Below are 71,575 nucleotides of genomic sequence, written 5' to 3'. Positions count from 1 at the left end.
GATTAGCTATTCCATGTCCTATTGAGCTGCACATTCTCTAACATGACCTGGGTAACAAAAAATACCCCAGAGGAGAGAGTGGAAGGCTCTGGGATCAAAACAACATTTGAAATCACTGCCATTCATCAAAGTTCCAATATATGCCAGGCACTGTGCAAGGTGCTTTCCATATATCACATGCATTCCTGCAGTCCTGCAAGACGGGGCTTATCAAACTCACTCACTTCAGAAAGAACCTGAGGCTCCTAGGACTTGGTCATTTTCCCAGGATCACATGGCTAGTGAGTGACAGGGCAGAGACTAGAACCCGGGTCTGAATTCATGTAGAGTCTACGCTGTTCCCACCCACTGTGGCCTGTGGCCAACCTTCTGCGTCCTACATCATTCCTGAGGACAGCACGGTGTCTTCCAGGTGACAAAAAGAAGGATGCTGTGGCTAAGGTACTAAAACCTGTTGCTAAGGAAGGAAGGTGACAATGAGAATCAAACAGGTTTTGGGTACTGTCTGTGGGCTTTATTAACCTAGAGTTCTTCTGCCTGAGCCTCAGAGTTCTTTGAGAACTGACTGCCCAGGCACTGGCATTTTTTCCAGACCTAGCACTTTCCCAAATTACAGCAGCCTTTCCCTGATATTCCCCTGTGTACTCTTCTGTCTAACTCTTGAACCTGGCCTGCTAACGAGCTCATCACTGGTCCCCATGGAACAGCTAGGAATCACCTTCTCTCCCCCAACATAGAACCTTACTCTCTGTAGTAATCCTCTGGTCATTAAATGAAGAAAGTGAATCCTCCTTGCTGAGATTACAGAATCGTTTGAAAATTAGATGTCAGCCTGTATTTGAAAGTATCTGTCACACAGGAGATGCTTGAAAAGTTCAGAGAACTCCAAGGCAAACTGACCTCAAAAACTCCTCCCCTGGAGTGCCTGGGTGGCTCAGTTGGTTAAGTGTCTGCCTTTGGCTCAGGTCATGATCCCAGGGTCCTGGGCTCGAGTCCCACATCAGGCTCCCTGCTCAGTGGGGAGCCTGCTTCTCCCTCTGCCGCTGCTCCCCCTGCTTGTGCAATCTCTTTCTCTCTCTCTCACTGACAATTAAATAAATAAAATCTTAAAAAAAAAGAAACTCCTCCCAGCAATAAAGTCAGTCATCATAACAAATTATAATAGTTGCATTTGGTTAAGCCCCTACTGTGTAACAATACATGGGAGAAACTTTAGTGTTCATCCATAGTGCATCTTGCTTTCCTTCCAGGATACAGGGGACATCACCTTGCCAGTCCCCTTTAGTTAGGGAGGGTTGTGTGATGACCCTTTGCCATGGAGATGTGAGCAGAAGCATTGTTTCTCACATCCAGGCATTTGCGAGCCAGTATGTCCGTTCCATGCTGTCTCCCTTGATTCACCAGCAAACACGGTGACCCCGTGTTGAGATAGGGGAGCCACAAGATGAAAGCAACCTGGACCCAGGGTCTAGGAAAAGCAGGGGGCCCCTGCCAAACCGTATCAGAATTTGTGTGCACAAAAATGCACTTCTGTTGTGTTAGCCCTTCAAATGTCAAAGTTTGTTGCATCAGTTAGCAGTTACTTTCATGCAGCCGCTTTTTTTGCTGTTAGGCTTATCTAGAAATTTTACTTAAGAAGGTAGTAGTACACATCTTCCTATTGCAAAAAACTTCTAAAAATACAGATGAGTCATAATATCCCCTTTTCAAAGTTCCTCCACAATTCAGCCTCCTCCTCAGAAGTCATCATGGCTAACAATCTAGTGTGTGTTATTTTTATTTTTTTAATTGAAAACATTTTTTTTCTTTGAGAGAGAGAAAGAGTGTGTGAGTGGAAGGAGGGGCAAAGGGAGAGAGAGAGAGAGAGACACTCTCAAGCAGGCTCCATGCTCAGCACAGAGCCCGACTCGGAGCTCGGTCTCAGGACCCTGAGATCATGACTTGAACCAAAATCAAGAGTCAGACGCTTAACCAGCTGAGCCACCCAGGCGCCCCTAGTGTGTGTTATTCTAAAGGTGACTATGGCTTTTTCATAGATATGCTCTACGAATATATTGTTTTTATTCAACCTAACCCGTAATACTGTGCATATTGATCTGCCACTAGCTTTTGTCACTTAATAAAATGGGTGCAGGATCTTCCCATGACAGCACATATAGATCTACCTCACTTTTGAAACTATTCCCTGGAATGTTAAAGTTTGTATATACCATAATTAATCACATAAAGAGTTTTTTCCGGGTGGAAACAAGTTGTTTTCCCTTTATCGTATGATTAATAAAATGAAAACAACATCTTTGAATATGAATCCTTGGGTAGATATGAATGTTTTCTAGTAAGATATACATACTAACATAGACATTGGGTTAGAGTGGAGAGGGTGTGAATTGTTTAACATTTCATAAATGCGTCTGAAATTTTATTCCACAAGTGCTATACCAGTTTGCATTCTCATAAAAATTGGAAATGATTTAAGATTCTGCAATATCAACAATTTCAACAAGACATTTCCCCCTCTACTTTGACAAAGATAGATTTGGCCAGAATGACCAGCAGCTAGGGGAGGACACCAGCCAGGACACCCTCCGCTAGTGAGGGGCACTGAGAGCATCCTGGGGAAAGTGATGGCCAGAGTCCATGAGAGAAAATGAGTACAAAACCAAGTCCAGAGAGCCCCAGGCAGGGTGGCAGTCAGGGCTCTGAATCTAGAGTTCAGCTTAGGGGGAAAGGGACCAAAAGGAGAGAAGGTGGAGAGGCGGAGGGATTCAGGAGAAAGAACGTGGGTGGGCTGGGGAAGTCTCTGAATCATTATCACCAGCTGGAAGTTGTGGGGTGGTCTGACAGGGCAGGTCTGTTGGATGAATGGATCAGCAGCATGCCAGACACCCCACTACTGTAGAGTCCCCCTACCTCTGTCAGGAAGAGTACACTTGGCTCCCTGCCCCTGAATTCAGGTGAGCGACATCTCTTGACTACTCTAGCGGTCCAGGGTATCCTTGCCAGGGTCCCAGGGCTGGGAGCTGTCATGATGCCTGCTGGAGGCAGGGGGCTTTCCCCCTGGGTGCAGTGGAACCCCACATAGAGGGTGAGGCTATGTGAGTGAGGGGTTGGTGACCGAGGAAGGACAGCTGAGATAGGCCAGGAATACCCAGGAGCAGTGGAAGGGAGCGTGTGGCTAGCTGCTGGGAGGGTGAAATTGGAAGGAGAAAGCCCTGGGGCCAATCACCTCAGACTCTGCAGATAAAGGGCTGGGCATGAACATGCTTGAAAGCTGTCCAAATGGTGTCCACGGCTCAGACTGCCTTCCAGGGCTCCTGAGGTCATGGCATAGCAGGGGCGAGTGTCCTGTCCTGTGGCTATGATGGCTGGCCTGTGTTGCCACCAGTTTGCAGGGTGGGTGGAAAACCTGTGGAGATGGCTTGTTCTTATTCAACTGATGAGAAAGTGTGGGCTCCAGTGCAGGACAAGGAGCATAAATGGGCTGGGGAAATCTCCTGATAGACCATGTTTCCTAGGAAGGAAGCACCATGGACCATCCTGTTGAGAGCATCCCCACCTCCAAGATGGTGTTTGGACCTGGGGAGGAGATGTCCATGGTGGCACCCTCAATAATAGTTTCCCATAGGAATTCTGAAGTTACATGAGCAGTTGGAGAACTGTGGGTTTCATCCATGGAGGTGGAAGGCCCAGGCAGGGGGCAGGCTCCACATTTTGAATCAGGGAATGGCACCCTCCAGCAACTTGATTCATCCAGCAAACATTTATTGAACATATGCTGAGAAAGAATATCAAGTAAACAAAACAAAATAACATGACAAAGCACTTAATTCAGCCTGACTGGGAGGATGGTGAGAGATGTGATGTAAAAGAGTTTTTGGAAGTGAGGAACTTTGAGATAGCAGGTAGAGTCTATGATGACCCTGAATTCTGAGATTTCTCAATTGGCAGAAGCTTTTCCTCTCATCTGAGATTGAGTATCAGGGATGAAGAAGTGGTAGTGAGTTAATGAGCAAAGGTGTGGAGGATGCAGTCAGTGTGAGCCATGTAAGCAGTGAGCTTCTGCCAGCTGTCCAGGTGGGGCTGTCCAGTGGGTAGTAGGAAACATGGGTCTAACAGGAGAGGAGCTTGGGCTGGGCATTTTTAGGTTGCATCCGTAGGGGTAATTTGAGACCTTAGGTTTAGGTTTAAAAAAGTGTTGCATGGATAGTGGCCTACATGCTATAGTAGGCTATCTTCTCTCCAGCAAACACAGTTGGAAACTAAAGGCACATATTAAATTTAGGAAAGACTTTGATGGGAGAAAATATTCAACCAGAAAATCAATTACAGAAAATTTTTATAAAATATATATTCTGTGTATTTGTGGCTCCTATGTATAGTTTTACAATAATGACCTTTCAATTTCACATCTGCTGTGTCAGATCACTTTTAAGGAATTTACTCTTGACAGCCTTTGGCAAAACTGAGCTTACTCTCCGCCTCCCCCAATATCCAGACACTATCTTTTCAAGTCTAGTGTGTGAGTTTTAGGCAGTTGGCAGCTCTTCAGTAACAAAAGTTGCTCATAATAAACAGATAAGGGGCCTGGAAGCACCCTTCAACTCAGGTATCTAGAGGCTGGGATTCCATGGTGTGTCATTTATCTAGTGGACAGTGGTCATCAAAATTTTAGGTGTAGGACCTCTTATTTCCTTCCACAGAAGAATCCCTTTCACAGAAATCCACTCATGAACATGAGCAAGGTAGAGCACTCTTGTTGAACGGTTAAAGTGAGGACAATAATCCTAAAGTCCTTCCTAAGCCCTCAAAGAAGTGGACCCTGCCACCCAGACACAGAATGCTGGGGTCCTCCTGCTCACAGATGGGAAAGCTGTGTGCTAGAAGACCCTTCTTCAGACATGGACTCCCTCATGCTCCTGCACAGACACCTATCTGTGTGGACTCCAATGCGCCCAATGCACTGACGGTACTTTTGCTCTCTGGGTTTCCAGCGCTGCCAACAGCAAATGGTGCCCTAACCTCTATGCTCTCAGCATAACTTATCATCCCATTTATTTTCCAAACTCCTCATTGGCCACTGCCCCCCTACTCCCACTCCAATCCAGACACACATTGGCACACATTATCTTTCTACCCACTTGACTATTCTCTATTCTCAGCACGGAATTAGCTGCCCTCCCTCTAACTCACCAAACCTTCTTTCCAAACCTGCCTTAAATTCTCATTTGAAAAGAGGCCCTTACTAGTGCTTTACCTAGTAGCTCTCCACTCCAAGAAACACAGTGGGCCTTCTTTACCTTCTTGTCCATGCTTCCTTCTTTTAAACATATCCTCAGATCACATTCAAGCACCCTCAACAAGAGTATGGAACTTGGCTCATTTTATTTACACCTATTGCTTCTGCTTCCCCAGAACACTGCAAAGATGTTTTGTTTATTTCTGTCATTTACTCAGAGAGGAGTGTTGAGTCTCCAAATGTAATTGTTGATGTGACTATTTCTTCTTTCAGCTCAATCAGATTCTGTTTCTTATATTTTGAAGCTCTGCTTTTAGGTGTACACCCTTAAGATTGTTGTATTTTCTTGGTGAATTGACTCTTTTATCATTATGTGATGTTCCTTTTTATCCATGGTAAATTTCCTTCTTATAAAGTCAACTTTTTCTGGTATTAATATAGTCACTCTAGTTTTCTATTTTTCTTATTTTTTTTAATTTTCAAACAGTAAAATTATTTTTTCTTTTGATATATGGCTAAAAATGATATATGGATTCATGTACCCACAACCAAGATACAAAACTGTTTCATCACGCTCCCCCCCCAAAAAAACCTCTCATATGCTATTCATTTATGGTCATACTTTCCCCGGATACCTAACCTTGACAACCACTCATGTGTTTTCTATCACTGTAGTCTTGTCTTTTTCAAAAATGCTATAGAAATAGAAGAACAGAGCATGTAATTTATTGAGACTGGTTTCTTTCACTCAGGAAATTTGCATTTGAGGCTCATCCAAGTTGTATGTATCAATAATTTATTACTTTTCTGTTGCTGAGTAGTAACCCATTGTACAGGTATACCACAGTTTGTTTATTCATTCATCCATAGAAGGACATTTGGGTAAAAACAAACAGACTTTGGCAAATATGAATAGCTGCTATAAACATTCACAGGTATGTTTTTGTGTGAACATAGGTTTTTATTTCTTCCAGGAGTGGTATTGCTGAGTCATATAGTGTCTATATGTTTAGAAGAAATGACCAAATCATTTTCCACAAAGGCTGTACCATTTTACATTCTGACCAGTAATATATGAGAATTCAAGTTGCTCTTCATCGTTGTTAACATTTAGTCATGTCAGTAATTTTTAAAATTTCAGTCACTCTCAAATGTGTGTTGTGTTACCTCATCTTAATTTTAATTTGCATTTCTCTTCATTGATGTAGAACAATTTCCATGCGCATATTTGTCATCCATATGCCCACTTTGGTGATGTGTCTATCAAGATCATTTACCCATTTTTAAAAGCCGAGATGTCCATTGACAAATGAATAAAGAAGATGTGGTATATAAATATACAATGGAATATTACTCAGTCATCAGAAAGGATGAATACCTACCATTTACATCAGTGTGGATGGAACTGGAGGGTATTATGCTAAGTGAAATAAGTCAATCAGAGAAAGATAATTATAAGATGGTTTCACTCATATGTGGAATATAAGAAATAGTGCAGAGGATCATAGGGGAAGGGAGGGAAAAACAGAATGGAAAGAAATCAGAGAGAGAGACAAACCATGAGAGACTCTTAACTATAGGAAACAAACTAAGGGTTGCTGGAGGGGAGGTGGGGGGGGATGGGGTAATTGGGTGATGGGCATTAAGGAGAGCACATGACGTGATGAGCACTGGGTGTTATATGCAACTGATGAATTATTGAACTCTACATCTGAAACTAATGATGTACTGTATGTTGGTTAATTGAATTTTTTTAAAAAGACAATTCAAAAGCCATGAAAAAAAATAAAAATGGGTCATTTGTTTGCTAATTTTTGAGTTTTGAAAAACTTTTATGTATTCTGGATACAAGTCTTTTGTTGGATATATGATTTGCAAATACTTTCTAACAGTCTGTAGCTTGACTTTTTATTCTGTTTTTCTCAGAGCAAAAGTTTTTTAATTTTGAGGAAGTCTAACTCCAGGTCATGAGATTTTCTCCTATGTTTTCTTTAAAAATTTTATAGTTTTCACTTAACATTTAGATCGATGATACATTTTAACTTGATTTTGTACTATAAAGTGTGAGGTTTAAGTAGAGGTTCTTTTTGTTTCTTTTTGTTGTTTCTTTTTTTAAAAATATGGGTGTCTAATTGTTCTATTACCATTTATTGAAAAGACCAACATTTCTCAATTGAATTGTCTTACTCCTTCATAAAAAACTCTACGGGTCCTCTTTGTGTGGGTCTATTTCTGGACTCTAATCAGTTCTACTGATCTATGTGTATATCCTTTAGCTAATACCATACCATCTTGATTATTATAGCTTTATCTTAAGATCAAGTAGTGTGATTCTTCTGACTTTATTCTACTTTTTCATAGTTGTTTTAGCTATTCTAGTTCCTTTGCCTTTCCATAAACTTGTTGAATCAGCTAGTTTATATCCAAAAACATCCTGCTGGAATTTTGGTTGGATTGTTTTGAATGTATAGATCAATTTAGTGAGAATTGACATCTTCACTATGTTGAGTCTACCAGTCCATGAACACAGTATATCTCTGTACTTACTATTTAAGTCTTGATTTCTTTTATCAGCATTTTGTGTTTTCAGCGTATAGATCCTGTGCGTATCTTATTAGATTTATACCTGAGTATTGCATTTTTGGAGCTATTGAAAGTAAGTTTTTAATTTTGGGTTTCCAATTTTTTTATTTTAGTTTTATGTAAATACAATTAATTTTTGTGTATTATCTTGTATCCTGCAACCTTGCTGAACTTATAGTTTCCTTGTGATATTCCCTAAGTGCCTCCCAGGCTATCTGATATGAAAAGGTCCACTGAGTGCCAATTCAGCAAATGAGCTCCATGCCTTTCTAAGCTGTCTAGAGGTTCTCACTACTCACTACTAGCAGTTCTTCCAGGTGCCACAATGCCAAGTGCCTCACCCTCTGAAAAGACCATGGACTGGGACGTCTGGGTGGCTCAGTTGGTTAAGCATCTGCCTTTGGCTTAGGTCATGATTCCAGGATCCTGGTATGAGTCCCACATCGGACTCCCTGCTCCACGGGGATCCTGCTTCTCCCTCTGCCTGCTGCTCCGCCTGCTTGTGTGCTCACTCTCGCTCTCTCTCTCAAATAAATAAATAAATAAATAAATAATTTAAAAGACCATGGACTGGCCAGACAGAGACCTGCTCACTCAGCCTAAGCCCTTTGACCCCAGGAGGTGGAGGTCAGAGTCACGATACATTGTTTGCACCAGAGAGGTGACTTAGTGCAGCTGTGTCCAGTACCCACTGTGTGCTAAACTCTGGTGCCCAAGAAGGCTGCTAGAAGTTGGGGGGAGGCAGAGTTAGGCCTGCCCTTTGACTACGGCAAAGTCCTGGGGTATTCCATTCCTACCCATTCTGGACCCACTGCAGCCACAGCCTCCACTTTAGTCAGCTTCCAGGCAAAATAGTGGGAAGAGAAAAGTGGTAAAAGAAAAGAGGAAGGAAGAGTAGATCTGATCTCTAGGCTGCAGAAATAGACCAACCATACAGAAACATTAGGGAAGGAAATGAAAAGCAATCCCTTTGTATGTAAGAGGGGAGCTGATAGTCTCTGCTGTGATTGTATTTCAAATACAGAAAACTGATTTAATAACGTTCTGAAGGTGCTGCAAAGGTGAAAGTAAGGATCCCTGAAAATCAGAGAGACAGCAGGAAAGCCAGAACTGGACAGTTAGCCCAGACCTGGTTCTCTAAAAAAAAACACACGCCCCCAAGTTGGGGAAAACATTACTGTTGGGGCAGTATCATCCTGCAGGGCACTCACTTGCCTAAGGCCCCATTTGCCTTCGTAGGACTATCTGCAATGCAGCAAGACTTCAGGCATTAATGGATGAGTTTCTCCACACCCCCTACCCACATCATGTGCCCCTGAAGGTTTCTTCTCTCCCTTCGTCCAACAGCTAGACATGAGTCACCCTCTAAATAATCAGAAACAAAGACTGCAAATACAAGATAGACTATTAAGGAGAAAAAAAATAGCGGTCTTTGATCCAAGCACCAGACAGAATGATTTAAATGCACACTTCCCACTTTGAATGTAAAGACACTCAACTCTGAAGAGAGGAGGAAATAAGATTAAGAAACCAAGACACTCAGTTAGAAGGTGCAGAGCCTCAGACCTGTGTGGAATAGTAATTGCCTAACCCTCTCCTACTCCCATTCTTGCCTGACTTTCCCCTATCTCCTGCCAAGTCTGCAATCCTCACTGCCTATGATGCTTGTAAAGCAAACCCCAGAGGATGAACTTGAGACTTTGAGGAATGATGAGGATTAAAGGGAGAGTCAGGCCTTGATTACAGTAGACTATAAAGAACCGGTTGAAATCACTCCCTGAGAAAAACCTTGTTTTTTTAAACAGGAAGGAAGGGGGGGGGGGAGGAAAGAAGAAAGGGAAATAAGGAGGAAGGAGAAAAGGGAGGAAAGAAGGGAGGGAAGGAAAAGAAATTACTTATAAATTCAAGAAGCAAATAATTGACAGGGCTTATTGGGGGGGGGTTGTTGGTGGGCAAAAAGAAGGGGAAGCAGAAGAAAGTAAGAAGGTTAATGAAAAACCATCCAGTGACAGAAGCCTTGGACAAGGGGTTAGGAAATTCACTTTCTAGTCACTGCTCTACCACTGACTTAATAAGTTACAAGTGCAATCCCTTCTCTGGGTCTCAGTCTCTTCACCTTTGCACTGGGGGTATATGGAGACTTAGTGCTGCCACCAAGGTTCCTGCATGCTTTGCTGTCATGGGAGAAAGGTAGACCTGCTAACATAGAATTAGGCTATCAGTGGGGATATATAACATTTACTCAAATTAGTAATGGATTCAGTAAATACAAATGTCAGCTGTTTATGAGAGGTTTCTAATACTCCCAACCATCCACTACTTTACATAAATCTCATCATATTGCTCATATTATGCTGCAACTTGCCCTTTTAAAAAACAGCTTTATTGAGATACAATTCACATACCATAAAATTCATGCATTTAAAGTGTACAATTCAGTGGTTTTTAGTACATTTACAGTTATGCAGCCATCACCACAGTCAACTTTAGAACATTCCCATCAATCCAATAAGAAACCCTGTATCCATTAGTATTCACTCTCCATTTCCTCCCAATCCCATCCCCCAGCCATAGATACTTACCTAGTCTACTTTCTGTTTCTACAAGTTTGCCTATTACAGACCTTCCAGATAAATGGAATATACAATATGTGGCCTTTCATGTCTGTCTTCTTTCACTTAGCATGTTTTCAAGAGCTTCATCCATGTTATAGCCTGTATCATTACTTTATTTTGTATGGTCAAGTAATATTCCATTGTATGGATATGCCACACATAGTGTTTACCTATTCATCCATTGATGAGCATTTAGGTTGTTTCCAACTTCTGGGTATTGTAAGTAATGCTACTGGAAGTATGCACATTCAACTTTTTGTGTGAACATATATTTTCATTTCCCTTGATTATATACCCAGGGGTAGAATTGTTGGGTCAAACAATGAATGACTCAGTGTTTACCTTTTTGAACAACTGCCAAACCGTTTTCCACAGTGGATGCACCCTTACACATTCCCATCAGCAGGGCATGAGTGTCCCAATTTCTCCACACCCTTGCCAACAATTGTTATTACCTGCCTTTTAGATTCTACCTATCCTAATGGGTGTGAAGTGGTATCTAACTGTAGTTTTGATTTGCATTTTACTAATAATCAACAATCTTGAGCTTCTTTTCATGTAGTTATTGGTCATTCATACATATTCTTTGGAGAAATATCTATTTAAATATTTTGTCCATGTTTTATATTGCGATGTTTGTCCTTTTATTTTTGAGTTGTAAGAATTCTTTTTTTTAATATTTTTCATTTTTTGTTTTGTTTATTTATTTGAGAGAGAGAACGAGCATGAGAGGGGGAGGGACAGAGGGAAAGGGAGAAACAGGCTCTCCACTGAGTGGGGAGCCCAATGTGGGGCTCGATCCCAGGACCCTGGGATCATGACCTGAGCCGAAGGCAGACACTTAACAGACTGAGCCACCCAGGCGCCCCAAATTCTTTATATACTCTGGGTACCAGTGCCTTATAAAATATAGAATTTAAAAATATAATTTTTCAGGATACAGTTTTTTCCTCTACCCATTGCCAAGGCAATAACAGGTAAATTTCCTTACCATCCTATCTATCTGGCAGGCTTATTACTGTTTATCATTTTACTGATAGTTTAGTGAGTTCTTAAGCAGGGGACTTTCTTTTTTTTTTTTTTACTTTTTTTTTTTTTTTAAGCAGGGGACTTTCTATTAAGCCTCCTATTAATCTCGCATTAGACTTCCTACTTTGAGCAGGCTCTAGACTTTATCTTCAATCCTATGTACTTTCCATCCAATGTACTTCCATCAAAATGGAAGCTCCAGGCTTCCAAGATTTTCCAGAAATCCCAGGGATGAAAGCTGACTTTGAAACTCTCTCACTTCCCAGGATTCCCACTACAATTTCATTTATGGCTTCTGTCAATTCCATACTTGAATGCCAAAAAGTGATGCATTAAGAAGCTTTGATTTGCTGGGGCACCTGGGTGGCTCAGTTGGTTAAGCGTCTGACTCTTGATTTTGGCTCAGGTCATGATCTCAGGGTCCTGGGATCAAGCCCCGCATTGGGCTCCATGCTCAGCAGGGAGTCTGCTTGAGAATTATTTCTCTCATTCTCCCTCTGCCCCTTCCACCCCTCTTTCCCCCCAAAATAAATAATTCTTTTTTCTTTTATTTTTTACTTATAAAATATTATCCTTTATCTATTTATTTTTATTTTTTTAATTATGTTATGTTAGTCACCATACTGTACATCTGTTTTTGATGTAGTGTTCCATGATTCATTGTTTGTGTATAACACCCAGTGCTCTATGCAATACGTGCCCCCCTTAATACCCATCACCAGGCTAACCCATCCCCCCACCTCCCCTTCCCTCAAAAGAAGCTTTGATTTACTTACTTGACACTTTAGTTATTTTCATGACGAAGGTATTCAGAATATTAAGAAAATGTATGTTGTAAAAAAATTGAAGTCTGCATTCACTTTTTAATTTTTTTTATTTTGAGGTAATTATAGATTGAAGGAAGCTGCAAAGATAGTACAGAGAGGTCCTGTGTACCCTTTACCCAGTTTCACCCAGGGGTTACTATAGCACCATATCAAAGCTAAGAATCTGACACCGATACAATGTATTAGTATAGTTCTATCAATATAGCACAACTATAGATTTGTGCATCCACCACCACAATCATGATACAGAATTATTCCATCATTACAAAGACTTCCCTTGTGCTACCTCAATCTCTCCATAATCATACTCATCCCTCTCCCCTCACAATTCCTAGCCCCTGAAAACCAACTGTCTGTTCTCCATTTCTATAGCTTTATTATTTCAAGAAAGTTTATCATGGAATTATACAGTATGAGACCTTTGGAGATTGGATGTTTTCATTATGAATAATACCCTTTAGGTCATACAAATTGTTGCATATATCAAGAATTTGCTCATTTTTATTGCTGAATAGTAGTCCATGATATGTAAGAAGCACAGTCTCTTTAACCATTTCTTTAGTAAAGGACATTTTGGTTGTTTGCAATTTTTTTACTATTACAAATAAAAGTACAGTGATATTCCTGTTTACTTTCAATTTACTTATATCATTATATTTGCAATGAGTTCCTTATACATACCATATAGTTGGGTCATTTTTTAAATCTACTCTTTCACTATTTGTCATTTAATTGATGTATTTAGACCATTTGGTCTAATGTAATTATGGAAATGTTAGGGCTTAAGTCTGACATTTATTTTTTTAAATAGAATTTGTTTTTCAGAGCAGTTTTAAATTCACAGCAAAACTGAGAGGAAGGTACAGAGATTTCCCATATACTTCCTGCCCTGACACATGGATAGTCTTCTGCTTTACCAATGTCCCCTACCAGAGTGGTACATTTGTTACAATTGATTGACCTACATTGACACATCATTATCACCCAAAATCCATAACTTACATTACAGTTGACTCTTGGTGTTGTACATTCTATGGGTTTGGACAAATGTATAATCACATGTATCCACCATTATAATATCATGCAGAGTAGTTTCACTGCCCTAAAAACATTCTGTGCTCTGCTTATTCATGCTTTCTTTCCACTAACCCCTGGCAACAACTGACCCTTTTATGGTCTCCATAGTTTTACCTTTTCCAGAACATCATATAATTAGAATCATACACTATGTAGCCTTTTCATATTGACTTCTTTCACTTAGCGATATGCATTGAAGTTCTTTTCATGGCTCAATAGCTTATTTATTTTCAGTGTTAAATTTTGGTGTACCATTGTCTGGATGTACCCAAGTTTGTTTATCCATTCACCTACTGAAGTACACCTTGGTTGCTTCCAAGTTTTGGCAATTATTAATAAAGCTCCTATAAACATTCATGTGCAGGTATTTGTATGGACATGTTTTCAACTCCTTTGGGTAAATGCCAAAGAGTGCAAATGCTGTATTGTATGGTTAAGAGCATAGTTTTGTAAGAGACCTCTAACTGCATTCCAAAGCGGATCTACTATCTTGCATTCCCACTAAGAATGAATGCGAGTTCCTGTTGCTTCACATTCTCAACAGCACTTGGTGTTGTCAGTGTTTTTGATTTTGACTATTCTAATAGGTGTGCAGTAGTATCTATAAAAACTATAAAATACTCATGAAAGAACTTGAGGAAGACACAAAGAAATGGAAAAACATTCCTTGCTCATGGATTGGAAGAACAAATGCTGTGAAGATGTCAATGCTACCTAGAGCAATCTACACATTCAATGCAATCCCCATCAAAATACCATCCACTTCTTTCAAAGAAATGGAACAAATAATCCTAAAATTTGTATGGAACCAGAAAAGACCCCGAATAGACAGAGGAATGTAGAAAAAGAAAAGCAAAGCTGGCGGCATCACAATTCCGGACTTCAAGCTCTATTACAAAGCTGTCATCATCAAGACAGTATGGTACTGGCACAAAAACAGACACATCGATCAATGGAACAGAATAGAGAGCCCAGAAATGGACCCTCAACTCTAAGGGTCAACTCATCTTCGACAAAACAGAAAAGAATGTCCAATGGAAAAAAGACAGTCTCTTCAACAAATGGTGTTGGGAAAATTGGACAGCCACATGCAGAAGAATGAAACTGGACCATTTCCTTACACCACACACAAAAATAGACTCAAAATGGATGAAAGACCTCAATGTGAGACAGGAGTCCATCAAAATCCTAGAGGAGAACACAGGCAGCAATCTCTTCGACCTCAGCCGCAGCAACTTCTTCCTAGAAACATCACCAAAGGTGAAGGCAAAAATGAACTACTGGGACTTCATCAAGATAAAAAGCTTTTGCACAGGAAAGGAAACAGTCAACAAAACCAAAAGACAACCGACAGAATGGGAGAAGATATTTGCAAATGACATATCAGATAAAGGGCTAGTATCCAAAATCTATAGAGAACTTATCAAACTCAACACCCAAAGAACAAAGAATCCAATCAAGAAATGGGCAGAAGACATGAACAGACATTTCTGCAAAGAAGACATCCAAATGGCCAACAGACACATGAAAAAGTGTTCAACATCACTCAGCATCAGGGAAATCCAAATCAAAACCTCAATGAGATATCACCTCACACCAGTCAGAATGGCTAAAATTAACAAGTCAGGAAACAACAGATGTTGGCAAGGATGTGGAGAAAGGGGAACCCTCCTACCCTGTTGGTGGGAATGCAAGTTGGTGCAGCCACTCTGGAAAACCGTATGGAGGTTCCTCAGAAAGTTGAAAATAGAGCTACCCTGCGACCCAGCAATTGCACTACTGGGTATTTACCGCAAAGATACAAATATAGTGATCCAAAGGGATACGTGCACCCCGGTATTTATAGCAGCAATGTCCACAATAGCCAAACTATGGAAAGAGCCAGGATGTCCATCAACAGATGAATGGATAAAGAAGAGGTGGTATATATATACAATGGAATATTATGCAGCCATCAAAAAAAATGAAATCTTGCCATTTGCAATGACATGGATGGAACTAGAGGGTATTATGCTGAATGAAATAAGTCAATCAGAGAAAGACATGTATCATATGATCTCACTGATATGAGGAATTCTTAATCTCAGGAAACAAACTGAGGGTTGCTGGAGTGGTGGGGAGTAGGAGGGATGTGGTGGCTGAGAGATAGACATTGGGGAGGGTATGTGCTATGGTGAGTGCTGTGAATTGTGTAAGACTGATGAATCACTGACCTGTACCTCTGAAACAAAGAATACATTATACGTTATAAAAAAAAAAAAAGACAGTAGGAAGGGAAAAATGAAGGGGGGTAAATCGGAGGGGGAGACAAACCATGAGAGACTATGGACTCTGAGAAACAAACTGAGGGTTCTAGAGGGGAGGGGGTGGGGGAATGGGTTAGCCTGGTGATGAGTATTAAGGAGGGCACGTATTGAATGAAGCACTGGGTGTTATAGGTAAACAATGAATCATGGAATACTACATCAAAGACTAATGATGTAATGTATGGTGATTAACATAACATAATAAAATAAAATTTAAAAAAAGTAAGTTGGGATGTATTTGCTCATCTTCAATTTCCTGGGAAAGTTTGTGTGGAATTACATTATTCTTTCCTTAAAAATTTGGTAGGATTCACCTGTGAGGCCATCTAACCCTAAAGCTTTATTGGTGGGGAGATTTTAACCAGTAATTCAATTTCTTTAATAAGTACAGGACTGTTCATATTATTTACTACCTTCTTCGTAGTTTGTCTTATAAGAAATTTGCCCATTTCTTGTAAGTTGCTGAATTTATTGACATAAGCTTGTTCATAATATTCTTTTTAATAGCTATAGGGTCTGTGATTACATTACTTATCTCATTGCTGATATTGATAATGTGTGTCTTCTCTCATTTTGTTCTAAGAGTTTTGGTTAGAAGTTTATTGATCTTTTTAAAGACCCAGTTTTTAGTGTCATTGCTTTTTTCTACTGTTTTTTTTTTCTGTTTTCCAGTTTACATTGGTTTTAATTTGCTTTTTTTTTTTCTCATTTCATAAAGTAGAATCTTAGATGTTTTATTTCAGTTATGCAAGATAAATAAATTCTGGAGATATAATGTACAGCAATGTGACTATATCATTAACAATATTGTATTGTATACTTGGAATTTGCTAAAAGGGTACATTTAAATGTTCTTACCACAGGAAACAAAATGGTAATTATGTGAGGCAAAGGATATATTAATTAGCTTGATGAATATTTTATAATGTGTATGTGTCTCAAACCATCAAATTATGCACCCTAAATAGATGGAGGATTTAATGTAACCAAAGGTTATGTAGTCTCCCCAGGAGAAAACTATATCCAACGACTCGTCAGTGCAGATATATAAAGAAGGCTTTTTTGCCAGCTCCAGGGTTCCTCAAGGGATTGGATAGTTTGTATTGTGACTGAGTCACAACTCAACTCTCCCTCTGCTACTTCTCCCTCCCTACTTTCTTTACTCCTTCCCAGGTGTATTAACTCCCTCCCTGAATGTATTTCCAATAATCTTCCTGCATACAAATCTATTGAGACTCCTACCAAACAGGCAGTTTTTAAATGGTTATACACACACCAAGCTATGTTCCAGAAATTCTATTTCTGGATATTTTCTCCAAAATAACTGAGGCCATATGTCTAAAGAAGTATGTGAGTAAGAATATTTAGAAATGTTCATAACAGAGTCATAACAGCACTAAATGGGAACAATCCAAATGTCTTTTAGCAGGTAAATAGTTAAACAAATTTTGATATATCCTTACAATGGAATTTAGCAATAAAAATGAATATAGTACTGATACATGCAACACAATGAGTGAGTCTTAAAAACATTACATTGAAGGACAGGATTCTGACACAGGAGTACATACTATATGATTCCAATTATATAAAGTTTGAGAACATGCAAAACTAAAAATAGTGATGGAAATCAGAATAGCAGTTGCCTTGGATGAGGGAAAATTGAATGGGAAATGGAATGGAGGGAATTTCTGAGGTCATGGAAAAGTTCTATGTCTTAATTTTGGTGGTGGACACATGAGCATATGCACTTGTCAAAACTCATATAACTGTGAACTTAACATATGCAAGTTATTTTTGAAATTAGAAGTGAATAAAATGTTTAAAATTCAGTTGAAATTAAACAATATTGTTTATAAATGTATTGGAAGTTGGTAAAACTGAAAGAAAAAAAGAAATGATTATCATAACCCCGTCTTTAGTGTGGAGGCAGTTGGTTATGATTCACATTGTGGGGGGACTTCTGCATTGCTGGTGATATTCTATATCTAGACTTGTATGGTGATTATATGGGTATTAGCTTCATAATCACTACCAAACTGTATGTATATGCAGTTTTCTGTATGTATATTTCACATTTATTTTATATATATATACATGTATGTATGTATATATATTTGAGAGAGAGAGAGAGAGCGGGGGTGGGGAGGGGCAGAGGAAGAGAGAGAATCCTAAGCAGGCTCCACGCCCAGTGCACAGTAGAGCCCAACACGGGGCTCGATCTCACAACCCTGAGATCATGACCTGAGCAGAAATCAAGAGTCAGACACTCAACCAACTGAGCCACCCAGGCGCCCCACTTATAGAAATATATTTAAAACAAATATATTTGACAAAGGAATGATATTCAGAATATACAAGGAATTCCTACAAACTAACAAGCAAAAAACAATGCACTATAAAAAGGGCAAAATAAATAAGTTTCACAGAAAAAGAAGCACAAATGATCCATATACATTTTCAAACAGCCTTAATTAGATGTAGTTCACATGTCATATAATCATCCATTTAACTGTGCAATTCAATGTTTTTAGTCATGTATTTATTTACCTGTTAGTTATCCATCACTCCTCTGCCTGTGTGTGTATGTCTCTCTCTCTGTGTACCTCTATGTCTCTCATGCACACACAAACACACACACACACACAGAAACACACCCCAGAATGTAAGATCCTTGAGGACAGGGATTTTGTCTTATTTACTTGCTGGTCCTAATATCCAGAATGGTGCCTCAAAAGAGTAAGTCCTCAATAAATATTTGTTCATTGACTGGGGTGAGGGTATTGGAGGTAGAGAGAAGTGAATTGATTTGAGGAAGTTCTAAGACCTAGAAATAGACAGGGTGTGGAGACTGAAGAGAGGGATGTGTCATGGATGAAGTCTCAGATTTCTGATTTGGGCCATTCGGTGGTTGGTGATGTCAATAACAGAGATACAGAACATTGGAGGCAAAGCAGAATTGGAAGCTACAAATGACTGGAGAAAAATGGCATGTTGTAGTGGAAAGAGCATGGAGGTAAAAGGCTGCAAAACTGGGTTAAAGCCCTGAATTTCTGGTATGATTCTAGTCAGGCCACTGCCCATTTCTGGGGCTAATTTTTTTTTTTTTTGTGAGGTGATGGACGTGGGTTATACATAACATATAATTTTTGGTAAATATTTCAAGACATACAGAATCTGACCACAGAGATATGTTACATTGAGTCCATGCCCTTAACTGGCCTCTAACAGGTAATATAAACTTGTCCGTAACATCAAAGCTTCACCCAGGGATCTCTGGAATTTCCAGACTGTGGTAGCACAGGAGCTCCCAAGCAAGTCCCTCACCTATGCTTAGCCTGGAACACAAAGTATGTTCTTCCTTTACCATATCTGCCACCACTGTGCACTTCCAAGTCCAGGGAAGACAGGCGGGGGCAGCTTTTCACTCCTGCCACCACCTGAAGTTCCTCACACAGCAGTGATGATAGGTTCGCCAAAGGTGTTTGTATATTTATAAATTTATATTGATATAAATTACAGTTATAATATATTATAAATTATATTTATAAGCTTACACACCTCATTCTTATTATAAATTATATAAAATATATTTGTATATAATTTATTCTCTCTATATAAAACAATAGGGACAGTGAAGATGATAATGATGATGATTAAGAAAATGCTAAATTTGAGAATAGAAACAAGGAAAAATAACTGGACAATAATAACATATAAGATGCAAAAGGGCAGCAAAAATTAAAATGTTCTAAGATCATTGTGCAGTTTGAGAGGACTGTAGATACAGTGGTTAATTTTAGACCCATTTAGTCAATTGTGCATATAGAATACTCAAAGGTATTCTAAATAGAATATATAACTTCCAAACCAGTAAAAGAGAAAAGACTTCAATCTAAAAACAAAACAAAACAAAACAAAACTTGATTAATGTATTGCATGGCAGGGAAAGAGAAGAAAGAAGCATAAAACAGAAAGCACAAAATAAGATAGTAGAAATAAGCCCAACTATAACAATAATTACAATAAATGGAAACAGAAGGAAAGCAGGAAGCAGTGGTTTCTCCCTGGGCAAAGCCTATGCCACCCCAGCCCAAGGTCAAGATCCCTGGACACAGCGGCATGCTCTGCAGTTATCTGTGATAAAAAGGCCAGGCTATGGGTCTGATCTCTGAAGCTGCCTCAAATCCTACCCACACTCCTGCCGGTAACAAGAGGTAGGAGAACATCCCTCCACCCAGCTCCTGTCTCAGCCTGCTGGCCCCCATGATCTCCTAGGGTCCTGCCACCTGGCCAAGCCTACCAGTAAGAAGGTTTGTAGATTGGGTCATATGGGCCTGTTGGTAGAGTTCACGGCCACCAGAGCTTCTGGTGGAATTGAGAAGGCAGAAGGGACACAGGTTTGGCCCTGGACTTTCTCTTTTCTTTGAAACCTGGATCCTTCCTGGTTTTGTTGTTGTTGTTGTTGTTCTTTATTTTCTGTTTCCCTTAACACAGTACATGTAACATAGTAGATGTCCAATACATTTAACTGAATAAATGAATGAATGTAACTTCAGTCTCTACTTTCTCTGTGTTGCTAAATACAGTGGCTAGTTTGCAGTCTTTTCCTCATTGGATAACTCTGCAGAATGTGACAATGTTGATGGTTGGAAATCAAAATCACCAAATTTGGCAGATTGTGTCCATAGAATGCACAATTTGCCTCATGATTTGAGGCTGCAGTGCTGGAAGTAGGAAGCAGGGTTTCTGGCAGTGGAGCCTGGGAAGATACATGACACAAAAGTCCTAGAAAGAGGGAGCTTTTACCTGAGAGTGAAGCCAGTTTAGCAGAGAGAAGTACTGCCCCTGCCACTTCCTCCTGCAGTCTAGCCAAGGAGGGAATCCCAAAGAGAAACAATCTGAGGGTTCTAGAGGGGAGGGGGTGGGGGGATGGGTTAGCCTGGTGATGGGTATTAAGGAGGACACGTTCTGCATGGAGCACTGGGTGTTATACGCAAACAATGAATCGTGGAACACATCAAAAACTAATGATGTATTGTATGGTGATTAACATAACATAATAAAATAAAATATAAAAAAAGAATTCTTTAAAAATAAATAAGTAAATAAATTGGACTCCTCTAAGGACCTCATGTAAGTGGAATCATAGAGTATTTGTCTTCCTATGACTGATTTATTTCACTTATCATAATGTCCTCATGTTGTAGCATGTGTCAGAATTCCCTTCTTTTTTGAGACTGAATAATATTCCATTGTATATGTATATATCACGTTTTGTTTATCCATTCATCCATCAATGGACATTTGGTTTGTTCTCACCTCTTGGCTATTGTGAATAGTGCTAAGAATACGGGTGGGCAAATATCTCTTCAAGACCCTACTTTCAAATCTTTGGGGTATATAATTGACGTGTAATGGCTGGATCAATATGATAGTTCTCCACATTATCACCAACACTTGTTATTTTCTGTTTATTTTTTTATAGAAGCCATCCTAATGGGTGTGAGGTCGTATTCATTGTGGTTTTGACTTGCATTTCCCTAATCATTAGTCATTCGGAGCACTTTTTCATGTTTATTGGCCATTTCTATATCTGCCTTGGAGAAAAGTCTATTCAAGTCCTTTGCCCATTTTTTAACCAGGTTGTTTGTTTTGTTGTTGTTTGGTTGTAAAAGTTCTTTATATATTCTGAATATTAACCCCTAATCAGATATATGATTTGCAAATATGTTCTCTCCCATTCAATGAGTTGTCTTTTCACTCTGTTGGTTGTGTCCTTTGATGCACAGAAGTTTTTAATCTTGATGTGGTCCAACTTATCTACTTGTCCTTTTGTTGCCTGTGCTTTTGGTACAATATCATGAAGTTTCTCCCCTATGTTTTCTTCAAAAGCTTTTATGCTTTAAGCATATATGTTTAGGTCTTTGATCCATTTTGAGTTAATTTTTGTATATGGTGTAAGATGAAGGTCCAATTTCATTCTTTTGCATATAGATACCCACTTGTTACAAGACCACTTTTTGAAATTCCTCAGTTCTTAAAGAAAGAAGCGACAAGGAATAGGCTGACTGAACAAGGCCCCTCCTCTTGATGAGGTACTAACTTGCTCAAGGAACCTGGGCAATTTATTCAGCTCCTGTTCTTTCATCATTCATTCACTCATTCATTCATTTATTTCCCATTCATTCATAGAGTGTGCAGTGTCCAAACACAGAGCCCACAACCTACATAGAACTTAGAAGGAGGAAGAATGTTCTTTATTTTTACTAACTTCTCACTGAAATTTAGCATTATGGATAATGAATGCAGGCAACCAACCACAGGAAAATTAGCAGTACCTCTGACTTTGTCACCCAGAGAAATCCCTGATATTTTCATATCATGTTACTGTGGCAGCAGGTCTCTTCAAATATCCTTTACACTTGTCATTACTTTCAAATTACAGTAATTATTAGACCTGCCATTCAATCTTATTATTTAATGCATCAGTGAAGATGCATATATATTTTATAATATCATGACTGTGATTTAAAAGGTGTTTTAATAACTGTATTTCAATAAAATTGCTTTACTTTGTAATCCTACCTATTTTGTTTCCTGCATTCAAAAACATTCTGAGAAAAGCCCCACAGATTTCCCCAGGTGAGCAAGGAGGTTAGGAAACCCTGCCCTATGTTGGCCACTGGGGACACAGCAGCCCATGACACAGCCTTGGAAAGATCTCAGATGCTGGGATTAGGAGGGCACACAAATGTGTAGATACAACATAGTATGGTGATTTCTGTGCCAGGGGCACTAGGCATTGTGGAAGCTCAGCAGACAGCACAACTCTACACAAAAGTTGACCAGCCATTTCTCAGAGGTCTATTTGTATTAGGAGAGACCATCCACTTGTCAGCCTTGAGGAGGTCCTGCCCTTTGTGACCTGTTCACCTCCTTTTGTGCAGATAATGAAATTCAGAGGACCCAGCCCTGCCTCTCTTGGCAGCAGAACATTAGCTTCCCTTCCCCCTCTTCTGCTGACACCAGATATATTCAGCTGTGGAAGCAGAGATGCTCACTGCGCTCTTGGTAGCTATGGAAATCCCAGGGTTTCCCTAGCAACAGCTCTGGTTCGGCCTTGTTGCTAGGGAACGCTGGGATTTCCTAGGCTGCCCCATAAGCAAGACTTCTCTAGACCGAGGGCAGAAGTGTGAGAACTGTGGATCTGAATCCTAAGGAATGGATGGTCTCCCTTGATTCTAATCATTTTAGGTCATCCTGGCCCATTGCCAAGTGAAAGGGGGATGCACACTGGGTGAGAGGTCTTAAGAGGGGGATAAGGAGAGAGTGCTGTGCAGTAAGCAAACTAATTAGAAAAGTCCAATTGAGCCCAACAGATGTCAGGAAGTGGAAGACGCTGGGCTTTGGGAAGATTTTCGGTCTTCAAGTCCAGCACTTGGCTGTTTGTAAAGTGCTTTCCCTAGGATTATCATGAAGCACACACCTGTCTGGTTTCAAGAGAAAGCCCAAGGTTAGAACCAACACCAGCCTCCCTCATGGGTGTGTAACCTAGGCAATCCCACAGAGCCCCATGCTTAGAAGGGCTCTGAATGGTTGATATAATGCTCTGTTGTCACCTTGAAATTCAACTGTTGAACAAGAAATCCTGGATTTTTATTTTGTACTGGGCTCCGCAAATTATGTAGCCAGTCATAATTATAACCCTCGTTTTATAAAGGAGAAAACTGACCGATAGGGAGCAGGTATAATGAGCCCAAGTTCAGGTGTCAGAAAGCACACCTTTCAGACACTAGCAGCTGGTGGGACTTAACCCAAAAAGGCCTTCAGTGTGGCCTGAGATCTACTTGGCAGGAAGATAGGAATGGCCAGAGTCATGGTCCCCTCAGTTGTTCTGGGGGTTGAACAGAGAACTGGAGAAAACAAAGCTTTGGGGAGTTCCAGTCTAGTAAAGGAGACTGCCAGCATTAAAGAGATACAACTGGAATAAGGGTTGAGGTGGTGGCAAGTCTGTGGGAGGGGATGGCAGTACCGGTTCTGCTCGTGTCTTAGAAAGCCCTGAAGAGTAGATCTGCTTCCTATTGCCCTGGATTCTTTAGAGAGTGGACTTGTCCCATCTCTTTGTCCCCAAGGCACTAATTCTATGGCAACAGGAAAATCCCCATGCAAAATTATACACATATTTAGTGAGCACTTCCTGCATACCAGACTCTGGGATGATATCTGTTCACAGATGAATTGTATCCCCCCCAAATTTATGTTGAAGTCTCAACAACGTTACCTCAGAATGTGACTATATTTAGATACAGGGTCTTTAAAGGGGTAATTAAAATTAAATGAGGTCCTATGGGTGGGCCCTAATCAAATCTGATTCGTGTCCTTATAAGAAGAGATTAAGACACAAATACATACAGAAAGAAGAGTATGTGACGCCACAGAGAGAAGAGGATCATCTACAAACCAAGGAGAAAGTCCTCAGAAGCAACCAACTCTGCTGACACTTGGATCTCAGATTTACAGCCTCCAAAACTGGGAGACAATATGTTTCTGTGTTTAAGCACCCAGTCTGTGGTACTTGGTTATGACAGCCCAAGCAGACTAATACAATATCCTTCAGTGCTTCCAGTCCTGTGAGGTAAGGACTATGACTATCTTACAGAGAAGAGACCCAAAACTTGGAGGTTAGTATCTTGTTCAGGGTTTCACAAGCTACCAGGTATCCATGCCAGGACTCCAATTTAGCTTCATCTTCCCCCAAACCTGTGTTTACAGCTCAGCCAGACTGGATGAACTGCATCCCAGCTCACCCAATTCTGAACATCTGGAGCATTTCAGGGCATGTCTGTCCCTCTGCTGTCTTGTGGGCTCAGGGACTTCTGGCACAATTCTCCTGCCCTGGTGCCTGTGACCATTATATTTCTGCCTAGGGTTTCAATGTCTCAAAGCTTCTTGGTGGTTGGCACCCATGTCCCAAGCTGAGATGATCACCCTGGTTGGTTTCTTTCACAGAAAGACTCTGAAGCCATATTGACATTGGTCCTGAAGACCAAACAAAAGAGTGGATATGCAAGACCTTTGATAGGTGTCACGAAGCAAAGTCCCTAAGCCCTTCAGCACTAGGGGAACTCCTTTCTTTAGTGTTAAAGTGGCTGCACCAGGAAATCCCATATTCTGCTGCCTTCATGTGGGGAGCAATTAAGCTCTGTCTTTGACTTTCTCCTTTCATGCCCAAGGCAGCCAAGTATCTCTCTAAGCAAAGAAGTATCTACTCAGAGAAAACTGTGTCACTCCCCTGGAAAGGAAAAGCAACTGCAGGTCGTTAAGGAAATTTTTCTTCTTTTTTCTTTTTAAAAAAATTTTCTAGGGGTACCTGGGTGGCTCAGTCGGTTAAGCATCTGCCTTTGGCTCAGGTCATGATCCCGGGGTCCTGGGATTGAGTCCCCCAGCACATCAGGCTCCTTGCTCAGCAGGGAGCCTGCTTCTCCCTCTGCCTCTGCCTGCTACTCCCTCTGCTTGTGCTCATGCGTGCTCTCTCTCTTTCTCTCTCTGTCAAATAAATAAATAAAATATTTAAAAATTTTTTCTAGGTTAACAGTGTTTTATCAAGGTATAATTTATACCCAGTAAACCGCACAGATCATAAGTGTAAAGCTTGATGAGAAATTTGACAAGGGTACACTCCCATGTAAGCATCACCAAGGTCAAATGGTAGTTGTGATTTTAAATAGAAATCCCTACCTCTCTGCTACAATGTCTCCCCATACATAGTATGCCAGCTCTGACCATGCTAGGTATTGGGCCCGAAGGATGCAGAGTTGAAGCACAAGGCCAGTGGAGTGGGTGATCTTGCTAATCTAGCAGGACCAGAGCTATGACAGAGAGGACAGGGGCTGGGGGAGCACTGAGGGGAGTACAGATCCAGCCCGGGCCAGTCATGAAAAATTCCCCTAAAGCATGTGACAGGTAAGCTGGATCTTGTAGGCTAAGAGTGAGTCTGCTGTGGGGAGAGGAGAAATAAGAGGACATTGTAGACAGAAGGATGTGTGACGTCTTAGCAGTTTAGGAGAAAGAGTTCAGAGTAAATGGGATGGCTTATAGGGTGCCACGGGAATCAAGAACAAGATATGATTATAGAGAAATGAAAATGAGCTTCTTGTCTGACTTAGAAGCTGTTCCTGAGGCCAGAACAGTCAGTGCCTGTCTAACGTTCATGTCAGGTTTTATTGCTTGTGGTCAAAGGCTGTTGCACAATACACGGGGCAAAGAGCAGGGATTGCGTGATTCTCTTAGCAACATCCAGAATAAATCTGAGTCTCTGCCTGAGATGTGACATTGCAGAGCAAGTTACATAAGTGGAATTATCTAATGGTTCACAGCATAAATTGATGAAGTCATCTCAAGTCAGCAGTCAGTATTAAAGAGATGCTCAGTTATAAAACCTAAATGCATGCTTCACGTCATTGTCCCAACATGTCATTTTCTTCCTCTTTACACTTGTTTTATTTTGTCACCAGAATGTATCTTTTCAAGCTGCCTTAAGTCCTTTCTTGAAAAAATTGAAGTATACACATCAGAGATAGTCTGTCATTTCACGCCTTTCCTGACATAAATCAAAACACCATATACACTGAAGTCTGATTTGAGACCATTTCTTCTGTTCCAATAGTCACATATTTGTTCCTTTCCCTATACCACACTGGCTTTATTTGCTGGGGTGCCTTCCCTTTAAACATTCAAACATTCTCAAGTCTCTCCCACTAAAAAACAAAACAAAGCAAAACAATTCTTCTGCATGACCACTAGCTACTACCCTTCTCTTCTTACCCTTTTATAGTAGTCTACTTTCTCACCCACATTCCACTCCTAAGCCACCACAGTCTGATTTCCGCAGACATTTCTCTTTCTAAGATCTGTCTCTTCACACACTTTCCCCTCGCTTAGTGACATTCTTGCAGTCACTTTCCTTATTTTCAGTCTTTTTGCTTTGCCTCCCTTCCTCTTCCCATTTCTTAAACACTGAAGCTCCTGAGACTCTGGTCCTGGACAACTTTTCCTTAGCATGTATATATACAGTTACCCCAGGAGTGCTCTCCACATCTATATTATTTATGACATAAGTGATGCTACATTTTCATCAAACACCATTTCCTTTTCCTCCTTTACTTGGAGCTAGACCACATTTCCCAGAATCTCTTGTGTTCAGTGTAGTCATGTGACTGAGTTCTGACCAATGGGTATAGGAAAAAGAGATATATGACATTTGCAGGTCTGGCCACTCAACCCTCACACATGGTCCTCCAAGATCTCTGTCTTCAGTCCTCTGTCAGCCAGGTGCAAAGAAGCCAGTGGTAGTCTTGGAGTGCTTAGGGCCTGTGGAGCTTCTAGACAGAAGGAAACTGGGTGCCCAAGGGTCCGTGTGGAGTAGAGCCCAACCCCCACTCCAACCCACCCCCACTGATTTTGAACTCCAACATAAGTGAAAAATAATCCTTTTTTGAGTCAGCTCACTGAGATACAGAGATTGTTTGATACAGCAGTTAGCATTCCCCAACTAAGATACTATTTCTATGCTAATGACAACCAAGCATGTGAATTCCAGGCTTGTACTTCTCATCGTGCATCACATAATTGCCCATGGTGCCCAAAATGATAGGATAGAAATTGTTTTTTAAAGTAAATTATTAGCAAGTCACAGAAGTTCATTCATTTATTCAACGCATATTTATTGAGTGTCTATGGTGCACCAAACACTGTGCTAGGCTCTAAGGTTGCAATGATGAGCAAAGATAAATCCAGTCCTCACTCTCATGGAGTTCAGCGTTAAGTGGATGACAGTGAATTCTCACATATCTTTATTATATTCCAACTGTCAGAAACTTCCTCAGCACTTGCTGCTTCACCCAAATACGTCATCCATAAAACTGAGGCCACCCCTCTGCAGTCCCTAGAAGCCACTCTTTTCTCCTTTGTGAAAGGGTGCAACTGGATCTAAATGGTGCAACTCCCCTTTCTTTTAAGAATTGTTCAGGTTTTATAAGAGACTCTTAACTCTAGGAAACAAACTGAGGGTTGAGGGAGGGGTAGTGGGTGAGAGGGGATGGATAATTGGGTGACGGGCATTAAGGAGGGTACGTGATGGAATGAGCACTGGGTGTTGTATGCAACTGATGAATCACTGAACTCTACCTCTGAAACTAATAATACAGTATGTGTTAATTAATTGAAATAAGATAAAATAGGGGCACCTGGGTGGCTCCGTTGGTTAAGTGTCTGCCTTCGGCTCAGGTCATGATCTCAGGGTCCTGGGATCGAGCCCCACATCAGGCTTTCTGCTCGGCAGAAAGCCTGCTTCTCCCTCTCCCACTCCCCCTGCCTGTGCTCCCTCTCTCGCTGTGTCTCTCTCTGTCAAATAAATAAATAAAATCTCTTTAAAATTAAATTAAATTAAAGGTTTTTTAAAAGAAAAAGAATTGTTCAGGTTTTAATTGTGGTTAAAATATGCATAACATAATACTTATTATTTAACCATTCATAAGAGTACAACTCAGTGATATTAAATATATTCACACTGTTGTATAGCCATTACCACTATCTATACTTAAATTTTTCATCATCCTCAGCAAAACTCTGTACTCTAAATAACAGCTCCTCTTTCCTTCCTCCAACCCCTGGTAATCTCTATTTTCTGTCTCTGTAAAATTGCTTATTCTAAGTATATCATATAAATGGAACTATATAATATTTGTCCTTCTGTGTCTGGGCTTTTTCACTAAGTATAATGTTTCCAGGATCCACCCATGCTATAGCATATATAAAAAATTTTTTAAAGATTTTATTTATTTATTTGAGAGAGAGTGAGAGCAAGAGAGATCACAGATGGAGAGGAAGAGGGAGAAGCAGACTCACCGCTGAGCAGAGAGCCTGATATGGGGCTGGATCCCAGGACCCTGAGATTATGACCTGAGCTGAAGGCAGACGCTTAACCAACTGAGCCACCCAGGAGCCCCAGCACATATAAAAATTTAATTCTTCTTTATAACTAAATACTATTCCATTGTGTATATATACCACGTTGTGTTTATCAATTCATCTGTGTATGGACACTTGACCTTTTGACCACTATGAATAATGTTATTATGAACATGGGTGTGCAAATATCTTTTCAAGCCCCTACTTACAATTCTTTTGGTAATATATCTAAGAGTGAAATTGTTGGGTCATATGATAGTCCAATGTTTAACCTGAGAAACCACCAAACTGTTTCCCAAAGTGGCTGCACCATGTTACATTCCCACCAGCAATGTGTCAGGGTTCCCATGTCTCTACATCCTCACCAACACTTGTTATTTTCTGGCTTTTTTTTTTTAGTATGACCACCCTAATATGTGTGAAGTGTTATTTAATAACATCTTAAAAATATAAGTCATACATCAATACAATCTTGAAGAAATTCATACTCAGAACAGAATAAAAGGAAGAAATCCACTTCACTCTAGCCCCCTCCAAGCACCTTCCTCTCTCCAGAGAAAACCACTATTAAAAGTTTGGTGTGCCTCCTTCCAGACCTTGTTTTCTGCATTTATATTCTTACATAGGTATGAATGTAAGACTATATATAATGTATACACATAAACTATGTCAGTAATGTCAGTTTCCATCCTTCTTCCCACTCATTCCATTGTTCTTTCTGTTAGAGAAGTTCTACCTGTGAAATCTTGCCTTATAGCTTATCCGACTGATTATAATATGGTCTTTGATTTCCAGCAGAACTTTGGTGTCTATTTCATGCAGAATGCATTTCAGACCTGTTCTGGGGATGACCTTTTCCTATCACATATACCAACAGCTCTTTATGCTCCTTTCTCTCTCTGAAGTTACCTTCTTTTGTCGGGAGGGGAAAAAAAGAATTAGAAAGATTTTCTCCCCTTTGAAGAGAACAATTGTCTAAGAGTTCCAAATGGGAAACAGGCAATGTTTGATAGGAGATTGCCCTCTGCTGGCTGTATTATTTGGGGTTCTCCAGAGAAACAGAACCAATAGATTATACGTATACATATAATTATATTATATCTATCTATCCAGAGACAGAGAGAGACAGAGGTGGATGGATGGATGGATTATAAGGAATTGGCTCACACAATTATAGAGATCTGCAGGGTAAATCATCAAGTTGGAGGCCCAAGAAAGCCAATGGTGTAAGTCTCAGTCTGAGTGTGAAGGTCTAAGAACCAGCAGAACCAATGGTGCAGTTCCAGTCTGAAGGCTGGAGCAAAGAAGGGCTGATGTTTCAGTTTGAGTTAGAAGGCAGGAAAAAGCCAATGTTCCAGTTCAAAGGAGGAATTCTTTCTCTGATACTGGGGGAAGGGTCAACCTTTTTGTTAAATGCATACCTTCTACTGATTGGATGAGGCCCACCCACATTAGGAAGAGCAATCTACTTTCCTCACTCTATAGATTTAAATGTTACTCTCATCCAAAACACCATCAGAGAAATGCCTAAAATAATGTTTGACACCGTGTCACCCAGTCAAGTTGATACATAATCATTGCACTGGTCATGTGAATCACTTTGGGGGCCTAAACCCATAGCAGGAAGCTGTGGTGCATTTAAGTAATTATCCTGATGCGTGTTGTAGACAATCAAGTCTAAGTGAGAAATTTAGAAATCATGTAAGCCAAACCAGAGAGAAAGAGAATAGGATAAACCAACCAGTTTCCACTTAAAAGTATTTGAACTCATTGAAATAAGAAGCAAATTGTCTTACTTAGAGAGAAGAGTGCTAGAATAGAAAGAACATGAGCTTTAGAGTCAGAAACTCTGTGCTTGAGTCTTGGCTTTCATGCTTAACCTTCCTGAGCCTCAGTTGCTTTATATGCAAAATAGGGTAATAATTATCCATGCCCAACACTCATAATGCAAGGATCAAGTCCTTTCTAAACCACAAAGAGTTTGGGAAACCCTAGGTCTGGGAGTTAATAAGCCACTGTCCCTAGAATGATCTGTTAAACCTGACCAGCAAGAGATAACTGGCTGTGGGGCAAGAAAATAACCAGAACTTGGGAGAAAATAATCATGACATTTTGAGCACCTGGGAAAAAGGCAGGAAGTAAAATAGCACAGAGCATAATTTGTGATCCCACTGCCAGAGACTCTAGAAGGGAATGTGGCTGCTGAAAGATGGGGATTCTAAAAAGGAGAAATTTGCCTCTATCGCTTCACATTTCAGAGTTGTCCCAGAAATTTCTCAATCTCAACTAATCCAAATTAAAAAAAAAATTCTGTCATGGAACACGTGGGTGGCTCAGTCAGTTAAGCGTCTGCCTTTGGCTCGGGTCATGATCCCAGGGTACTGGGATTGAGTCCCGCATTGGGCTCCTTGCTCAGCAGGGAGCCTGCTTCTCCCTCTGCCTGTCACTCCCCCTGCTTGTGCTCTCTCTCTCTCTCTCTCTCTCTCTGACAAATAAATAAGATCTTTACAAAAATTCTACGTCAGCCATGTAGCTATGCAGGGAGCCCTCTAAATGAGCTAATACTGTGAAAAGATATATACTCCCCATCACCCACACAACATAATCCTTACTTTTGGAGTTTACAAGTCCTTAACTTAACCAACCCCTGCCTCCTTCTGCAACTTGCCATTTTGCACTTTGCTTACTTCGCTGCAGCGGCATGAGCCTCCTCATTGTTCCTCACTCACACTAAGCTCGCTGCTGCCTCAGGGACTTTGCACTTTGTATTTTCTCTGCCTGGTACTCTTTCTCCAGATCCCCACATGGCCCCAGATCTTTGCTAGAACATCATCTCCACAGAGAGATCTTCCCTCACCACCCTGTCTAAAATAGCACCCCCTCAATCATTCACTAGAGTATAAATCCCATGAAGCTAGGAACTGCGTATTTCTTTCACTTCAGGGCCTGGGGTCAAGGCCTGGGTGCTTGTTAAGTATTGGTTGAATGAATAAATAAATAAATAAATGTAAAAGTTAGAAGGAGAGAACACATCTAATAATGCATTTTTTAAAAAAAGCAATGATGTGGATTGCAAAGAAAAATCTCAGGGAGGCTAAAGCTGAAAATGGATTGAAGCTTTCAAAAACTGCCGAAGACAGATAAGTAAAAAGCCTTTTAGTCAGTGCAAGGAAGAAAAAGAGCAACTTTCTGAAAGAAAATAAATCCTCTTTTGTTGGCATATTCCTGCAAGAGGATTGATTTTCAAGCTCAAAAAGACTGGAGGGAAGAGAGGCGAGATGGCAGGAAATCCAGGCGAGTGGTGAGGTTGTTGGATCCCAGGGACTCCAAGGAGTGAATAGTTGCCAGGAAGTCTAGACAGGGGCAGACACAGCATTGTAGAGATCCCAGGTCCCATGATGGCGAGGAAGGAAGGACATTACACCCATCCAAATGTGGGTTGTGGTAGTAGCTTCAGAAATGAAAAAGGAAGGGGTGGATCAGAGTGACTACGGTAGGGTAATCTTGGTGACATTACTAGATGTTCAGGGCAAAGAGGAGAAAAGAAAAGAAAATTACAAGCCTCTAAATGGTAGCAATCAGAAAGCAAAAGGAGAAAGGCAGTGGTTACCGGGAGGCTTAGAAGAGAAGACGGGGGGGTCAGCAGGGAAAAGCTAGAGAAGACAAGTTCTCGTGGTGATGGAGCCTCTGTGAGAGTTTTAGCGGCCCCTGGTGGACATTTGCGTCACTAAATGTGTCCACTATGTCACAGCATGGCCCACTAGAATAGCGTTAACTGCTTCACAGCTGTGATCAATACAAACTGACTCCTTTTGCTACAGCTGAAGATGTGCAATGCTCCAGGGACCTCTAGAATATAGGGTGTTGAGCTGAGCAGGTCTTGAGACATGGAGTGGAGGAGGGAGCCACTTGCTACACGACAATTACCACAATGGCCATGGAGGGCTCAAAAAAAAAAGGTAGTACCTGGACTGTGCAGGAACTTGGATTCATGAGGGAGCAAGCAGTTCTAGTCAAAGGGACATTTCAGTGTGTAGTGAGATGACTGTGGAGATGTGCCTGAGTTGTAATTGTTGGTAAAATGCTGCTTTGAGTGTATTACTCCCTTTGAGCGTGCTGCCAAAACTCTCAGTATTTGAAAGTGTGACAAAAACAAGCACTTAAAATCTGATAGAAGGGGCACCTGAGTGGCTCAGTGGGTTAAGCATCTGCCTTTGGCTCAGGTCATGATCCCAGGGTTCTGGGATCGAGCCCCGCATCAAGTCCTGAGTGGGGGCTCCTTTCTCAGTGGGAAGCCTGCTTCTCCCTCTGCCTGCTACTCCCCCTGCTTGTGCGCTCTCTTGCGCTCTCTCTCTCTGACAAATAAATAAAATCTTAAAAAATAAAATAAAATCTGATAGAAGGTGAACAGAACCCAAGAGGCACCCCAAGGCAGTCAATATACATTTCTGCCCTTTAATGCCCTATCAACATCCTAGGTCCAGCATCAATTCCATGTCTGAAAGAGAGGGATTGAGCTACCTCCTTTCTTTAAACAACTTGCTGAGATAGATTTTACTTATATCAAGGCTAAGTATGGCTATTGATTAAAGCAGCTCTTCCCAGCAGTTGGAACACTTTGGAGCAAAGAAAAGACTATTCCACTGCAGAGTTCTTTCAAGGAAGTTCACTATATCCCTGAGTTACTAAGGAGGCCCACAAGGCCCAACAGGAACCGACTTCTCCTTTTCCATCCTTCCCCTAAAGCCCCCATTCTCATCATCTCCCTGGATCTCTCTGCTGCATCCTCATAGGAAGTGACCACAGCTCCCTCTCCATCCCCACCCTTCCACCCCCTACACCTCTCTGTCCCAGCTCCATATGAAGGCACTTCTGCTTCCTCTTTATCCACTTCCCTGCCACCTCCCTATGACTCTCTCTGGTCCATGGCACATCAGCCAACTTCAGCTGCCTCTCCTTCCCAATATCCAGCTCAACATGGAATGCTGTCTCTTGCTCTCCATCCTACCACACCCCTACACTTCTCTACTCCACCCGCATATGAAATTACCTCTGCTCTTCATTCCCCTCAACTCCACATGAAGGAATCTCTTCCTCCCTTCCCCCCCAATCTCATGAACCAATCTCTGTGCTCTCTATGTCAAATCCCACCCCACTCCCCTACAGCTCCCTGGCCCAGCCCCAGGTGAACCCACTTCAGCTCCCCCCACCTCCCCATCACCCCATCACCCCCCTCCAAGCACCTACAGCGCTGGGCCATCTATATAGAAACTAACCCCTGCTCCCTTTCTCTCCCCTTTCTCTCTCCCCCCACCTAATCACTCTTTCCTGCCCTAGTGGACTGGCCTTGGGCCCTCTACTTCCCAACCCCTTCTCACTCTCCAGGATCTTTCTAATTCTTCCCCAGTTGAACTGACCTCTCCTACCTCCCTCACTCCATCCTACCCTACTCTCCATACATCTCTCTAGTAGACTCCTGTTCCCTCTTTCTCCCTTCCCCTCGTCCTCCATTCCCCTCCAGCTCTATAGATCCTCCCCATGAACTGAGTCGGCAGAGTAGTCTGTCTCTCCCTCCGTATCCACCCTCCACCCTCCACATCTTACCTAATTACTCCTACATTTCCCTGGTCTGGCCTCACAGAAACTTCTTCTACTTCTCTGTCCCCACGCCCTGCCATCTCCCTTACACCACTTGGTCCAACCCCACCTAAGCTGACTCTGTCCCCTCCCTCCACATTACCCTCCACCCGCTCTACAACTCTCTACATCATCTGCACCTGCATTGACCTCTCCTACCATTTCTTCCCCATCCCCTCCATTCCCTTCAACTATCTGGTCCAGCCCTTCATAAACTGACCCCAGCCCTCTCTCCATCCACATTCCCCCACCTCTTGCAGCTCCCTTTTCTACCTCCCCATGAAGCAGTCCCAGCTGCTTCGCTGTCCCCATATTCTTGCCCCCCATATGACTCTCTTCCAGTCCCACACCCACTGATCTGTGCTGCTCCCCCTGTCCCCATCCCTTCCACTGAGCAATGGCAAACCTATTTTAAAATGGCTGGCAGGCACCAGTATGAGTACGTTATGCTTGTTTTTATCCTTAACGATAACATGTTACTTATCACTCTCCCTTCCCCCAATATTCCTGACTCTATTTCATTTATAAGAACATTAAGAAGGAGGAGATAAGAATGTTTCCAGGGTGACGGTTAACAGTAAAATAGGAAGTAGGGCCCAGGCTTCTCATTCCTTTCCAATATTGTATGTCTTTTATCAGATCATATGCCTCTTATTAGAAAACAGCAGCATGACAAAGGTCAAACCCTCCCGGTAAATGCTATCAACTCAGCTTTGGGGGACAGTAAACATAAAAACTTCACAGACCCACATCTAACAACAAAGCTATGTGACAATCACACCAAGGAAATGAGATTGAGAACAAACACTTCTGAAATGCCTTCTTGGCCCTTTGTGTGACTCTGCCTTGGGTCCTCAGTGACTCTGACTTAAGCACAACTCTTATCCCCACTATGCAGACAAGGAAACCAAGGCACTTGGAGAAGGAACTTGTCCCCAATTACCCAGCCAGAAAGTGGTGGAGCCCATGAGAGAACCCAGGTCTGAGGCTACTCTGCGCTCTCCCCACCACACTCCAGTGTTTCTCAGGGAATGATCCCTCTGCAGGAGGCTTGTCTGCAGGGTTCCCAAGTCCTTCAGGATGCCAGTGTCCAGGGATGAGGCCCAGGGTCATGCCTCTTTACCTGCTTCCCATGTAGGGGTACCACTTGAAATACAGGAAATCCAAGTAAAGGTAAATTTCAGATCAACAATGGATAAATAACAAAAAGTCCAAATGGGATATATTTATACTAAAAAAAATTGTCATTCCCTTAGGTGTTTTCTTTGCTATCTAAATCAGGTAACCCTATCCTGGGATTAGGATGCCCCCAGAAGTTTGAAATCTATTCTCTCCATCTCCAGGTTTTCCATTTCCCCTTGGCCCTTCTTGTTCCCCACCCTCAGCCTGGGGCAGAGACTTTATCTGCCAGGGCTTCTCTTATAGGTCATCCTATGTAGGGCTAAGAGGGGGCTGGACAAGGTCACTCAGCCCAATCTAACACTGAGTTCTGAGACAGTGACCAGAGGTTGGTTAAATTCAACCTACTGTCATAGTAACTTGCCTGCCCCCAATTTGTCCAAGCACAAATTACCAATAGGACTCTCAGCCTTACACTTTGCCCAAACTATTTTTAAGGCAGCATTTAGGTGTAGGTGAAATGGAGATTCTGCTAGTTTTAACCCTGACAGATTCCCAAGGCAAGAAACAATTCAAGTCAATAGTAAAGGATGATTTCATTTTCTGTCCATGGGCTGGGAAGGAGTTGGGGATCTACCAGGCTGCCTTCAACACGTGGTTTAGAAGATGAACTCATAGTCAAGGCCAAAGAACTCATCCCTAGAGAACAAAAGCTTAAAATAAGAAAGGCTTTATTTTTAAGACAAAACAAATAGCACAAACACACATCCAAATGCACGTGAGTAAATTCACTGGGTTTTATAAAAGAGAAAGCGGCACTCAGGTGTCAGTTATAACTAGAAACATCAAGGAGATGCCCCCTGCTTCTGGTGGCTTGGATACAACATGTGCTTGTCTAAGAAGTCGTTCTGGGTGGCATCAGTGTGGAAATGCATGACAAGAGTGAGGTGATACAAGGCAGAAATGCAGGTGGGTGAAAGCTTTAAGACCCTTTTCACCACCGTAATGTGCTTTTGTTTTGCTCTGGGGAATTGAAGCAATCAGCAGGTCACCTTAAAGAGAACTTAAATGTCAAAGAACACTTTCAAATACCTAAAAGAGATTCAAGATTGTTACTAAAGTTATACAGGTAGGTCAGTAGGAGAAAATAGTTTATGTTCTCAAAACCCAGGTTTCACACAATATGAAAAGAAGAGACTGATTTTAGTAAAGGCTGGTCTTTTTCATGATGCGCAGGAACTCTTGCTCATTGACTTCTCCATCTCCATCTCGATCAGCCTCATCGATCATTTCCTGCAGGATAATGAAGGCTCAGCTTAGATTAATTCATAAATAAAACTAAAATATAACTGAGCAATAGGTCTTTATAATGTTGCATGAATAGACAGTTGTGGTCCACCCAATGCAAATATACGCTTTTTATAACAGCTTGGTTCCCAAAAAATTATTTAAAAATCAAGCAATACTTTGTCACACATATCATCTAGAAGGGAACTTGAAGATCATCCTGTCCAGGGGAATTCCTAAAACCTAAAATAGTAAGTAAAATTGTACATGTGTGCATTTTTCTGGGAGCAGGGCACATAGATTTGTCACGCTATCAAAGGAGAAATTAAGTGGTCAACAGAGGGACAAGAGAACACTACTTTTCCTTCAGTGGGGCTCACATCAGAGAAAATGAAACTCCGAGAAGTCACACAGGGGCTCCAAGCAGGAATTGAGCTCCAGTCTGATGCCTTACAAACCTGTAGCTCCTCATCAGTGAGGTTCTCACCCAACTCCTTGGCCACACGCTTTAGATTTTTGAATGATATCTTCCCAGTTTCATCATCATCGAAGAGCTTGAAAGCTTTCAGAATTTCTTCTTTGGTATCTTTCTCAGACTTAACAAGTAAAACAGAAAACACAGGAGCAATTACTTGTGCAGCAACCCCACTAGCACCTAACCCCTTTACATGGTCTTGATGATGGCCTTCATGACATAAGTCCTAGCTCACAGGAGATCAAACATCACCCAGGGTAGAAGAGGACAAACTCAGTGACATTATTATAAACACAGCGGCTAAAAGGGAAATATAAAACATTCTTTCTGTACAAACCAAAGAGAAATAGGAGTAGAAGGTACAGTTAAAGCTAGGGGAAATATACTGCTTAAGCTGGTGGAAGAGGGATCTTCTTGGCGGGGGTAGGGAGATGCAGGGAGGACAGAGAGGGCTATTTAACTTGTTATGGGATCATGGAGAGTTATTGGGATCCCAAGTACTATAAAAGAGGAAGAAAGGAAAATCCCCAAGAACTCAAACTCCAGAAGTTCCTGAAAGGTAGCTAAAGATAGAGAGAATCCCTCTAATAAGAGCAATTTGGGAACCAACCCTCAATGTGGGACGGCTTTACTAGGTAGTTACAGAACATTTAGCTTCCTGATCTCTTAAATTAGTAGACACACACAAAAAATAGGTATGATTAGATGTTTTCAAAGCAACAGAATTATCAGAGTAGGAACAGACCCGTGACCTGAGACATACATGGAGTTACTTTTCCACAGGCCAGTCGAGCATAGCTGAGCCACACAAAAGAGGAGCCAGAAAGCCAATGAAAGAGCAATGGCCCAAGGGGAACATAAACATACATCCTAGGTGGGAAGGCATGCAGAGGAGTGAGGTGGATTGTTCGGGTGACAGAGTCTTTCTTGGCCCTCTGGATCCTGTAAAATGGTGACACCTGTGGGACCAGACAATGGGTGACTTCAACCTTGAAAGTGCTGAAAGGCCAAATTCGGTGCAATGAAAAACACAGCTGTTGAAGTAACCTGCCCTCAGGCTAAAGCCGCCCAGAACAAGAAATGAGAGAGAAAAGAATTTTGACCTTTAAAGTATAGGCATTTCGTCTTGTCAGTCAGTGCAATATTGCTGGTGTTTACAGGTTTTACTGCTTGTGGCTATCACAGTGACGTATCAGTTGGAGAAAAATAATCACAAGAGTGACAGCAGTCGTACTTTCATGAGTTTACAGAGGGGAAACGGACTTTTCCTGTGATTCTGTGGCCTTGGAGAAAGCCAAGTAGAACCTAAGCATCCTAATTGTCAGTCATAAATACCATCCTTTTTCAGCTGAACCCTCCAGTTTGTATTAACTTTTCTTCAGTGAAGACATTTTTATATCTAGATTCAAATTTCTTCACTATTATGCGTGGAAAATATGCTGGTTATCCTAGCTAACTTACCATTTTCTGAGTCATCACAGTCAAAAAGTCACTAAAGTTCATTTTTCCTGTCCCTTCCTTATCGATTTCACTTATCATTTTCTTGATCTCTTCTTTCTTGGGTTCAAAGCCCAGTGCCCTCATTGCCACCTACAATGAAAACAGGATTATCTCAATATGCACATCTAAACCTAGCAGGAGCAAAAATGACAGCACTGAGAGCATTAAGCCAGCATCTGACACAATCACGTTAAAATGACTAGGAAACACTATAACATTATGCAGATTGATATCTGTGCTCAATTTTATTTTATAACAGTTGAGGTAAATAAAGACAGGAAAACAGAGCATACTACAAACTCTGCTGTTACTTTTTGCAAGGAGAAGAGGGCCAAAGGGGTAGAGCAGTAACAGGGAAAGAAGACAAAGAAGTAGAGGAAAGGCAAAACAGCACAGTGGGAATGTAAAGGGCTTACCTTAAGTTCCTTAACATCTATGGTCCCAGTTCCATCAGCATCAAAGAGATCAAAAGCTTCCCGGATTTCCTGTTTCTGCTCTTCAGTAAGCTCTGGCTTAGGACTCATCCTTTTTCGCTGGGCAGATGATGCCATGCTTGCCTTCTTAAAGTTAGAGGCCTTTAGATATTTTACAAACACAGAAGCACAATATTATGTAATACAATCCATATTTTACATAAAATAGTTACAAAGTATTTTAAAAATATTTACACCAAGCAATTCCAAAGCTTTGCTTAACAGGAAAGAATATGCTTTACTGGAAAGAACAATGAATCTTTTCCATGCACCTCTATCCCTCCCTCTTCTTTCCTATTGTTTCTAGAAGCAAGGAGACCCCTTGTTCCTTTGGGCATCTCTTATTGAAAATCATCCCCAAAGAGATCTAGCCAAGGAGCTGACTGTGGATAACTGTACAGATAATCAGCTGTCCTTGAATTTGGGGATCCTAAGTCTAGAAATGTCCTTACAACACCTGCTCGCAGTAGTCCGCTTCCCTCTATGTACTCCGACTTTGTGATTACTTCTACATTTGGCTAAATATTACTACGTAGCTAAGGTGTATGTTCTGCCAATACCGAATAATAAAACTCAATCCACTCGACACCTCTGTGCCTCCGTCAAGAAGCTCAAAACGTCTCCCGAATGTCCCTGTACTTATTTAGAATGCACGTTAACAAACATAATAAACCTCCCCCCCCCTCCCCGTTTCTGTGGGTAAACTTTGGTAGCGCAAGGCGGCCAGGGTCTGAAGGGTCAGGGCATGCAGGTAACCCGAGTTTTCTCCGACCAAGGGCGGTCACCGAGGGCGCTGGCAGGGGAAGGCCAGGGGAGCCCGAGGGATGGGGTGGGGGGCGCAGACTGGATGACGGGGAGACAGCGGAGAATCACAGGCCCAGCTGGGCGGCCGGCATCTCTACCCTACCCTTCCGGGAAAGAGCTCAGAGGAAGTAGGGTCACTCCAAAGCCGAGAACGGAGCAGGAGAGCTGGCAGGGCCAGATGAGGCCTGGAAAGAGCTTGGCCTCTGGGCGCGGGGCACCAAAGGGCCGCCCCCACTCACCATTGCCGATGGACCCCGCTGCCCGTTGTTACGGCAACCGACGTACCTACTGACTCGGCGCCGTTCCCACCGCCCCGCGCGCGCGGCGCCGCTCCCCATTGGCGGCCCGCTTGCCGCCGCTGCTCCCCATTGGCGTAGGGCTGTGGTGGGTGGGGCTAACCGGACAAAAGCCAGGCCCAGGGCTTGGGGGCTGTGCGCTCACAGCCGAGACCTGGCTTCATTGGGCAGAATCATGTTATGAGCGCCGATTGGCTGAGCTGGCGCCGAGCTGAGCCAATCCTCTTGGCGGAGGCGTCTCGGCAGATCCTCTGCTCATGCGGACGGGGAGAAAAGGGTGGCTCCCGGGGCCGTAGGTCTTTGGGTGCAAGCTGAAGGCGCGCTGAGGCTGACCAGGGGATCACCTACGGACGGGTGAGGATCACGACCTCGCCCTTGGAGGCTGCGTTCTATCGGCTGCTGGGCGGGAGGGTAGGGGGCTGGGTGGGGCCTTCGGTAGGGGCCTTTCTGAATTAGGGCCAGAGGGGCCAGAGAAGACCGTGACCTTTCGTGTCAGAGCGGAGACTGTACTCAAGGGGCGACTGAGACCCAGAGAAGGGAACGGGAATGTCACAGAGGTTTGGACGACTGGTACTTAGAAACCGAATCCAGCTGAGGCTCTTCCTTTGAGGGTGTCCATTCTAGAGCACCGCCCTCTCCCCCGAACAGATTTTAAGAGAGGATCTCTTCTCTTCTGGCTAAAAGCAGCCCAGGAAGGTGAGGTGGAGGCTTGGGAACGGACTTCGAAGGGAGTGAAAGAGATAATGAGCGAGCATGAGGGAGAGAGAGGTCATTAAAATATACTCTTTTTGACACCCAAACACTCAGGCCGAGATACTGTCGTGAGCAAAGTCACACAAGAGTTTTGGGAGTGTGAGGGGTGCTTGGAGACTGTTTTTTTTCTTTTTTTCTTTTTTAAAAATTTATTTGTTTTTTTTTTTCCATCATGATAAGTGCAGTCTTTACTCCCCATCACCTATGTAACTCATCCCCTCGCCTACTTCCCCTCTGGTGACCATCAGTGTGTTCTCTATAGTTAAGAGTCTGTTTCTTGGTATGCCTCTCTTTTTAACACCCTCCCATGCTCATTTATTTTGTTTCTTAAATCCCACATATGAGTGAAATCATATGGTATTTGTGTTTCTCTCATTTATTTTGCTTTGCAAAATATTCTCTGGCTCCATCCATGTCATTGCAAATGGCAAGATTTAATTCTTTTTGGTGGTTGAGTAATATTCCATTGTGTATATACCACACCTTTTTTGTCCATTCATCTGTCGATGGACACTTGGACCGTTTCAGTATCTTGGCTGTTGTAAATAATGCTGCTATAAACATCAGTGTGCATGGATCCCTTTGAATTTTTATTTTTGTTCTTTGGGTAAATACCCAGTAGTGCAATTATTGAATCATAAGATAGTTCTATTTTTAATTTTTTGAGGAACCTCCATACCGTTTTCCAGAGTGCCTGCACCAGTTTGCATTCCTACCAATAGTGCAAGAGGGTTCCTTTTTCTTTCTTTCTGCGGCTGAGGTCCAAGAGGTTGCTGCCTGTGTTCTCCTTTAGGATTTTAATGGACTCCTGTCTCACATTTAGCTCTTTCATCAATTTGAGTCTATTTTTGTGTGTGGTGTAAGGAAATGGTCCAGTTTCATTCTTCTGCATGTGGCTGTCCAATTTTCCCAACACCATTTGTTGAAGAGACTGTCTTTTTCCCATTGGATATCCTTTCCTGCTTTGTCGGAGATTAATTGACCACATAGTTGTGGGTTTATTTCTGGGTTTTCTCTTCTGTTTTATGGATCTATGTGGTTTGTTTTAATGCCAGTACCATACTGTTTTAATTATTACCACTTTGTAATATAACTTGAAATCTGGGATTATGATACCTCCAGTTTTGTTTGGTTTTTTTCAAGATTGCTTTGGCTATTTGAGGTCTTTCATGGTTCCGTACAAATTTTAGAATTGTTTGTTCTACTTCTGTGAAAAATGCTGTTGGTACTTTGATAGGGATGGCATTAAATGTGTAGATTGCTTTTGGGTAGTATGGACATTTTAACAATATTTGTTCTTCCCACCCATCAGAATGGAATGTCTTTCCATTCTTTGCATCATCTTGGATTTCTTTCCTCACTTTTTATAGTTCTCAGAGTACAGGTCTTTCACCTTTTTGGTTAAGTGTATTCCTAGATATTTTGTTGTTTTGGTGCAATTGTAAATGGGAGTGTTTTATTAATTTCACTTTCTGCTGCTTCATTATTGGTGTATAAGACTGCAAGAGATTTCTATACATTGATATTATATCCTGCAACTTCACTGAATTCATTTATCAGTTCTCATAGTTTTTCGGTGGACTCTTTAGGGTTTTCTATTTATAGTATCATGTCAAATGCAAATAACACGAGTTTCACTTCTTCCTTCCAGTTTGGATGCCTTTTATTTCTTTATGTTGTCTGATTGCTGTGGCTAGGGCTTACAGGAGTATGTTTGAATAAAGTGGTGAGAGTGGACATCCTTGTCGTCTTCTTCTTGACCTTAGGAGAAAAGCTTCAGTTTTTCCCCATTGAGTATGATGTTAGCTGTGGGTTTTCCATGTAAGGCCCTTATTATATTGAGGCATGTTTCCTCTAGACCTACTTTGTTGAGAGTTTTTATCATGAATGGGGGTTGTACTTTGTCAAATGCTTTTTCTGCATCTATTGAAATAATCATATGGCTTTTATCCTTTCTTTTATTCATGTGATATATCATGTTGATTGATTTGCAAATATGGAACCACCCTTGCATCCCAGGAATAAATCCTACTTGATAGTGGTGTATGATTTTTTTTTAATGTATTGTTCAATTAGGTTTGCTAAGGTTTTGTGTAGGATTTTTTGCATCTATATTCGTGAGAGATATTGGTCTGTGGTTCTCTTTTTCTGTGGTGTCTTTATCTGGTTTTGGGATCAGGGTGACACTGACCTCATAGAATGAATTTGGGAGTATTCCTTGCTCTTGTATTTTTTGGAATAACTTGAGAAGAATAGGTAGAATTTACCTGTGGAGCTGTCTCGTCCCGGACTTCTGCTTGTTCGGAGTTTTTTGATTGCTGATTCAATTTCGTTGCTGGTAATTGGTCTGTTCCAATTTTCTAATTCTTCCTGTTTAGTTTTGGTAGGTTATATGTTTCTAGGAATTTACCCATTTCTTCTGAGTTGTTCAATTTTTTGGCATATATTTTTTCATAATCTTCTGTTACGATTGTTTGTATTTCTCTGGTGTTGGTTGTTATTTCTCCTCTTTCATTAGTTATTTTGCTTATTTGGGTCCTCTCTTTTTTTAACGAGTCTTGCCAAAAGTTTATCGATTTTGTTGATCTTTTCAAAGAACCAGCTCCTGGTTTCATGCATGCTTGGAGAATTACAAGGGGGGGTGTGCAAAGGTATGGGCTAAAGCACTGGAACTAGAGATCCAGGATCTGCCCTCTGCAACTAGCCCAGTGTAAAAGGGTTCTCGGCCCTTACCTGCTTCCCCTCTGGGCACTGGGGCAGTATTTAGGGAGGCAGGGGACAGAGCATAAGTTTCTCAGGCTGAGAAAGGCATGAAATATATTAACATCCATTAAGTGAAAGTGTTTGCTGACCTTTTGCCCTTTTCTCGTGTGACTGTTCAGTAAAGTCCAGACTCAACCTGGCATCTGAGCCTCCTGCCCAGTTTTGCCTCTGCTAGTCCTTATACATCATGTCTCTCCACACCCTATTTCCCAGCCAGCGTGCAGGGTGGCAGCCCGGCAGAGTAGGAAGAACAACCTCGCCTGCCTTGGCTGCGTAACATCTGCCTGACTTGTGGCAAGTCAGTTGACCTCTCTGAGCCTGGGTTTCTCCTTTGTTGAACGGGACCTAACTGAGCGCTTTGGGGATCTTCATGGTATAATATATTTAGATGTAAAAGGACTTGACATTTAGCATCTTTTCAGGCAGTATTATTTCTTTTCTTCGATTTGCTCTTTCCCCTCCCCAGCATGCCCAAAGCCTTAGACTTGGGTAAAATCCCTTCTCCACACTGCAGCCAGAGTGTTGCTTCCAATCTTAACACTCACCCTGCTTACAACTTCCTGGGGCTCCCCCATCTCCTCTTAGTATAACCCCTTAACCTGGCACGCAGCCCCTTCCTATTCTCAACTTTGCTCCTAGTCTTGCTTCACACTCGCTGCGACACAACTTGTCACAGTTGCCAGAACATGCTGGCTTTGTGTCATCACCTTGTCCTTCCCATCGCTGGCCATGGAATGTCTTTCAGGACACCCAACCCCCGTGCTAGACTCACTCCTCTGTGGCCTTGAGAACTTGGCTCAGGGATCACCTCGGGCCAGCCTCCCTGCTCCGGGTTTACCTTCCTCAGAGCCCAGAAGCACTTCCACAGTTCCCTGCTACGTCTGTCTCCCATACTACATGGTGGGCTCCCTGGAGGCTGGTGCTGTGTCCTGTGCAGGTTCTGCTTGGCAGTGGCCAGCATTCGGTGAGTGAGCCGATACCCGGGTGCTCTTTTACAAGTTGCAGGTCCCCTTTACCCTTGGGACTTGTTTGAGGAACTCACCAAGAAGAGGGAAGATACTGCAGGTGGAGGGAACAACATAAGCTAAAACTTGCAGGCATGCTGATGGTTTTCTCAGGGGCCACAACAAAATCAAAGCCAGGACCTTTCTGTGTCCTAGAGATAGACAAGCAGAGAGACGAATGAGTGACAGAAACAAGATACCTTAGATCTATGAAAGGACAAGATTGAGCTGATTGAATCCTTTAGAGAAGTGCATTTTGCCTTGATTCCTGTTTGCAGTTTTCTTGTGCACACAGGCATTGTCTGTCCACAGACTAGAGTGATGAACTTGGATGGAGCCAGAGAATATTAGTTTCTAGCACTGACTCCATGGAAGACAGCAGGCAGGGCCCCGACCACCCCCACACACCCTAACACACCCCTCTGAATTGCTCTGCATTTCATCTTTACAAAGAAGCCAATCTCCCATGTTTTCAAAGGAGAAAACACTTGTCTTTCTGTCTGGTTTGAAGTGGACAGACTGTCCTTTCCTTTTGCCTCCAGGACTTAGTTGTTGGGGACTTGCCCCAGCAGGAAGGAGGAGATTGGGCTCACTTGGTCTCTTCCTAGGTGTTGTTGTTGTTGTTGTTGTTGTTGTTGTTGTTTTAGTTTAAGGCTTTGTCCCAGTGTGTATGGAGGGCATACATACTGGTTTTTAATGGATTCAAAGACATAATTTTGTGAAGGAGAAAGACATGAGGCTTCTGATATGTGAACCTTAACAACCCCAGCCCCATGAGTGTTGCTCTTTGGGGTCTTATTTTTCCCATTCAGAGCTATTCTGAGCCCATTTTCAAGAGGATAGTGGGTGGCAACGGTCATCACCATCCATCTCCAGAACTTTTCATCTTGTAGAACTGAAACTATAGCTACCAAATACTCACTCCCCAATTCCCCCCTCCTCCCAGCCCCTGGCACCTACCATTCTACTTTCTATGTGTATGAATTTGACTACTATAATTACCTCATATAAGTAGAATCATATAGCATGTGTCCTTTGTGACTGGCTGATTTCATTTAGCATACTGTCTTCAAGGTTCATCCATGTCATAGCATGTCAGAATTTCCTGCCTTTTTTTTCATTTTTATTTTGCTGTGGTAAGAGCGCTGCCCGTGAGATCTACCCTCTTAGCAAACGTTTAAGTGTACAATACATTATTGTTGACTATAGGTACAGTGTTGTGTAGGGGATCTCTAGAGCTTGCTCATCTTGCTAAACTAAAACTTCATGCCCATGGATGAGTAACTCCCCACTGCCCCCCTTCCCCAACCCTTGGCAACCACCGTTCTCCTCTTTGAATCTTTGAATTTGACCATTTTAGGTACCTCATATAAGTAGAATATGCAGTATTTGTCTTTCTGTGCCTGGCTTATTTCACTTAGCATAATGTCTTCAAAGTTCATCCATGTTGTTGCATATAATAGAATTTCCTTCCTTTTTAAGGCTGAATAATATTGCATTGTATGGTTAGACTACATTTCCTTTATCCATTCATCTGTCAATGAGTATTTAGGTTGTTTCCATCTTGGCCGTTGTGAATAGTACTATAATGAGCATCGGAGAGCTAATATTTATCTCTTCGAGATCCTGGTTTCAATTCTTTTGGATATATACCCAGGAGTAGGATTGCTGTATTATATGGTAGTTCTATTTTTAATTTTTTGAGGATCTTTTATACCATTTTCCATAGGAGCTGTACCATTTTGCATTCCATCTAACGGTGTGCAAGGCTTCCAATTTCTCCACATCCTCACCCACACTTATCTTCTGGCTTTTTGATAACAGCCATCCTGACAGGAGTGAAGTGCTATCTCATTGTGGTTTTGATTTGCATTTCCCTAATGATTAGTGACATTGAGCATTTTTTCATGTGCCTGTTGGCCATTTGTATGTCTTCTTTGGAGAAATGTCTATTCAAGTCCTTAGCCCATTATTTAAAAACCCTTATTAGATACATGGTTTGCAAATGTTTTCTCCCATTCCATAGTTGCCAGAATTTCCTTCCTTTTTAAGGCAGAATAATACTGCATTTTGTTTATCTATTCATCCATTGATGGACACTTGGGTTACTTCTACCTTTTGGCTATTGTGAATAGTGGTGCCAGTGAACAGGGGTGTACAAATATCTGTTCAAATTCCTGCTTTCAGTTTTTTGGGCTATATACTCAGACATGGAATTCCTTGATCCTATGGTGATTCTATGTTTCATTTTTTGAGGAACTACATGCTGTCTCTCACAGTCCAGCAGCAGTGCCCAAGACTTCCAGTTTCTCCACAGCTTCGTCAACACTTGTCATTTTCTGTTTTCTGGATTCTTTTTCGATAATAGCCATCCTAATGGGTATGAGGTGGTATCTCATTGTGGTCTCGATTTGCATTTCCCTAATCATTAGTGGTATAGAGCATCTTTTCATCTGCTCATTGGCCATCCGTAAAGTGTATCTTTTTTGAAGAAGTGTCTATTCAATCAGAGCTATTCTTGGTGTTCATTTTAATCTGAGTGTATATCATATGGGGAATTTAGGTTGGGGAGGGTTACCAGTGGAATCTGACTCACTTCCTGAGCTAGTCTTGGGTACCCTAGTCCCTAGAGACAACTAAAGTATCACCAACATTCTGAACTGGCTCATAGTATTTACAGACTTTAAAATAATTTGTATATAATTTGAGACAAAGTAGATTTGATTTTGTTTTTGTTTCTACAGGAAGCTGGTTTGCGGAGGATTGAGTGAGCGCTGTTTGAACGGTATGGATCATGGCAGCAAAATGGGTTTCTTCTTTCACCTCCCAGATCTTCCGCTAGAGATCAAGTGGGGAACAGGCTTAAAGGCTTCTTGCTTTTCTAATAGTACAGGGGGCTTTGGAATTGGCAGCTGTGCTATTTGGCTTTCAGAACTGCAAAGAATACTTGTTTTGATTCCCTATGGCTGCTATAACAACCAACCACAAACTTGGCTTAAAACAGCAGAAATTTCTTCTCTCCCGGTTCTGGAGGCCGGACGTCTGAAATGAAGGTGTCTGTAGAGCCATGCGCCCTCCGAAGGCACTAAGGGAGGAAACTTCCTTGCCTCTTCCAGCTTCTGATGGCTCCAGGTGTTCATTGGCTCATGGCCACATCACTCCAAATACCATCTGCCCTCTCAAGTATCTGGGAAATAGAGTAAGAAGCCAGCAGTGGGTATTTGTGAGTGTAGCCCTCAGTGAAGCTCCTGCATTTTAGATGGGGGTCTGTGTGGTAGAGAGCAGAAGGTGGTCTGCATGGGCTGGTACGAAGTGGGCACTCACATATCCGCTGGACTCATGAGTACCAGGCCCTGCACTTCACGCCAGAATACAGTGGTGAGCAAGACAGACAGAATTCTGGGAGCTGTTTGCTCGGCCTTGGTGCAAGTACCCCAAAGTGCCCAAATCCTCGTTCCCCATCTGATACACATTGAACCGAATGAATTAAAGCTCACCAGTCACATCTGTTTAGAGTGAACAGGTGACAGAGCCCCTTACGAATATAAAGAGGATTATGAGATAGAGGGAGGGATGGGATAGGCATAGAAGTACAGATCACCTTTGCTTATTCATAATACGCATCTGAAAAGGTCATAAGTGAAGTTTTGAAATACATTTTCCTGATAACTTCCATTATGATTTCAGAGATATGTTACCCTAAAATGTCCCCCATGGGACATAGAGGTTCGTAATATCAGTTACAAGGCCATTTCATCCACCCACAGAATAATTCCCTACAAGGAGTCACCTGTTCACTCTAAACAGATGTGACTGGTGTCTGTGTGTGTGTGTGTGTATGCGCACGCGCATAAGTAGCGGCGTGCAATTGGTCTTTGCGTGGCAGCCATCTTCTCACCAATGAGTGTTCTCTGAATCTAGCTTTTTGCAAGCAGTTAGACTGTTTTCCTTGTCACAGATGTCACCGTCTCCAGATGTTAGGAGATGCCTGACTTAAGTACATTGACCACTAGGAAGAAAACAGATATAAGACCAAATACATCTAACCCAAAACTGAACGCTGCTTTTTGTTTGCAAGTCAGTATTATGGGTGAATGAAGAGAGGAGCATATCCTAAGAGCTGTCACAAAAGCTTCTCTTATAAACTACTCTTCTGTTTGGCGTTGTCTCCCAGTTGTGTAGTGCTCAGTCCCCACCATACTGGGACCATTTCCCGAGGGCTTCTGATGGCCCCAGACACTGAGTTCTTCTGCATATAGTTAGGGTGGCTTTAATTGCAACAAGAAGAAGAGCTCTGTCTCCTATTACACTCTTTGCTGCCAGCAGCCCCTGCCCTAGCGTCATGGAGACGAGCACTTAGTCCATTTAAGGGAAACTCAGCTGCAGCAAAGAGACAGGACTTGAGCATATTTACCTAGTTTGTAGTAGGGCTGGCACCAGAACCCGGGACTCCCGAGGTCTGTGCAATGATCAACACAGAGAAACAGGACAATTGGAGCATGTGAGCGCCATGGAAAAAGCTACAGTGCCACAGATGGTCCTTTTGTTGTAAATGGACAATGAGGTCATTTAACTCGCTTTCCACTCTGCCTCTAATCCAAGTGTATGGTGAGTTAATGGGCCCAGTTATACCCTTGTGTCAGAGAGAAGCCTGTCACAGGGGTGTTCAGCAGAGGGCTTTATTTAACAGCTACAGCTATAGTTCAGCTCTTTGTGAAAACTCGACGGGAATGGCATCCACACAAAAACACGAACACCTAAAAGATGTTTCAGTTTATGTAACATAAATGTCGTTCTCTAAATATGTCTTTATGAAGAGAAAACTTCATCACAAGCATAACCGTATTTGAAGCTGAAATGGAACAAGCATTTGATGAGCCAGTGAGAGATCAGGTCACACGGACACATTTGACAGAAGACATTCCAAATGTAAGTACTGACACAAAAAAAGGTTAACCAAAACCAGATAAGGGGAAAGTCAAGCACACATACACCAGCAAACCATTGATACTAGCTGTGGGTCAAAAATTGTATTCAGTACATTTATTAAATCAATCAAAGTTGACTTTTTATATAAGATACATATATTTATTTAAGGTATCAGTTACTTCTTGCTGTGTAACAATGTCAGAACATAGTGGTTTAAAACAACATCCATTTCTTTGCTCATGATTCTGTGATTCAGGCTCTGCCCGGCTTGGGGGTCCTTGACTGATCTCGTCTGGCCTCACCTGCAGTCATGGGGATCCCCTGAGGTGTTTGTTCTACACAGCCTCACTCACATGCGGTAACTGCTGGCTATCAGCCCGGTGCCTTGGTTTGCCTTCATGTGGCCTCCAGCAGGCTAGACTAGGCTTGGCAGAAGGCTTCCCCAGTAATCATAATGGCAATAGCAAGGACTCCTAAGATCTAGTGTTGCAAGTATCAGAAAGGACTCTAAGGAATTGTCAGGCTCCCTGGAGGTTGTTTGTGTAGATCTGCAGATGTTGGGTTTGATTCTTTGATTCACTTTTAATGAATGCTAACACTTCAGAAATGAAATCACACCAAGGTAAAATGTGTTTATATCAAATGTTAATAAATGATAGATGCCCAGAAGATTCCCTGGACCACCAGATCCTCCTGGTTTTCGTGTGTAGCTCAGAATAAAGCCTCTAATGTGCCTCTGTAGTTGAAGGTTAATGTGAGAGTCTAGTTGCCAAAAAAATGTACATTTCAATGGTTGTATCAGTGGTGTTCTCATGGGTTGACTTTATAAGAAGTATAAGTTATACATTTAAACTACTGAAATAAAAAGAACACTTTCATCTTACTTTATAATATGTTCTGTGTAAGAGTTCTCTGAAAAGAGGCCCACTGCTAGAGACAAAGGAAAACAGAACAGGTTAAAAGACACCCAGGGCCCTAGACTATTCTCTTAGCTCAAGATCATAGTGCAATTGAAATCATTTGGATGGCTTTCTTTTCTATTCTTAAAACTCTCTCCAAGATGTTGATTTTGTAACTCCCCCCGGTAACCCATTCTTGAATCTCACTACCTGTTTTCAATTTGGAGTTTTATTCTTACTTGTTAGTACATATTCCTTCTTGTCCGCTGTGCCCACTTCCTCTGCATCATCTTTCATGGCCATAAAAAGCAAGTAGTTATTTCACATGATCTCTAACCATGTAGTATTATAGGTGTGATTAAAGTCATTGTCCCATCACATACCTGACTTCTCTGGGGTAAATGCCAGTTCTCATAAATCTCTGAGGGGTAGCCATTGGCTCGCTTGTTCCAAGCAATATTGGTGCCGCATTTCAATATAACAAAAAGATCCACACCACTCTGTCAAAGGGAAGAATTAAGGATTGCCCCCATTTCGGGCGCCTGGGTGGCTCAGTCGGTTAAGCGTCCAACTCTTGATTTCAGCTCAGGTCATGATCTCAGGGTCCTGGGATCGAGCCCTGAGTCGGGCTCTGCTCTCAGTGGGGAGTCTGCTTGGGGATTCTCTCTCCCTCTGTCCCCCCCATTTGCACGCACGCGCTCTCTCCCTCTCTCTCAAATAAATAAATAAATAAATCTTTTTTTAAAAAGGATTGCTCACATTTAAAATCATGAAATGAAATTACACTGGACATAACAGAAAGGTTATTTGATTTAAAAAAAAAATTAGACTATCAAACTTTGAAACAACTGTAACTAGAGATGCCAGATAATATAACCAAGAGAATCTGAAACCCTTTGGGATACCATCAGAACATGTCTAGTCTGAACCTCTTTGGATTCAGGCAAACTTTTAGCAACCAATGAAAAATCAGTTTGGGGAGCAGGGAGGCTTGGAGTTATTCTAAAAAACTGCATTTTCCTGTACAGCTGACTTGAGGAAAGGAGAAGGGCTAGCCCAAATGAGGATCAAATGGAATTTGCGTAATTTAATTTGCCTGTGTCCTGGGCATGTCTTAGAAGTTTCAGTGAAAGTGCAAATTGTTTAGCATGGTATGATTACACGTATATGAGAGTAATCAAAACAAAACCTAGACAGAAATGGATTGAAGAGATCATTTGGTTGGGGTGGGTGGCGTGGAATGGCGAGGCTGATTATGTCAGTAGATTATGCACATGCCTGAACAAATGCCAGAGCTCCAGAGCCATCTCCAGGTGGCCCAGCAGACTCCAGTAAAAATGCCAGTCTAGACGGGACACCAGGTTGAAGGGGTGAATCTGTAGAAGGGGCCTGGGAACCTGTGGAGTCTCCTGCATATCTCAATTGTATAGGTATTTAAGGATTAAATAGGGGGGTTAGTTGTTTGTTTTCGAATCAGGAGCAGAATTTCTTTAACATCTTTAGTTTCCATACTCCCAACTTCGATTGACTGTACATGAGCTTAGGGAGAATGGGGGTTTGTCATCTTCAGGAAGCCCAGATACGGTTTTAGAAAGACCCCAGGGGGGAGGGATATCACAGGCCCTCCTTTGGAGACACTCGGAGCCAGCTTAATCAGGATGCAACAGACACAGTTTTGCATTGCCTCCCCGGTATCAGAATATTGAAGTGCCCGCATCTGGTGCTCTGTCTTTCCATTACCCCCAGTTACCAGAATTGGAATTTAGCCAAGAAAGTGCGCATGTTGTAAAAGCTGAAATGTAAACACCGTGGCTCTTCCCTGATACCTCAACTTGCTCAGAGCTCAGAGAAGGAAAAGCAAAGCCCTAGGCCTGGCTGATTAGCAGTTTACTGATCCTCCCTGCAACCCCTCAGGAGATCCCATCAGACAGCAGCAGTCTTGGATACACTAAGGCAGGAAGGGGGTAGGTGACAAGCCTAAAGTCACAGAGCCCAGCCCTGTAATGGTTGGGGAGGAAAAGGAGCTGACTTTCTCCTGCGAGTATAGAGACTTTGCTTTCTTCTCTCTGATAGTTTAAGTGGACATTGTCCATTCAGTGGGTGGCATGTTGTGTTGTGTTTTGTTTTGTTTCTGTTTGTTTTGCCTTAGAAGTGCCAAGGGATCAGTTATTAGAAGCAAGAAGGTATCACTTTGGGGTTTTTTGTATTGTTCAGTTTTGATCATTGGTATAAGATCATCCAATCCAGCCAAAATCTATCTCAGACTCATTTGCTGTCTCTCTTTCCTCCTTAACTGATCCAGGAGACAAGGGTGCCACTGGCTCATGAACATGTGAGTCCAGGCTCTTTATAGCTTCCAGTTCTCACGTCCCACCTACCACCCTTTTTTTCTTCAGGCCAATAAGTGCACAGTGATCGGAGGTTCTGGATTCCTGGGACAGCACATGGTGGAGCAGTTGCTGGCAAGAGGCTACACTGTCAATGTATTTGATATGCGGCAAGGGTTTGACAATCCCCAGGTGCAGTTCTTTCTGGGAGACCTCTGCAGCCAACAGGTAACGGACCACCCAGCCTTGCCAGTTTTCCACAGGCCCCCCAAAAGGAAACTACCAGGCTTCCCCCACTCAGAGGTCAACCATATTGTTTCAAAAAAAAATGTTTTTGAAAAATTTTAAAGTTACAGGAAAGAACTTAACCCACATTTGGTCAGTACAACTCCACTCTGCCATGGTAGTGTGAAAGCAGCCGTGGTCCACACGTAAATGAATGGGTGTGGCCGTGTGCCAATAAAACTTTATTTACAAACAAAGTTGTCCACGGGCTACAGTGTGCCTCTTACTGTTCCAGAGTAGTCAGTTGACCTTGGAATGACATGGGTCAGGGGCATGGACCCCCCATACAGCTGAAAATCTGTGTACAACTTTTGACTCCCCAAAAAGTCCCCAATAGCCTCCTGTTGACCAGAAACCTTACTGATAACATAAACAGTCAATTAACACACGTTTTGTATGTTGTATGTATTATATGCTATATTCTTACAATAAAGTAAACTACAGAAAAGAAAATATTATTAAGAAAACCATAAGGAATGGAATTTAAACAAAAACTTGAAAAAGAAAACCGTAAGGAAGAGAAAATACATTCATGGTACTGTACTGTATTTATGTAAAAACCACATATAAGTGGACCCGTGCAGTTTAAACCCATGTTGCTCAAGGGTCACCTGTATACCTAAAAGTGCAATTGCTGGGTTTCAGGGGTTTTTTTCCTTGAGATATGCTTCACATTCTGTAAATTTAACATTTTTAAAATATATATACAATTCAGTGGTTGTTAGTATATTCACAAAGTTGTGTGACCATCACCTCTGTCTCATTCCAGAACATTTTTGTCATCCCAGAAGAAAACCCTAGGCCCATTAGCAGTTGTTCCCCTTTTCCTCTACTACCCTCCCAGCCATTGGCAACCACTCATCTCCTGTCTCTCTGGATGTGCCTATCTAAGTGGAATCATGCTGTGACTGGCTTCTTTCACTGAGCTGACGTCATGTTTGCAAGCTTTACCTGTGTCATAAGGGTATTAACATTTTGAATTTTATTAGATGTTGCCAGATTGCTCAACAAAGCTGCTCTGTCAGTTTTCCAATCACACCGACGGCGTGGTTAGGATCGCTGCTGTTGTATGTCTTTGTTAGACTTTTTGGTATCGCCATTCGGAAGGTTGTGGAATGGTACCTTGGTGAGGCTTACAGTCATGTGCCCTCCGTCTTCAGGATGCCAGGCTCTGTGCTCTCTGTTGATCCTCTGTGAAGTTGCCGGGTGGTGACCTTTGTCCATTGTGTTTGGCTTACCTTGGTTTTCTTATGGCTCTGTGATTCCTTTCTGTCTGGAATGCTGTGTCACAGATAGCTTCCCTCAGCCCGTCAGTGGGTTCTTATTCTCAGCTTTGGCATCATTTGCTATAGTTTTGTTCCTTTGAATTTTAAGGACACGGCTTCCCACACTGCCCACGCAGGCTGTTTTCTCTCCCACACTGCCCACGCCTCTGAGCCTGGAGATGGGGTAGAAGTCTTCCTTGTTCGTCATTGCCACTTCCTCCCTGCCCGAAGATCCCTCTGGCTGTGCAGGTGATGCTGGCGGACTGTGTATACCCCAGTGCCCTTCCTTGTGACAGTCCTCCACAGGCACCTGCTCCCTTTCCTACCTTTCCCAGGTGGCTCCATCTCATTTCTTAGTGATTTTAGTTCCTGGCCGAGGTCAGCCTTGTCATAATTGCTGATGAGTTCAGTATTCACACACATGACCCTGCCAATACCCTGGCCTCACCTCTCCTTGGCCTCCTCTCGTTCACTCCTCTTGGCCTCCAGGCCTCATGTCACCGGGAAATGTGTCCTCTCCGCGATCTCACTTGCAGGCCCTCCACTCTGAGCGCCACCTCCTATCTTTCTAGTTCGGGCCCACTAATACCTGCACTGTACCAATTCTGAAACCACACCCAGACATCTGGCTCTTTGCCACGGCCCCTCACCCCGTTTGTGTCCTCACTGCCTTTGAGTCCATGACTGACTTGCTCTCTTGCATAACACTTATCCCCCTTGCCTCTTTCTTCTTGTCTCTATCAGTCCAGGTTCTCCAGAGAAACAACCAGTAGGCTGTGTGTGTATGTAGACGGAGAGGAAGAGGGAAAGAGAGAGGGGGATAGAAAGAGATTTAATGAAAGAAACTGGCTCGTGTGAGTGTGGGGCTGGCAAGACTGAAGTTTGCAGGGCAGACCAGCAGGCTGGAGACTCAGGCAAGAGGTGATGCTGCAGTCCTAAGGCAGAATTTCTTCTTACAGAAACCTCATGGTTTCCTCTTAAGGCCTTTTGAGTGATTAGATGAAGCCCACCCAGAGTACGGAGGATAATCTCCTGTCCTTAAAGTCAACTGATTACAGATGCTAACCACAGCTATAAGATACCTTTACAGCAGTACCTAAACCAGTGTTTGATGGAATAATGGGACTGGAGCCTCACCAAGGGACACATAAACTTCTGCATCAGGTTGCACTTCCTAGGTATAACCCCAGCCCTGTTTAAATCTGATTCTTCCTCTTCCCTGGGAGCCTCTGGGCAGCTGAACGGGGCTGGAGAACAAAATACAATGTTTTTGCCTCTTTCTTCATGGCCACGGCCTTCAAGCCGGGCCCGTGCTATCTCCTGGCACCGTATCCTCAGACCTGCCTGAGACCACACCTGCGTTCTGCACGTGCCTCATCCGTGCAAATGCTCCAGGTGCCACCTGGAACCCCCCTCTTCCCACTCAGTGCTTCCAGTAGGGATTCTGGCCTTTTTCTCCTGCATCAGCCATGGATCCTCCTCTACCCGGTCATAGCCAACAGCACACAGACATGTTGCAGGATCACCCATCTTAAGAAAGCAAAATGCCCTGATGGGAGAGGTCCCACTTCTCTGCTGTCACAGGAGAGCTCAAAGAGCCATTGGCTCTTGCCGCCTCTGATTGCTTCATTCCGTTGTCTCTTACAAGCACTCCAGCTAGGTTGTCACCAACAGCCCCTGTCACAACCACCAGGGACCTGGAGGCGACCAGATCCAGTGGCCAAGCCTAGGACACCCCACTTGCCCATTTCTCCTCCTGCCATTCTGTCTCCTTATCTCTATAATTTCTAAATGTGGCAGGCTCCAGAGCTTATCGCTTGGATCTCTTTTCTTCTCTGAGCACACTCAATGTCCAATCAAATCCCCCCCTTCCCCTGGCTCACAGACGAAATACAGTCTAGGGGCTGACAAGCTCCCAGCTCGAGATCTCCAGCCTGTAGTTCTGCTAGACTCATATCTGTCCAGCTGCCTGCTGGACATCTCTGTTTGGGTACATAATAGACATTTTGGACTTGCCATATTCAAAATTCAGCTCCTAAAAAAAAAAAAAAAATTCAGCTCCTAGTTCCCTGCTGCAAGTCCCCTCCCCCACTACAGCAAACCTACTAAAGTCCTGTCCGTCTCAATAAATGGCCCACTCTGTCCTTCCAATTGCTTTGGCCAAAAACATTAGATTCACCCTTGATTCTTTCTCTTGTACCCTCCATCCCATTCATCAGCAGATTTTGTTGACTGCACTCTCAGAATAGATTCCCAATCCAGCAACTTCTCACTCCTTCATTTGTTACTGTGCTGGTCCAAGCCACCACCCTATTAATGCATGAATCAAATCATGATACCCCTCTGTTCAGAAGCCTCCAGTGGTCCAGTTCTGTTTAGAGCAAACATATAGGCCCTTATCATCACTTTGAGGCCCTGCATGACCTGCCCTCACTACCTCTCTGGCTTCACCCTCTTCTGTACTCCCTCATTGCACTGCTCCAGGCACGCTGGCCTCTTTACTACTCCTCAAACTCACCGACTGAGTTTCTGCCTCAGGACCTTTGTACTCACTGCTCTTTCTGCCGGGAATGCTCTTTGTGAACCACAGAGCTTGCTCCCTAAATTTATTTAAGTCTCTGACCAACTTACGCTAAGCAACAAGCCTCCGGATCTCCTTTATTCTACCTTAGGTTTCTGTATAACACTTGGTACTGACTGATGTACTCTGTATCTACTGGTTTCTCTGCCCACCACCCCCATAGAAGGTAAGCTCCATGAAGGCAGGGATATTGTCTCTTTTGATCACTGTTGTGTCCCCTCAAAGGAGATGAGGCTCCTTAGCAAACTTCAGCTTCTCTCCAAACTGCTCCCCCAGCTCTCTATTAACTCCCATGATATTGTTGCTAGTATTTATTTACAGATTTTTTTATTTTTTAAGATTTTATTTATTTATTTATTTGAGAGCAAGCAAGCGAGAGAAAACACGAGCTGGGTGAGCGGGGAGGGAGAAGCAGACTCCCCTCTGAGCAGGGAGCCCGATGCAGGGCTGGATCCTGGGACTCCGGAATCGTGACCTGAGCCAAAGGCAGACGCTTAACCGACTGAGCCAGCCAGGTGCCCCAATTTACAGATATTTTTAAACACAAACTTAAAGCGAGACCCGCCACCATGGTGTATTGTTCTCAGACACCGGCAGGGAGGAGAGAGTTGCACTTAACCAGGGCCAGAGTTTTGCCACACCAACTTGATAAAGACAGACATAGACAAGGCCAAGATTGCAATGATGGATCATGAAGTCCAGGCTAAGGAGGACATGAAGAGGGCAAAGGACATTTAGAAATGGGTTTGTAAGTCACAACTTAGTTTTTGTGCCATATTCCTGAATTCATTCATCAGTACTTCTTGTTTCCCATTTCTTTCTTCCAGGTTCCTTCCTCTTCTTCCTGAAGCATTTCCTTTAGCATCCCTCACTGAATATCTGGGCACTAAACTTTCTGAGTCCTTGTATGCCTGAGGATGTCTTTATTTCACCGTCTCTCATAAATGCTGATTTGTTGGGAGGGAGGCAGAATTTTCGGTCCATAATTATTCTTCCTGACACTCAGTCTGATCATCATTCCTTTGACGGTCAGCTGGGTTTCCCTCTCATGCCTTTTAGGATTTTCTTTTTTATCCTGTGTGTTTTGTAGAGAATATGTCTAGGTCTGTGTTTTAGTTTTATATTTAAAAGCTACTCAACACCTAGTGGACCTTTAAAATCTGAGGACTCATGCCTTTCCTCATTTCTGGAAAATTCTTTAAATATTGACTCTACCTCCATTCTCTCTTTTCTTTCTTTCTGGAAGCCTTACTGGACATACAGTAGAGTCTTTCATTATAATCTACATGTCTGTTAGTTTCTCCTTCGTGTGTTCTTTCACTTTCTGTCTTTGTAATATTTTATAGATTTCCTCTGTTTTATATCCACTCATGGACAGTCTAGTCTCACCTATATCCCCACCCCACCCTCAGATTATTTTGAAGCCAATCCTAGGCACCATTTTCATTTTCTCTGTAAATATTTCAGTATTTGTCTCTAAAAGATAAGGAGCCTTTTTAAAGATGTATTTATTAATTTGAGAGAGAGAGAGCATGAGCAGGGGGAGAGGCAGAGGGAGAGGGAGAGAATCTCAAGCAGGCTCCACGCTGAGCACGGAGCCCAGGGTAGAGCTTGATCTTATGACCCCGAGATTAGACCTGAGCCAAACCCAAGAATCTGACACTTAACCGACTGCGCCACCCAGGTGCCCCCCCCCCCACACACACACACCTTTTTTGGTAAGACTTAAAGGAGCCGTTTTAAAAACACAATTCCATGACTACACCTAAAACATACTGACAAGTCCTTAATTTCCAGCCTGTGTTCAAATATCCCTGAATGTCTAATAAGTATTTTTATGTAGATTTCTTCCCAAATAAGGAACCAAAAAGGTGAAGACGTTGAAGTTGATTGAACTAGTTAAGTCTCTTCTATAAGTTCCCCTTCACATTTTGTTTGTTGAATAACTGATGTTTATTTTAAACTGTATTGATTGTCCCATAGCATTTCCCATGGACTGGATTTCGCAGATTGCATCCCCATGGTTTTGTTTGCTATGTCCCTCTCTCCTCTATTGTTTCCTGTAAGCTGGAGGACCTAGGACTGCACTGTCCAGTAAAGCAGACTTAGAATAGAAAAAGGGAATATAGATAACTCATTAATGATTTTTCTGTTGATTATATGTCGAAGTGATAATATTTTGGATAATCTTATATTAAAATACATTACAATTATTTTCATCTGTTTTCTTTTTACTTTTTTGATGTGGGTACTACTAAATTTAAAGTCACATCTGTGCCTTGTATTACTATATTTCTAATGGACTAAAAGCTGGATCTGACTCTGGTTCAGTTTTTTTCTCTGGGGCACCAATAGCAATCAGCATATCTAATGCTCATATTGTGATTTCTAGACACCATTGCCCATAAAAGGAACCAGGGCTCCCATTCAGGACTCTGAGCAGGGGTAGTCCAAGTGAGCCTGAGACATTTTCTTAGGACAAAATAAAAAAGTACTCAGGGGCACCTGGGTGGCTCAGTCCGTTAAGCATCTGACACTCAGCTCAGGTCTTAATCTCAGGGTTGTGATTTCAAGCCCCACATTGGGCTCCATTCTGAGCATGGAGCCTACTTTAAAAAAAAAAAAAGTGTTCAAAAACTAATGGGAACATGTCAAAAGGACACAGGAACCAACCTTAAGAACCCCTACTGGCCAAATTTGGGATTTTTTAAGCCTCACAAAAGATAATAGTAGTGGATTGTAATGCATTGAATAAAATAAGAATCCATGTAAATTAGCATAAAGGGGGATCGTCTACATTACAGAGGAATGCCAGCTAATAAAAGTAAAAAGAATGCTGGAATTAGGATTTTACCATTTTGCAACCAGTATGTTAATAACGGTTCCAGGTAAGAATCATCACTGAATGTTCCAGATTCAAAGAGACAGAAGAGATATAAGGACTAAATATAATATGATCTATGATTGGATCCTGGATCCAAATATAAAAATGCCTTTAAAGGACATTATTGGGACAATGGAAGAAATTTGTATATAGACAAGTTATTGGATAAGAGTGTCCTATCCTTTTACATTTCTGGTATATGATCACTGTTTAGCAGTATTTAGGAGGATGTCTTTGTTGTTAGAAGATACGTAGTAAAGAGTTTAGAGGCAAAGTGGCACATTGCCTGCAACTTACTCTCCAATGGTTTCAGAAAAAAAAATCATATGTCTGTGTATCTACACAAAGAATTATGGCAAAATATTAATAATCAGTGAATCTAGGCACATAAGTCATGATTGTCTTTCTTTTGGTAATGCTAATCTATTGATGATCATTCCTAGATCTTATTACTTAATGAACGTTTCGGAAAATGGTGACATGCTATCATTCTCTCTTTGTTTCTTAATTCAGTTCTTTGCTTGGCCATTTCCCTGTACTCATTAGTTTACAGAACGAATTCTTATTCTTCCTGGTGATCAAATTGTCCCTTCTTTGGACAGTGAGAGCCTCTTCACGTTGACTCTTGAGTCCTTTTAACAGGACCCCAGGAGTCTTGGCTAGCTTCCTTACTTTCTGATTTGACAAGGTGTTCCTGGCTCTTCTTGTCTATTTCCTGCTCCAGATCTGCAATCAGCCATTGCTCCTGGGAGTTTTGGTTCCTTTTAGCAGTAAATTAGACAGACGTGTTTTCATTCCCTTTCAGCTTGCTGTTCTAGATCTATTTTCACAGAAAGGAACACTCCTGTGTATTGGCTATTTGCACTGTCTTTCATGGGGCGGAACTTTTTCATATGATTCATAATTTGTATCTGTGAGCTCATTTTCCCAGGAGTTTTACCTGTATTGTCACACACCCCCACCCCCATGGTGCACAGTGGTACAGATATTGCCTTTGTCTGGATCCCACAGGTTTCTCATGCCCTAACCCAGTTTTTACTGGGGACCAGTCAATGCAGAGGGGCAGCTGAAGGGACAACTTGGTTTCTGTCCCAGGTACATCTATATTGTTTGAATCTTTTACAATGAGATGTATTTTCATGTTAATTACAGAATTATAAAAGGGCAAGACACCTACATACCACAGATTAGAGTGTGGGAATGTGAGGAGGCTGTTTACTTGTCTAAAGCGGGAGTGATTTTTTTTTTTTTGTCTTTGTTTGCTTTTCCAGGATCTGTACCCAGCTTTGAAAGGTGTAAGCACAGTTTTCCACTGTGCATCACCCCCACCATCCAGTAACAACAAGGAACTCTTTTATAGAGTGAATTACATTGGCACCAAGAATGTCATTGAAACTTGCAAAGAGGCTGGAGTTCAGGTAAGGGGAAAGCTGGAGTGAGTGCTGTCGGGAGCATGTCATGGCCCTTTCTAAGTGTGCGGGAGCCAGGATTTTTCTCGTTCTCTTCCTGTGCCTAGCCAGGCTTGCTTCCTAAAGTGTTGTGAAGATCCTAGAAACTGAGTCCTATTTGCTGCTGGGCCAATTTGAGCTGCATCGCAATAGACCATTTGAGGACCCTAAGGCTTATTAGTCTTTGGTTAAAGGGCCATAAAATGTTGATATTGCTTATATTTTTTTTATTGTGGTTAAATAAATGTCATACAGTTTACCATTTTAACCATTTTTTTAAAGATTTTATTTATTTATGGCAGAGAGAGAGCAGGAGAGCACAGGCAGGGGGAGCGGGAGAGGGAGAGGGAGAAGCAGGCTCCCCGCTGAGCAGGGAGCCCGATGCGGGGCTTGATCCCAGGACCCTGGGATCATGACCTGAGCTGAAGGCAGTCGATTAACGACTGAGCCACCCAGGCGCCCCTTAACCGTTTTTTAATTTACAGTTCAGTGGCATCAAGTACATTCACGTTGCTGTGCAAACATCCCCACCGTCCATCTCCTGAACTTTCATCTTCCCGGACTGAAACTCTATCCCCATTAAGCACCAGCTCCCCACCCCCTCCTCTTCAAGCCCTTGGCACCCACCATCCTACATTCTGTTTCCATGAATCTAGAGACGTCAAAGAAGTGGACTTATACGGTATCTGTACTTTTATGTCTAACTTCTTTCACTCCGCTTCATGTCTTCTAGGTTCATCCATGTTGTAGCATGTGTCTGAATTTACTTCTTTTTTACCACTGAATAACATTTCATCCTGTGGATAGACCATATTTTGTTTAGCCATTCATCCGTCAGTGGACACTTGGGTTGTTTCTACTTTTGAAAAAGTATTGTGAATCATGCTGTTAGGAACATAGGTATATAAATATCTGCTCCAGTCTCTGCTTTCAGTTCTTTTGGGTAAATACTCAGAAATAGAATTCCTGGATCATACAGTAATCCTATGTTTAACCTTTCGAGGAACTGCCATACTATTTTCCAGACCTTGCCTCTATTTTCAGACTATTTACTTTTCACCAGTGGAAACCTGTTATAGCTCAGACCTGAGGGGATATAAATTTCCACATGTGCTTTGTTATAAATGCTGGTTCTCAGGATCACCCTTATGGGGCACCTGGCATCATCAGCTGGCCCGGCAAGAACAAGTGGGGAAGGAGCTCTTCAGGGCTCAGTGCCCTAGAAAGGATGGATCATGGTCAAAACCACCCCTTATGCTTTGCAAATGACAAGACACTTTGCCCTGCAGTTGTCACCTGATTTGCTCCTCGATAGGTAACCAGGAACTACTAATGTCACTTAACAGGTGAGGAAACAGATTTGGAAGGCTAAGAGATGTCTCTTTGCTAGTAAATGAAAGAGGTGGGACTCAAATCAGACACTCTGATGCCAAATCCCAGACTCCTTAGTCTATACCATGCTTGTATACCTAGAGCTCAGTGAATTTCACTGCTGCTGTTTTTTAAATGGAATAACCTAGTTATCCAGAAAAGATTCAAGAATGACATAGCACCCATATAATCATCATAGTGTTTAACATTACCTTTTAGAGTTGAAGTTCTGTGTGTATCCATTCTCCATGCCATTGCTGTCCTTCCCCACCACCCCACGGGGAACCAGTGTTCTGAATTTGGGTTTATCATTGCTATATGCTCCATGTACAGCCAATATAAGTTATCAGTTTGCATGTTAAAAACTTTATAGAAACGATATATTCAATATATCTTCCCGCAACTTGCTTTTTTTCCCCCTAACGTTATGTTTTTGAGATTTATCCATCTCGTGCTCCCTCTATCCGTCCCTCCCTCTCTCTCGAGTAAAAAAAAAAAAGAAAAGAAAATGGCTTTTCATGTTGTATTTAAGAACCATTTCATAACAGTGAAATCAAAAGATTGTTTAATGTGGGGTTTTTCCCCAAAGGTTCAAAGTGTTACTGTGCACATTTAAATCTTTAATCCACCAGGACTTTGTGTTTGTGTATGGTCCGAGGTAGCAATTGAATTTTTGTTGTTCATTACCATTTATTCTGTGATCCATCCTTTCCCCTCTGTTCAGTGCCCCACCCAGCACATGTCAGCTCTCTCTTCCCTGCCACTGTGCTCTGCCTTCACTAAGCAAGCTGTAGGATGAATCTCAGTAACTGCTAGGACAAATCACCCCCGAACCGTGTTCTTCAGAACCTGCTTGGCTATTCTTAGCCCTTTGCTTATCCATCTCAATCTTAGAATCAGCTTGTCGAGTTCCTGTTGGAATTGTTACTATAATTGCATCAAATTTAAAAGCAGTTTGGGAGGGCGTGGATGCCTTGCCAATACTGAGTCTGTATCCATAGACACATAATCTCTTTCTCTCTCTTTCAATACTTTTACCCTTTACTTTAGAAAGGTTTTGCACATCTTATTGTTTATCCCTATGTACCTAGTTTTTGGCTATTGAAATAATATCTTTCGTATTACATTTTTAATTGCTAATGCATAGAAACACAGTTGGTTTTTGTATATTGATTTTGTACTCACCAGTTCCACTGAACTCTAACTGTAAAATTTTCTGTATGTTCATAGTGTTTTCTATGTAGACTTTTCCAACATCTGTGAATGGTGATAGTTTTGTTTCTTCTTTTCAAAGTATTCCAGTACAATGTTGAATAAAAGTGGTAAAGCTGTGATTCGAGCTAATGGTGTTCAGTGTTGGATGTACTGCCCTTAACCAGAGGGCTGGAAGCTGGGACCCTTGTAAGAAAGCATTTCCTTTCAAATAGCATTTCTCAAGTGGGCGTGTACATGTGCTGACATGGCAGGGTTGGTCTCAGAATCACGGCGCATCTCTTTCAGAGTTCGTGGGCTATCCTTCTCCCTTGGGGAATCATTCCCATACTTAGATACCACAAATAATGGAAGTCCATTCCATCTCTCAGTAGTGATAGGAGAGAAAAAAGGTGAAATCCTCTGTTTTAGGATGTGTCTCGAATCCACGTAGCTACAGAAGATGGTGATCTTTGAATTATTTTAAGAAGGCCTGAAAAGCAAAGCATTGCAATAAATCATTTACATGGTGCCATTTGATTTTCTTTCATGTATGACCATCAGCTTGTTTAAGTAATGATTATTTCTTACTTGTATTTTTTAATCTTCCTTTCTCCTCTGCCAGAAACTCATTTTAACCAGCAGTGCCAGTGTCATCTTTGAGGGTGTCAACATCAAGAATGGAACCGAAGACCTCCCTTATGCTGTGAAACCCATTGACTATTACACGGAGACAAAAATCTTACAGGAGAGAGTATGTACCTGAGAACTGGTTGAGTGACAAGCAAGTTCCGTGAACATCTGGATGGTTTAGATTTTTAAGAAACATATTTATGCAGTTAGTGTTCTCAGGCCTGCATACCTAACTTGGGAAGTAAAATTTGTGGCTGAGATTCAATTTAAAAATAATGACAGTAGCTTAATGTGACCATACACTGCTCAGAGTATTGTACAGGAACTACCTCGTTTAAACTTCACAAGGACCCCATAAGGTGGATACTATTATCATCATCAGGTTCTAGATGAGGACAGTTGATGCACAGAGATTCAGTTTCGTCTTGAGGTCATGCAAGTAGTAGGTGGCTGAACCCACACAGTTTAGCTCCAGAGCCTGCACTCAACCTCTAGGCCATGCAAGGTTACTCAGTTGCCATAGAAATCAGAGGCAATTGATGATGATCCCAAGCACACAGGCAGAACTTGGGCTTAACACACAAGTGTTTTCATTTGAACACACCTTCCTAGTGGCACTCTTGCCCCCCTCCCTTATTTAAATTAAACGATGAAAGGATCTTGCTTTATTTTAAGGAAAAGTACTTGGTAAGGTACTGGTTTCCACTTGGCAAACCAACTTTGCCAGGAAGCACGTGGTTTTAACAGCAATCTGCGTTGAGTAACGAGCACTACGCCTTTGGACTCCAGGGCTCCAGGGACCCTGACAGCAGCTAGCTCCAGGACTAATGTCCAAGGAGAATATTACCATAAGGACATACTCACTTGAAGGCCATGGGTGCTCGTTGACCACAGACAGCTTGCCTTAGCTGGGGAAGCTGTGAGTACCTCTCCCAGGTGTTTGCAGCTTGTCACACCCACTGAGGTTGCATTTCGTAGCCAGCACATACCGAACTAGAGCTTAGGGCTGACTTGGCATGAATTCCACTGAGCTGCCTGAGAGCCAGCTGCCTCCCATCCGTTTGCTATCACTCCAGGTCAGAAAGTTCCAGGAGAACTCCGTCTGCAAGAAGACACAAAGGCCTACCCAATCCAGGGGTGGAAGCCTGGCCTTTTGTAAGCTGGAGTCCTGTCTCCAGGTTCTGCCACCCTGCTCCTTGGCGCACAGAGAGCTTCACAGAGCTGCCACCTGCTAGGACTTAACCCAGGAAGCACTGAGGCTTTTGCTGGGCCCTGTGTACTCTCATCCAAGGCACTGAGACTCCCACCTCCTGTGCTCAGGAGGTGCAAGTGACAGCCATGGCTCAGACACAGAACATATCTGAAGACTTGACCTGTTTCTCCCAGACCCTTTACCTTCTCAGTCCCTTCTTCCTGGCCCACTTGGGTTCATCAGAGTCCCTTCCTAGGAGGTGGTACTCAGAACTGAGAACAGCTCAGGACTGGTGGAAACAAGCCCGTGGAACTTAAGGCAGGAGAGGCAGGAGACTCATGACTGACTCATTACCTGGAACCCTCAGATCTTCCCCTGGCTGCATTTGTGCAGTTCAGTCCTGGAACCCAAACCCAGGCCTTTCTCTTTGATCATATTGTTGTTGTAAGTAGGCTCCGTGCCCAGTGTGGGGCTTGAACTCACAACCTTGAGATCGAGAGTCACGTGCTCCACCGACTGAGCCAGCCAGGGGCCCCTGATCATACTGGTTTTGACCCAGCTGTATCTCCTGTGTTTTCAAATTTGGGTGGTATGGGTGGATAGGATAGAGAAGTAGCCCCAAATTATACCAGAGCAGAAGTCAGCCTCTGTGTCCCCCGTAAGTGGTGCAGCTGACATGCCCCTTCTGCTCTTTTACAGGCAGTCCTGGGTGCCAATGATCCTGAGGGGAATTTCTTAACCATGGCCATTCGCCCTCATGGCATTTTCGGCCCAAGGGACCCCCAGTTGGTCCCCATCCTCATCGAGGCAGCCAGGAAAGGCAAGATGAAGTTCGTGATTGGGTAAGTTGGCCCATAGTTGGTCTTCTCCCTGACCCCTCACAAGGATCAGTCTTGCTTGGTTAGCTCTTTTATAATGCCGCCTTCTCTGCTGCCCTCTGTGTTGGTTTCCTGGGGCTGCCCCAACAAATGACCACAAACCGAGGGGCTTAAAACAACAGAGATTAATTCTTTCTCAGTTCTGGAGGCGAGAAGTCTGGAATCAAGGTGTTGGCAGCGGGGGGACCTTCTGGAAACTGAGGGAGAATCTGTTCCAGGCCTTTCTCCCAGCTTCTGGTGGTGGCCAGCAGTCTTTGGTGTTCCTTAGCTTGTAGACAAGTCACTCTAATCTCTGCCTCCACCCTCACGTGAGCGTCTTTTCTGTGTATCTACATCCAAATTTCCCTCTAATAAAGATATCAGCCATTGGATTTAGGGCCTACTCTACCCCAGTATGTCCTCATCTTAGCTTGATTACATCTTCAAAGACCCTATTTCCAAATGAGGTTACATCCAAAAGTTCCAGGGAGACATGAATTTGGGTAGGACCCTGTTCAACTTAGTATACCATCATGTAGCCTGGGAAAATATTTGTGTCCCTTTTTGAAAATTGAGGAAACAGGCTTGGGGAGGCGGGAGACTGGCACAGGGTCAAGGGCCAGGCCTTGGATCTAGGAAGGCTGGTAGAGGTGTTCACATTCCTTCTCAAGGAAAATGCAGGTGGCGAGGCCTTTGCGGGTGATGACAGCACGTGGCTGTTTCCCCAGTACACCTTTGCTTCCTTCCTTTTTTTTTTCCATTGCCACCTTGCCTCCCTGCTGCCCTGTCTTCTTGCTTTGAGGGATTAGAAAGAGATGGTAGAAAGGTGTAGAGGCCAAAGCAAGCCCTTAGCCCTGAGTGTGGGCCATGCCAGGATGGGGCAGGCAGGGCACTGGGCTTTCAGACTCCTTGCTCGGCCCTTACATGTTCCACTGCCTCTGAGGGCCCCAGGTATCCTGGCCCCTTAGCATCTTTAACAGTGGAACCATGCCCCGTATGCCCACAGAAACGGGGAGAACTTGGTGGACTTCACCTTTGTGGAGAACGTGGTGCACGGACACATCCTGGCTGCAGAGCACCTCTCCCAAGACACGGCCGTGAGTGGGAAGGTAAGGCACCCCCTCCTCCTGCCCCATGCACGTTTGCCCGTCTTCGGGCTGCATGTCCCTGTGCTTGGACTCATTGGCAAATTGCCTTCATGATCCTGGGTCCTGGCTGATCTGCTTTAGGATCCCATTGGTCCGAGGTTGATCCCCTGTGGACGTGACTGCTCCCAGCAGGGTCCCATGTACATTCAGTGGGGTGCTTGGTACTCATCTTCCCTCCCAGTCATTCTGGAAGTCCCTTCATTTCTCTCCCATTGCCCACCCTTGCTCATGCCTCTCACCCCTCCGGAGGGGTGGATGTATCTCAGTCTCTTGGCATCTGGCACCTGGTGGGCAGGATGGACATGTCAGGGAGGTGAGCTCTCATGCAGAGAGGGGAGAGCACATTAGGGCCCCCTCACCCTCTCCTCCCATTCACAGGGCCCCCCTCTTCCTTGTTTCTCACTACTCCCTTTGGAACCCCCTCTTTGGATCTCATTTTTCTCCTGGACCTCTGCTGTTTTCCCACTCCTGTAACACTTAGGGTGGTGGAGGTTGGGTGGGTGTATGGCTTTTGTTTTAGACCAAATACAGCACATTTGAGAAAAGGCATGTGACCTGTTGTTGCATATGAAGATAAGGAGTTTTACCATGATTAACATGATTATTAAATTAACAGACATACTTTCCTGACTGTAATCTAAGCTTCAGTTAAAAATCCTGGCCCATAGATAAAACTTACCTTTCCTTTAGCCTGCCCAAATCAAAAAAGCTCCAAATCAAAAAAGCATCTCTGCCACTGGCTGACGTTTGCAGACTGGAGATCTTGGGTGGGCAGGCAGGCAGAGGCCACTGGCTTCCCAAAATATTGGTCCCAGGCTGAGCCAGCAGCTTATGCCTGAGCTCCAAGTTCCAAGTGTGGCCGGCCAGCTGGGGAGCATTTTCTTTCTTTTTTTTTTTTTCTTTCTTTTTTTATTCTTATGTTAATCCCCATACATTACATCATTAGTTTTAGATGAAGTGTTCCATGATTCATTGTTTGTGCACAACACCCAGTGCTCCATGCAGAATGTGCCCTCCTCAATACCCACCACCAGGCTAACCCATCCTCCCACCCCCCTCCCCTCTAGAACCCTGTTTGTTTTTCAGAGTCCATCGTCTCTCATGGTTCGTCTCCCCCTCTGATTTCCTCCCCTTCATTCTTCCCCTCCCGCTACCTTCTTCTTCTTCTTTTTTTTTTTCTTAACATATATTGCATTATTTGTTTCAGAGGTACAGATCTGAGATTCAACAGTCTTGCACAATTCACAGTGCTTACCAGAGCACATACCCTGCTGGGGAGCATTTTCTAACTTCTTGTTCTCTCTCCAGGCATTTCACATCACCAATGACGAACCCATCCCTTTCTGGACATTCCTGTCCCGCATCCTGACAGGCCTCAACTATGAGGCCCCCAAGTACCACATCCCCTACTGGGTGGCCTACTACCTGGCCCTCCTGCTGTCCCTCCTGGTGCTGGTGGTCAGTCCTGTCATCCAGCTCCAACCCACTTTCACACCGATGCGTGTCGCACTGGCTGGCACGTTCCACTATTACAGCTGTGAGAGAGCCCAAAAGGTCCTGGGCTACCGGCCACTGGTCACCATGGATGACGCTATAGAAAGGACTGTGCGGAGTTTTTATTACCTGCGGAAGGTCAAGTGATGCAGCCCAAAGACTGGGCCGTCGCAGTGCCTTCCCCGGCTACTAACTCTCCCCTGTGGACCAACAAACTAACCTCCTTCAAGTGACTTTCTTAGCTTAGGTCTCCTCCTGCCAGTTAGATGAGAGCACACCCAGCTGTTCCATGACCTCAAGGGTGGAGGAAACCGGAGGCATTTCTCCCATTTGTCGGATTGAATTTGAATTTCTTAAAGCAGGCAGCTTCATATTCTACTGTTTTGTGTTCTCCTCTCCCTCTCCCCTACCCCCCCCCCACTCCCACCCCTCCTCTCTCCTGGGTTACTTATCATTCCAGCATCCTTCTACATAATCAAGGAAGCTGTAGGGAAAAAAACAATCCATTTGGTGAAACTTCAAATAGATGCAGAATTTAAAGCAAAAACTTTTTAAAAGCTTAAATAATTGTTACCCCTCCCCCCATCAGTCTCCAGACTAATCGAAATGTAATGTTAAAGACTTCTGTTTTTTCATAAAACATTCTTTCATGGACATGTCTCTCTCTCTCTCTCTTTTTTTTAAAGAGTTTATCCATTTATTGGCCAGAGAACACGTGCATGTGAGAGAGAGAGAGTACAAGCAGGGAGAGCGGCAGACAGAGGGAGAAGCAGGCTTCCCGCCCAGCAGGGAGCCCAATGTGGGGATTGATCCCAGGACCCGGGATCATGACCTGAGCTGAAGGCAGCCGCTTCACCGACTGAGCCACCCAGGCGTCCTGACGTGTCTCTCTTTATCAGCGGAGCCCCATTGTCCTTTTTAGTTACAAGGTGGTAGCGTGCCCCAGTGGCCTGCCATTTCAGCTGTGTAGCTCTTCTAACATGGGACATGGAGCTGGTTGACAGTAAGCCATTGAAAAGGTCAGAGAGAAGAGCATTCTCTATCTGCTTGGAGTTTGGGCAGAAACTCCATGAGATGATGTAGAAAGGACTGTTTCTCTGCAGCTCACACTCAGAACCCTTCAGGCCAGTCTCCAAAAGGCAAAGCACATAGGATTCAGTGTTCTCTATTTTCTGGTGATGTTCTGCTTACAGAACCTGATTTCTTCCCAGACTAATCGAAATGTAATGTTAAAGACTTCTGTTTTCTTCTCTGCCTTTGTCCAGGGGTGGAGAGGCAGCCGGGACACTGGAATAAAGTGAAGATATTGTACATGCCATGAGGTTTGTGTGATAGGAACATCACACCCACCTGAGGGGAGACTGCTATGTTGATGGGGCAAGGGAGCACAAGTAGAAGTAAGACAGGGTCTTTGCCCTTAAGGCACTTAGAATAGAGGAGCTCAAGATATGTTCACAAGCCCCTGTAATACCAGACAAAAAATAATGCACCTGAGACAAGGTGGTGTAAGTTCAAGGAGGGGAGACATGGCTTCCAGGCAAGACCATCAAAGAGACTTCCAACGAGGAGGTGACAGCACTGAATTGGACTTGAAGAATGAATAGTCAGTAGGTACAGGCCTGTAGGTGGCACTTCAGGCTGAAAGGTCAGGTTCAGAGTCAGTGGCTTTTTATAATCTCATTAACAGTGTGTTGTCTTTCTTGGATTCAGTAAGTACAGGAGTGACCAGCATGGCTTGGGGTTGGGGGCGTGGAGTAGTGGGAAGTTGGGTTGGCTGAAGAGATAAGCAGGGCTGAGGATGCCAAGCCAAGAGAGCTAAACTGTCTCCTATAGGCATGGGAAACCATTGACAGTTTACGCAGTGGAGGACAAAAATCAAGAAATTTATGTCGCCACCCTGTGTGGAGCCTGGGAGATCAGTTAGGAAGTGGCAAAGGTCTGGGCAATGATGCAGCCATGGAAATACAAATGAAGCTTTAGCTGAAGCACCTGGAAAGAACTCCGAGCTCGCTGCTTGATTTCCTATGAGGAGTGGGAGGGAGGAGTAGGCCGGGGCATAGGACTGATAGACTCTGCTTTCAGAGCTGCTACGAGGAGACTCATGCCTAAAAGAGTGAAGCTGACAGACCAAAGTGCCCTCAGCTTTGTCCTTTCAGCTCTCTTGGGAAAATGCTAGCAGCTGCCTCTACAAAAGATGTCCCTCATCGAACTGCACAGACTGTCCAATCTATTCGTATCTTCTACTTCCTAAGGGAACCTCTTGTCTGCTCACTTGTTTTATTCACCCATTCTTTCTACATGTTTGTTGGGCACTG

The 71,575-nt window shown here is 42.8% G+C and overlaps 2 protein-coding genes across 8 annotated transcripts; one reads left to right on the top strand and one right to left on the bottom strand.

The window, feature by feature from the left end:
- Positions 1 to 36,115: 36,115 nt before the first annotated feature.
- Positions 36,116 to 40,293, bottom strand: CETN2 (centrin 2). Of its 3 annotated transcripts, none has more exons than XM_035011659.1 (5): positions 40,180 to 40,293; positions 39,080 to 39,238; positions 38,625 to 38,753; positions 37,069 to 37,284; positions 36,116 to 36,694 (listed from the first exon to the last, which is right to left on the bottom strand). In XM_035011659.1, exons 1-5 carry the CDS (start codon positions 40,276 to 40,278, stop codon positions 36,605 to 36,607), a joined length of 693 nt encoding a protein of 230 aa, XP_034867550.1. In that variant the 5' UTR covers positions 40,279 to 40,293; the 3' UTR covers positions 36,116 to 36,604. The 3 variants fall into 3 exon arrangements, with proteins under 3 accessions (XP_034867550.1, XP_034867559.1, XP_034867564.1); XM_035011668.1 differs by having other exon boundaries at positions 37,147 to 37,284; XM_035011673.1 differs by having other exon boundaries at positions 40,226 to 40,247.
- A 186-nt stretch (positions 40,294 to 40,479) lies between these two features.
- Positions 40,480 to 69,962, top strand: NSDHL (NAD(P) dependent steroid dehydrogenase-like). 5 transcript variants are annotated; one of them, XM_035011616.1, is made up of 9 exons: positions 40,482 to 40,590; positions 47,501 to 47,541; positions 49,574 to 49,685; positions 52,981 to 53,139; positions 61,198 to 61,344; positions 64,562 to 64,690; positions 66,461 to 66,603; positions 67,625 to 67,727; positions 69,075 to 69,962. In XM_035011616.1, exons 3-9 carry the CDS (start codon positions 49,614 to 49,616, stop codon positions 69,405 to 69,407), a joined length of 1,086 nt encoding a protein of 361 aa, XP_034867507.1. In that variant the 5' UTR covers positions 40,482 to 40,590; positions 47,501 to 47,541; positions 49,574 to 49,613; the 3' UTR covers positions 69,408 to 69,962. The 5 variants fall into 5 exon arrangements, with proteins under 5 accessions (XP_034867532.1, XP_034867524.1, XP_034867507.1 ...); XM_035011622.1 differs by lacking the exon at positions 40,482 to 40,590 and adding an exon at positions 44,528 to 44,716; XM_035011641.1 differs by lacking the exon at positions 52,981 to 53,139 and having other exon boundaries at positions 40,480 to 40,590.
- Positions 69,963 to 71,575: the final 1,613 nt, after the last annotated feature.

Source organism: Mirounga leonina, unplaced genomic scaffold (genome assembly GCF_011800145.1).
Source record: "Mirounga leonina isolate KUSES-001 unplaced genomic scaffold, KU_Mleo_1.0 Mir_101799, whole genome shotgun sequence".
Classification (NCBI taxonomy): Eukaryota; Metazoa; Chordata; class Mammalia; order Carnivora; family Phocidae; genus Mirounga; species Mirounga leonina.
Note: the sequence above shows the minus strand (reverse complement) of the source record. Positions and strands in the feature narration are given on the sequence as shown.

Coding starts and splice junctions, on each gene's coding strand:
- NSDHL (XM_035011616.1), top strand. CDS start 49,614: ATGGAACAAGCATTTGATGAGCCAGTGAGAGATCAGGTCACACGGACA. Junction 49,686..52,980: donor TGACAGAAGACATTCCAAAT/GTAAGTACTGAC, acceptor TTTTTTCTTCAG/GCCAATAAGTGCACAGTGAT. Junction 66,604..67,624: donor AAGATGAAGTTCGTGATTGG/GTAAGTTGGCCC, acceptor GTATGCCCACAG/AAACGGGGAGAACTTGGTGG.
- CETN2 (XM_035011659.1), bottom strand. CDS start 40,278: ATGGGGAGCGGCGCCGCGCGCGCGGGGCGGTGGGAACGGCGCCGAGTC. Junction 38,754..39,079: donor TAGATGTTAAGGAACTTAAG/GTAAGCCCTTTA, acceptor TTTTCATTGTAG/GTGGCAATGAGGGCACTGGG. Junction 36,695..37,068: donor GGAGTTTCATTTTCTCTGAT/GTGAGCCCCACT, acceptor ATTATCCTGCAG/GAAATGATCGATGAGGCTGA.